The following is a 72,089-nucleotide window of genomic DNA, read 5'->3' on the forward strand; positions in this document are numbered from 1 at the left end:
GGGTAACAAAAGAAGAAATCCAACAAGGATATGAATGGATATGGTACCAAAGGGGCATATGGAGTTAGGCATGGCCTCATTCAATGATGAAAGTGGTTCAAGGAGCTAAATGTCCTCCATATTTTCCTATGATCCTATCTGATTTCTGCTTCCCTTTTAACCTTGTGAACAAAAACTTTGTCAATAAGAATGAGGTGTTCCTCCATATTTCATTGTACCTCTGTCCTGTGACCTCGGTTTGTGGTTTTATTCCATGAAAGCAATTACCTTGATTTCATGAATCATTCCAGGTTAAATTTGCTGTGTTATTTTGTATTCCATTAACCTTATTACTCAGCCTTCATTTCCTTTAGCTTATGTACATCTTCAGACACCAGACTTCCTAGATACCATAAATTTTAATGACACTTAACCTTTCTTTCCACTGGGTCAGCCGTATAGTTTGTTTCTCATTTTGTTATCTTTTATTGCACAATTGTGATTTTGCTCTACAAAAAAGCTGTTTATATTCTTCAAAAACTATTTATTTTCACATATCTGTCCATCTCTGCTGTCTGGAAATTTGGTGTATTAATGTGTTATAATGTTTCTGTTCCTCTATTTTAATAGATTTGGTTAGAATATTATAAAAATAATAAACAAAATAATTTATTTCCAGAGGCATTTGATGAGAAACTCTGCTTCCATTGTCTTTTGAGGAGGAAAGTCTGAATATTTTTAAGACAGAAGTAGATAGAGATTTCTTAAGCAAGAGAAGGAAAGGTTACTGTGGGTATATGGGAATGTGGAGCTGGGTTTACAATCAGATCAGCCACGTTCTCTTTAAATGGTGGAGCAGACTGGAAGAAACAAATGGCTTACTCCTGCTCCTAATTTATATGTTTATACTTAATCCATGTGCTCTTCATCAAGAGATGCAATTCTTCTTTTATTTTCACAGTGTCCATCCCTCAGAGGTCCTTTAAATATCCCTCCCTATCTTTATTTCACCAAAAAGTTTTCCTTCCTTTGCCTTCCTTATGTCATTCCTTTACTCCTGTTTAGGTTTCATTCAATGTGTCATCCTTTCTGTTTGCCTCACATTCTAATCGCATACATCCTTGAATCTAGATCCTAGGTTTCCCTCTGCATTGAACATGCTCCTCCTTCTTTAGAACTTCTGAGCCAACTCCAGTTACAAGAGTTACAGATCTTGTTCCAATTCAAAGGTAAAACAATTTTACATTAAACATGCAAATTGAGATGCATGTATAAAATAACATCTGAAAATCTGGATAGTACAAGAGTTTATAATCTGCATGAATCTTCTTGTGTATGGCTGGAGCAATATTAATGAATTGAGGCTGAGGTTTGTAAACCAATGTATGGCCTTTTCAGAGGAAGTGTTTATCAGAGAAGGTGGTGTGTCAATGACGTGAGCCGTTGTTTAAGCCATTAAGTGGTCATGTTACCCCTGTCCAATCCGGATCCTGCTGTGTACTGCTTTTGGTCTGAGAGTAGGGTGAAATAGAAGGGAGACTTGTAATTGGATCTCACTTCCATCAGTGTTTTCTGAACAGGATCCCTTATTTATCATCACTGTTGGAAACGACAAAGTGAGGGTAGAGGGAATGGAAGTGTTTCCTTAAAACCATCCCCTCCCTCTGAAAAATTGGGGGAAGTTGAACTCAGAGAGGACCCAATGGATTGGTAATGTGGGCTACCACTGATTTTTGCATCCTCTATGCGTTACAGCATCTCAGATTGCCTTTTGTGTTCGAGCAATCTTCAATTAATTGCCAATATTCCGCTAACATTTTTTGTGGCTATTCACCATCTATTAGCGATAATTGTACTGAAACCAGTCCAGAATCTTAAAATTTAGAAAATACTAGTCTTTCTCAGGTCCAGAGTAGATATTCTCATTATTTTCTCACATTAACTTCCTTTGTCTACAGTTCTTTCCCCATTTGTTAATCTATTAAAATAACCTTTGCAAATTTGTGTCCTTCTGTACAGCTCACTCTGCCATTCACTTTGGAATCAACAGCAAACTTACATTTTTGATTCCTTCTACTCTTATCTGAACCAGTTACAATATATTTACAATCTGAGGATCCACCTCAGGTGCCCAGGGAATACCTGCCAATTTTAAGACAAACCCTTTCTTCTGCACTTTGCCTTCTACTTCCTTAGTAATTCCCCATCCAAGGCAAAAGTTGTCTTCAGATCCATGCACTCTAACAGTTACTTACATGGAACCCTGTCAAATGTCCTTTTGAAAACCCACTTAGGGAAAGTTCAGAGTCACTTCTTTATCCACCACATTTGTTATTGCCACAGAAAAAAAAATCAACTAGGTTCTTTAGATATGATTTATCCATCATAAATTCATGCTTATTTTGTCTGATCACCTATTTGTTCAGATGGCCTTTACACCTTAATAACAGATTCTAGTCATTTCTCCACAACTGATATTAAACTAACAAGTTCTAAGTTTAATAATTCCTATACTTCTCAAATAAAGTAACATTGGCAGATTTTCATCCCAGGGGATAATTCTGAAAATGAAACAACATTATGAGACCATAACCATGACTCACTTTCACCTTTCAGATACTTTTGGTGGCTTGTCATCATGGAGGCACATCAGTTAGTGCTGTTGCCTCAAACTTCCAGCAATCTCAGGTTCAATCTTGACCTCGGGTGCTGTCTGTGTGGAATTTGCACATTCTCTCTGTGACCACACAGATTTCTCCCAGATGCTCCAGTTTCCTTCCACATCCCAAGATGTGTTGGCAGGTTAACTGGCGACTGTAAATTATCTTAGGGTAGGGAGGTGGCACGTGACAGAGAATACACTGCAAGGAAATTCAAATGGGCTGAATGGCTTCCTTCTGTGTCAAAGCTGGAAGTTCAGAGCCAGAGCACAGAAAGAGGCCCTTCAGTCCACAATGTCCATGCTGACCATCAAGTACCTACCTATACTAATCCTGTTTACCATTACATGGTCCACAGCCTACTATACTGATGATTCAAGAGCTCTTCAAGATGCTTCCTAAATGTTGCAAGAGTACTTGCTTCTCAGGCACTGTGTTCTATCTTTAATCTCATTACTTGCTGCATCACCTTATGTTTTACTTATATTGATCTGGGTAGTTTCTCCTCTTGATTTATTTTTAGTTTTTTTTTCAGTGTCTCTGGTACTTTATCCTTATCCTAGAACCGGGAAGACAAATACAAAGTAGCTGCTTAGTTAGCCTGCCATTTCTCAATTTCCAATTACTGTATCAATGGTATCTTTCATTAAGGCCCCCACATTACTCTTAGCCACCCTCTTTCTCTTAACATATTTATAAAAGCTTTGAGTTTTGTACTTATATATTTATTGCAAACTTTTTGTTAAATTTATTTATTGGAGATGTTAAGACTCCCCGTGTATCTTTTTGGTATTTTCCAATCTGTGGAATCCTTACCCATTTTTGGTTTATTTTTACATACTCTCTCTCTTCCCTTATTTACTTGCACAAGCAGGGACTTAATTGTTCAACTTTGTGGAGTCAGGTAATTGATCCATTAATCAGGTGTATGCACCATACCAATGGCTGAAACCAAACAACCCTGCAAGTTGCTGAGACAGAAATTACAACTTGCAATATGTAACACGTCAGCACCAAAGGGAAACGCAAAAGGTCTGACGGGCTTCCGGATTCTGGAATGCCTTCACAACTAGCTTCTTACTTCAGTGGAATCCTGAGACAGCCTCCCATCCGCTATTTCTTTCGTAAAGGTTATAGAGTTCATTAATGGCATATTTAAAAAGTATAGAACCTATGGTTAAACATTTATAATTAGGCAAACATTCATTCAGGTGCTTGGTAAGCAAACATAGTTGCCCATAATATTGGAGGGTACACAGACCCATTTTGAATACCTCTAGTAAATTGCAATGTGTTGGCATCACATGTTCATGCTGCCAATAAAAATCTGATTTGACCTATGGAGCAATTTGGCCTCTGGACATTCAACTCCCAACATATGTTCTATGTGCTTTTGTTTACTGGTGAAGACTAAATATAATAGTTGCGATAAGAACTGGGGATAGGGGATGGATATGCGCTCTTCCATCATGTGACCACCAGCTATACCTCATCTCAGAATATTCATTTATCCAGGATCTATGCATTGCTCGTAACAACCAAGAATTACTTATTCTTAACTGCACTCGAGAAATTGGTGGCGAGACATTTTCCCGAACTGCTGCCATCCTTCTGAAGGTATTCCCACAGTGCTGTAGAATAAGAAGTTCAAACATTTCTACCCAGCAAAAATAAGGAACAAGTGATACATTTCAAAATCAGCAGGGCATGCAACTCGAAGGGGAATCTGCAGGTGGTGGTGTTCCCATGTGCCTGCTGTCCACGTCCTTCTTGACAGCAGACGCTGTGGCTTTGAGAGGCGCTGTTAGAATACCCTGGCAAAGAACTGCAGGGGTGTTTCGTAAGTTGTGCAGACTGCAGCTACTGTGCCCCAGTTGTAGAGTGAATGAACATTTAGGATGACGATTAAGAGGGCCGCTAATCCCGAGTAGTGTCTCAAGCTGCTCGAAATTCTTTGCAGCTGCACTCATTCAGACAAAAGTATTTCACCACACTCCTGATCTGTGCCTCATAGATAGTGGAAGGACTTTGTGATGTCAAGGGATGAGTCACTTGCCACAGAAAACCCAAGTCTCTGACCTGCATTTGCAGCCAAAGTACTTGCACGTCTGGTTCACTTGAGTGTCTGGTCAGTGGCGACTCTGCAATGGCAATGCCACTGAATATCAAGGAAAGATGGTTAGACTCTCTCTTATTGGAGATGGTCATTCCCTGCCACTTAAGTGGCAAGAAACAATTGTACCACAGATCAACCCATACCCGAATGTTGTCCAGGTCTTGCTTCATTTATCGTAGAGTCGTAAATGAAAATGAACGTTGTGAAATCATCAGTGAACATTCCCATTCTGATATTATGATAAAAATAATGTCATTTATGAAGTGGCTGAAGATGTTGGGCTAAACATCTGACCAGAGGAACTCCTGCAATGATGTCCTGCCATTGAATTGGCTAACCTGGGACAACCACCACCAACTTCCTTTGTGTGAGGTTTGATGACAACCATATTCCGCGAGGGTTACACTTCAGGTCAGGGACCGAGTCTTTAACTGTGACCCATCTATCTTACTCATTCACTTGTACAGAATCACAACAATGTAAGGTACAAGCATACTAAGATATTGAAATATCAGCTGTCTAATTTGGCTTTTGGTTTATCTTCTTGATGTCCAAGTGCAGGAGTCTACCTCATCTGTATTTGACATTTGGTGGACTGGACAAAAGGCATCATAATCAAGAGATTAAGAGAGAATGTGTATCTATTCTTCTGCAGTACCTTTGATGAGTCCTCTAAAATGCAACCACAAAGAAGGATTTGACACCAGACTGGGAGCATATCAACTGGTCCAACAACAGATGATCTTCTGTGCACCCTTCATGAATAATTGAACCATTGAATAATGGTTAGAAAGGCAGCTGGGTGAAATGGGTATCGTATCTAAAGTTTCATCAGGTAGACTTCCCTTCATCCTTCCTGCCAATTCTGCTTGCCCATGGCATAGTCACAGACATGGTAAACACTATTAAGATTAAAAAGGTGAACACAAAAATCTAAATTCAAAGCATTATCATTATTAAGGAACTCTATTGCATGGTATTATTTCATAGCTCCACTTCCCATTATTATATTCCTGTTGTACCTTAAAAATAACCCTGAAATAGTATAGTGAAGTGAAAAGGAGGTAGGGTTTGAGAAAGAGGAAAATGATTTCTTGCAGCTCAAATTAAAGAGGCAGGGTTCTGATTACTAGTACTGTAATGGTAGATTTTTCCCTCAAAGCTTCTTAAATCATAGAAAGGAAAAGGGAAAGTGAGAGAGTATGCTAAATATCAATTTTCCTTGAATAATGTTGCCATACTAATTACTCATACAAAGTATTTTGTTTGAATTATGGTATTTTGTTTGAGTTCAAATTCAGACACATAACACTCCTATGAAAAAGTCTGGAATGCCTTATGCTATTTACTATATCAATATAGATTGTTGGCATTAGTGAAACAACTTGACTCAATAACAACATCTAGTGCCGGGCATAGTTGGCCATGGGATTTGCTCAAGTTTCTCCATGTCATAGAGAAGCAGCCATCAAAGGAAAAGTGAAAAGAAACAAGTCTTCAACTGTGGAGAAGTGGGAATTAATTCCTGTGTCTGTGACAATCAAGGGACTTTTAGGAATTGCACTCTGGATCCACTTACATCAGGACCAGGCTGTGCCTCTCAACAGGAACACCATGTAACAACTGAAGACACACAAAACCAGCAGCCTCAAATACCTGCTGAGAAAAATCTAATTGCCAAATATGCTCCATGGAAAATCTCCCAAGGGAGATATAGAAAAATGATGATTTAATTCATTGGTGATGTGTCCTAAAATATCATCCTTTTATAGCCTTGCTAACTCTAAACAACATCAAATGAGGACAGCTGAGCCCGTTACTATTGATACCAGAGTTTAAGATCATCCTTCTACTATAAACATATTAAAAACCACAAATGTGATTAAATGTGTGTGGCCTGTTTTGCTGGAATGAACAAGTTCCATGACTGTATGATATAAACATTGATCAACATTGTGGCTGGTATGAGAAGAGCCTTGAAATGATGAGGTCATGAATAATTTATAAATATTAAACAGCAAGGCCTGGACTCCAAAATTACATTGCAGACAAGCAGTCACCTGTAAATATCTCCCCAAGGAGACTGTCTTTAATTTACTGCAAATATTTAACTGACTGTTATAAACAAGACATCTATGATATCAAAATAAAATGTTGAGAAAACTTAATATTTAGCATTACAGCAATCTGACTAAAAGTATGCCAAGGGCATGTAAATACATAATGTAAATGCATCCTTCCCAACAACTGTCAAACTGCTGATTTCTTTAACTGAGACTGATATTATTTGCTATACAAGTCAAAGTAACCGGGTGTAAAAATCCCAATACTTTTTTTATATTATAGAGTTCAAAAATGTTAAAATGAACAAAGTACAATTTTGATAATAACATAAACACAATCCACAGGCTGTATAGCAAAGGGGAAATGTAATCAAACAAAGGGGTTGCTGTCGTGATATTGATCAATGTGGCAGAGCAAATCCACTTTCCTCCGTCAAAAACTGATCCAAGTTAGCGGTGGCCTTCGGTGTGCAGTGTAAGCTTTTCATAATGGACTCTTTTATACCAGGTTAATTGTCAATTACAGACAGATCACAGGCTGCAGCAAATCAGAAAGCTTAGATTCATGATATAATGAAGGTCTTTAAAGCTAATTTCTTGTCTTCTTCCGTTGGATTAGGATCCTACAGTGCTGGCTAGGAAATGTTTTTTTTGTAAATCATTTTTGTATCCATTTTTCATATTTGTCACAAGCTCATCTCAACAATTGGTCCCTTGTGATATGACCAGTCCTTTGTGTTTTTTCCTCCCCAATTGCCTCAGATGGCCTTTGCACAAGTTTTGCTGAAGCTTAATGGCTTCTGATTCAAGGGGTATCAGCTTCTCCTACTGAATATACAAGAACCCCAAGTTTTTCCTTGATTAACTGCTGCCTTCATCTGACACATAATTAGCACATGGGTCATGAACCAATAGACACAAATCTGAAGTCACAGGCAGTAGTATCAGAGGAGATGCGATGAAAATTTATTTTGTTTTGATGCTGAACGTGGTCATGATCTAGAACTCACAGTCCGGAATGATAATAGATAAAGAAGTCAAGGCTTCCAAAAGGGAAACTGGATGGAAAATTGAATGAAAATCATTTGTAAGACAACAGGGAAAAAGGAGGTGAATTAGTTGTTACCTTCTTATCTCTGCAGCCACATTGTTTAGCACAGGCTGTAAGGTTGGAAGGATTTTGTTTGCCTCACAAATTTTAGGTGCTGCACTCTCTTTTGCCACTGAGAACATAGAACAGTAGAGCAGAGGAACAGGCCCTTCGACCTATGATGTTGTGCCAAACTAATTAAGCTAATGATACCTCATCCCTTCTGCCTGCACATGGTCCATATCCCTCCATTCTCTGCACATTCATGTGCCTATCTAAGAGCCTCTTAAACACTTCCATTGTATTTGCCTCCACCATCACCTCTGGCAACACATTCCAGGCACCCTCTACTCTGTAAAACAAAAGCCTCACCCTACACATCTCCTTTCAACTTTCCCCCTCTCACCTTAAAATGCATGCCCTCTAGTTTTAGACATTTTGACCCTAGGAGAAAGATACCAGCTGTCTACTCTATGCTTCTCATTATTTTATAAACTTCTGTCAGGCATCCCCTCAGCCTCCGCCACTCCAGAGAAAACAACCCTAGTTTGTCCAACCCCTCCTTATAATACATGCCCTCCAATACAGGTAGCATCCTCGTAAACCTTGTCTACACCCTCTCCAAAGCCTCCATATCCTTCCTATAATGGGGCGATTAGAACTGAATACAATACTCCAGATGCGGCCTAACCAGTTTCATAAATCTACAACACAACTTCCTGACTCTTGAACTCAATGCTTTGACTAATAAATAATGGCCTTCTTTACCACCCTATCAAATTGTGTGGCCACTTTCAGCGAGCGATAGACTTAGACCTCAAGATCCCTCTATATATCAATACTGTTAAGGGTCCTGCCACTAACAGTGTACTTTCCCATTACATTTGATCTCCCAAAGTGCAACACCTCACATTTGCCCAGATTAAACTCCATCTGCCATTTCTCTGACCACATCTGCAACTGTATCCTTTGGCAACCTTCCACACTATCCACAACACCACCAATCTTTGTGTCATCTGTCATGTGCACTTGGTTACTTACATTTTTGATCTGTTTTACTGTGAAGCTAGTTATAAAATAATGGTTAAACACTCATTCTTCATTCCCATTGTTTACTCCCATTTAAGCTTCCATGGGACCAATGTTCACTTTAGCTACTCTATTCCTTTATATGCACCAGTAACACTTATGATCTGTTTTTGTGACTGTTACTGGCTTATTTTAATGTTCTCTTTTCTCCCTCTTTTCCCCTCCCAGTTCTAGAAATTTACCTAATCATAAAATCTACTCCTATTCTTTGCAACTTTGCTTTTAACCTAATATTGATAATTCTTTCGTTAACCAACAATGGATTGCCTTTCCCATGGACTCTATTTCACAGTGAAAGGTACATTTGTTCAGTACTGTGAAATATTTCTTTAAATGCCTGCCATTGCTTAAACACCATCATATTTTATAATCTAAATTTTCAATCCACCCTACTCAACACCTTTCACACTCAGCTAATTGCCCTTTCAGTTTAAGACTCTAGTTTCTGAGTTCAGTTTTTCACTCTCAAACTGAAAGCTGAAAAACTTCACAATATGGTCACTCTTCACCCGAGGTGTCATTACTCCGAGATCACTAATTAATTCTCAAATAGTTTGCTCCTGCACCGTGTCCACAACAGATTTTAATGAAAAGCTGTATTGAATGCATTCTATAAACTAATCCTCAAGGCAATTTGTAGTCTCTCCAAAACAAATTGTGTCACCATGATTATTGCATTATATTGGTATGAACCACCATTTCTTTTTCTGATTGATACTCTATTAGATTGTTAAACTACATCCCAGACTGTATTTCTGCTACTGCTGGATCCAGTTGTCTCCTGAGCATGTGCCCAAGGGTGGTCCTGTGGTCACAGGACTCCTCTTTTCTGACCCTTCTGCCAAAATCAGCAGAGCATTTTCCAAAAATTTTGGAACTTACTTTCTTGCATGTTCAGTCATTACTCAAACAGAAACTCACTTTTGAAAGAACTCCAAACACTTCTCGAAGTCATATTGCCTCTCCCCTTTAAAGGAGGTGGTTATCTTTGAGTTGCATTATCCAAGTGCAGTATCAGACTTCAGTTGAAGAGTACAACCAATGAAAAGGATGGAATGCATTGGCTGCAATGTAGTGATCATTTAAAGCAACAGGTTAACAATTTACTGTGCTGTTTACAACACATTTAATGGGCAAGAACATTGAATGGTACAGCACAGGAATAGGCCCCTCAGCCCACAATGTTCTGCCGAGCGAATTAAGCTAACGACACCTAATCCATTGTGCCTGCACATGGTCCATATCCCTCCATTCTCTGCATATTCATGTGCCTATCCGAGATCCTCTTAAATGCCTCTACTGTATCTGCCCCCACCACCACCCCTGGCAACACATTCCAAGCACCCACTACTCCTTCTATAAAAACTTGCCCTGCACATCTCCTTTGAAGATCCCCCCTCTCACCTTAAATGCATGCTCTCCAGTATTTGACATTTTGACCCTGGGAAAAAGATACCGGCTGTCTATTCCACCTATGCCACTCATTGTTTTATAAACTTCTATCAGGTCTCCCCTCAGCCTCCACCACTCCAGAGAAAACAACCCTAGTTTGTCCAACCTCTCCTTATAGCATATGCCCTCTAATCTAGTAAGTATCCTGGTAAACCTCTTCTGAACCCTCTCTAAAGCCTCCATATCCTTTCTATAATGGGGCAATCAGAATTGAATGCAATACTTCAGATTCGGCCTAATCAGAGTTTTATAAAGCTGCAGCATAACTTTGCGAGTTTTGAACTCAATGCCTCGACTAATAAAGGCAAGCATACCATACCTATGAACTTGTATGGCCACTTTCAGGGAGCTATGGACTTGGACCTCAAGATCCCTCTGTACGTGAACGCTGTTGAGATCCTGCCATTAACTGTGTATTGTTCCTTTACATTTCATCTTCCAAAGTGCAACACCTTACACTTGCCTGGATTAAACTGCATCTGCCATTTCTCCACCCATATCTGCAACTTATCTATATCCCGTTGTACCCTTCGGCAACCTTCCACACTATCCACAACACCACCAACCTTTGTGTTATCAGCATACTTACTAACCCATCAATGAACGTTGTCATCCAAGTCATTTACATATAATCACAAACAACAGAGGTCCCAGAGGTTCTGATACATTGCCAAACTTACCAGATACATTGAGCTCAACCAACAAATTTAAATGCTGGTAAATTAAATGCACAACATCAGTTTGCTTGTCCAGTATCACAGCCACGAAGTTTCTAATCCCCTTTAATATTAAAAAAACAGATTAGAGGCCAAAGAAAGCAGAGTGACTGGATTCCTCCAATTTCAATCAATATTTCAAGGTAGTACGTCAGCATCTCTCCAGAGAAGGAATAGCTTTTCAGAGCTCAGGCCTCCTTCAAGTCTGGGAGCACCATGTGTTCCTCACCTACTGCTTCAAAAACAAGTCAAGGGTCTGTCACACCAACCCTTATCAGAATGGCCAGATGTGTGATCGAACCAGCATACAGACACAGGTTCCTTGTATCATCACATGATTAAGTGGAGAGACTAATGTGCCTGCATTACTGCGCCAGATGTATCGATCCTCCTGGATAAAGACTCTTAGAAGCAATAGGTGCATAGTTTCCAAGAAATGGAGACATAGTTGGTTTGAATTCCAGAGATCTAACTAAATGAACTTGTACAAGAGAATGTGGCAAGAGGTCCCAATGAGCTCTCTGTTGTGCCTCACATTAGGAAAGAGCACTTAGTTTGTTTATAGGAAGAGTTTTATGATTCACCAGTCGCTGTGCTCAGTGCAAAATATTTTCTTTAAAAGTTCCTCCAGCACCGGCATTTTGAATCATAAAGTACCATAGATATTTCCTGTTGGTTAATGCCATTAAATCAGCCAGCAATGGAATCCTATCCCATCCTAGCACAAAGTGTGAAGCACTGGAGAACACCAAATGGACATAATCTATGTGGTGTCTGCTTTTATCAGTGTCTTCAGCCCCACTGTTAACCCAGAGGCAACGAGAGAGCTGCAAGGCTCTTGCCCAAATGCAAAACCTTCAAGAATGGTTTCCCTCGCACCTTACTGAATTTGGCTCCGTTTCCTCCTCCAAGTTAGCCAGCTTGAACAGACAGGCCTTTTGGCAACAAGCCACAGGATGGAAAAGAGACATCAGTGATTGGGGTTTGGGGGAGGAGGGGAAAGATGGGAAGATTGAAAGCCATAGGTTGGGAGTGCAGCGGAAGGTAGGATCAGAGAAGTTGGCTTGAGGGGTAAAAGGGTGAAAAGGGAAAGAGGAAACCATGACTTGTGTGACATTGTGGCTGGGGAAGGGTGTCTTTTCAAAGGGCTGGAAGTAGATTGGATGCAACATAAGTGACACCAATCTGTCAGATACAAGAACCTACCTTTTGTTTCTGGGTTAAAATTAAAATGAACGTCAAACCTGAAACACAGCCTCGTTACAATATTTAAATGAATAACTCACTCATTAGAAAACGAGTTGTCCCCTCCCATTTCCCCCTCCATTAAAACCAGAATGGACAGACTTGAGTTGCTTTGGTTGTGCTTTTGAGATTTTAGCACGTTAAATCCCTACTTCATTTAAATGCTCCAGGTTTTGCAAGTGAAAATGCCCTCACACGAGTCTAGATTACTTGAATATGGAATTTAGAATCTTGCAAAAACATGGGAGACTGAAACAGCTGGATCCCAGATGCTGCTAAATGGCCTCAGGGACTATAATTAGGCAGAAGGGTAGTTAGTGTCAGGGACTACAGTATAGGACATAAGTTTTAATATGCTTTGGGAGTGCTCTGTTTTTGAACACAACTTGCTTACAGAATTTGGCAGAAGGAGAGACAGGGGTCAATCTAAATTAATATAATTAAAGGCAAACAGTTTTCAGAGATCAAAACAAATGTGGTGAATGGAGCAAAGCAGAGAGAGCAGAAGGACTTAATGTTCCTTCATTCATCACATTTGTCTCTAAAAATATATTCATGATGGCTGATGGTTGCATCCATCCTTTTACAATCCATTTTCTGCTGGGTCATCTGCCCAGAATTAATAATTAGCTTTCTATTATTCTGCAAAGTCAGAAGTAAAGTAGGATTTTGAACATTTTCTTCCCGATAGAGGCATGCTATATCAGATCAATTTGGAAAGACTAAAACTAAATGGGAGAGTTACTCCTGAAAAATACACAAGCCCCACAGCTAGCTTTCCAGACAATTGGCAGTGGCTGAAACTGGTCAAACTAAGAGACGAGTTGAGTGGAATTGGAATGAAAGGGATCTGCCTTCCAGTAGGCAAAGTGCAGCCACACAGGGACACTGCAGTACAGCACTAGGATATAGAAACTCACACCCAAGCTTGTTAAATGGGAAAAACATGAAGTTGTATGGTCTTCAGAGATCAATTGATAGATTTTCCATAGATGTATTATTTGATTTCACTTCATTATGAACAATTCAAGATATTAGCAATATTCAAATATTTTTCCTCATCTGCGATTATAAAATCCTTCAGTGTGCAGAAGTCAGTCACATTGATATGGCAATTGTTAACATTGTGGCTTCACCTAGGAAGGTTGCTAATAAGATGCACATTATGTAAACCTGCATGAGCCAAACCTTAATTATTGCTGGGCATTGAAGTTGAAATAGATGAAGTGATTCTTGCAGAACTGGAGAATCTGGATGACCTCTGTAGAAAGTGGCAGGGATCTGCTACTGTCCCTTGAAATGATCCTCTGATAAAAAGAAGCTGAGAGTCTTAACCTCCGCAGAGAAAGCAGTCCAGGAAGGGAATATGGCTGAAGGTCATTCTGCAGAATGCAAAACATCTCAGTGAAGACGACCTTGGAGAATATGAACCTGCAAAGACATTGCTCATCATAAAGGTCCAGACAGGATGTGATCCCTTTGAAGACTGGGAGAATAGGATCTTCTTGGATAAGAATACCTTTTTGTTCTTCCAAGATCCCCAAACCTCTCGAGTTGCCTGCCATGACAACTGTGGAGCCTCTAGTAATGGAGTGCTCCTAGTGGTATTACTTCTCAGGCAGCCTTTGGACAAGTAATTTATCATCAATACATTGGAGGAAAATCATTTGCTGTCAGTTATAACATACTGTGGACTATGGTTGGTGTCTGAGCAGATTGCAGTTCTGAGGCCGTTGAGTCAATTCTCCTAATGTTACAAGGACATCTCAATAAATAGAATACCAAGACTTTAACACAATTTGTTCCTAGTTCTAAGATTTGAGCTCCAATATATGTTGGTGTGGGTGGAAACATACATTGCAAGACTCATAGCATTAACTGTGCATCTGACACCAGCAGAAGATCAGATACCCTAACATGGATCAGAAATCAAAAATGTCCAGTCGAGTTTCCACATTTGCTGTGAATTCACACAGAAATATTTACAAGCATGATCTGCTCTGGGTTTAATTATTGAGCACATTGTAATTAAAAAAAAACCCACAAAATTCATTTCTGATCTTGTACATCCACAATTCCATGCTGCAGTGGCCCACTGGAGGATAAAAGACATCATGACAGCTGCCCACATATGCACCATTGACCTGCCAGATGCACTCACACACCACCTGGACTTTGGGAATTGGAACCCCTTTCGAACAAAATGCATTTCAGATTTTGTAGAACCGCAGGATGGCTACAAAAACAAATGACCACCATTCAGACCATTGAATCTGCACCAACTCTACACAAGAACAATCCAGTCAGTCAACTTTCCCTCTAGCTCTGCAAATTCTTCCATCCCAACTATTTCTCCAGCTTCACAACCTACTGTTTCTTGATCCTTTGCAAATTTTCTTTCCATGCTGCGACACACCCTTTTATTCCATGGCTTTCAATCTAGATGACATATGCTTAATAAAATGCCTTTCGCAAACCCATATATGCCACACGAACTACATTGCACTCAATAATTCTTCTGCTTCGTCAAAAATCTCCATTGCAAATTAGACACAATTTGCCTTTAATGATTCCATGCCGGCGTTCTTTAATCAACCCACCCATGCCAATCTCGGCTAATATCATTGGGATGAGATATAGAGTTCATCTCTACACTATTTTTAAAGTATAATTTTTCTGTCCTTGGGCACCACCCCTGCATCTGTAGATATTTGAAGTATTATGATCAGGGCCTTTCTTCCCTCATTTGTTTCTGCAGGTCAGGATGCACCCCGTCTGGAGCAGGTGGGTTATTCTGCAGCGAGCCTTTCTCCTACCTCCTCTGTCAGGTAGCCTACCCAGAACTTCAGTTACATCTTTGATTGCTGATCCTCCAGCCACATCTTTCTTGGCGAAGGCTGACATAAAGGGTTCATTCAGCAGCTCAGGCATGCCTCTGGTCTCCATAAAGACATTTCATTTTTGGTCTCTGAACGACTTCATATCTACTTCCTCCCACAACCCTTTCCCCATTCACCCGTCTATAAAATATCCCTGGATTCCATTTTATGTTTGCTCCCATTCTTTTCTGCACGTTCTCTCTTTCCTTTTTTAAAAATTTCCCTTCTGAACTTTCTGTAATTAATCCTGCTCCACGTTTGTTAGCACATCTGTTATGGAGTGAAATAGAGCAGGAAACAGGAGTCTCACTTTCTGGTCATCCATGGATTTTCAGTTTTAACTTACCCACCTTCTTCCTTTATGGGAAATATAGTTAGACTATCACTGAAACACCTCCACCTTTTCTCAAGGTCTCCCATTGTTCAATTCCTTTTTTGCCTGGCAGGCTTTGATTCCAGTTTACTTGGACCAGATCTGTTCTCATCTCAATGAAGTTGGTGCTCAAAGCAAAACTGTCTACAGTCAGCTGCACTTATCATATGAAAGTCTGGAGTCCTCACACAATGGTGTTAGCTCTAATTGTTGATAACGAGAGGATGAAACTCATTAAAATGGATTTTGTCTGTAACTTCCCTTATGCAGCAGTGGATGGAAAACTGTCGGGTTGCACCCTAAAGGATCCAGATGCCTAAAGGCTCCAGGCCAATGCTGACCTTTACAGCCAACAGAAACAGAGTCCCCACCAAGCTCCATGACAAGAGCAGGTGATCCATTTCAGTGAGGACTTGACTAAAGTGCAAGTGTGTCATATACTTCTGCTTGTTGCAATTCAGATCAGAGAGCTGCTTGCTGAACACCATGGGTGGATACAATTTCTTTTACCCCACCATCCTCTACCCACCCGACAGGATAACCCACTCTCTGGGCCCTCTGCTCATTCTCTCAGTCAAGCTCAGATTCCAGGGGCAGTGTCTACTGCAGCATCCATCCCGGGAGTAACCGGTTTGTGCAGAAACCTTGTAGTTCCCAGCACACTACTCCAAGCAAACTTGGAACACACAAAAACATGGTTAAGTCAGAGCAACAGCCAGGAGCATTTGAAAAGGAAAAAAAAGTCAAATACTGTAGATGGTGGAAATCTAAAACAAAAGAAGAAATCGGAAAATATTGGAAGCCCTCAGGTCAGGCTGTATCCGTAGAAAGAGAAACAGATTTAACACTTCAGGTAAAAGACCTTTCATCAGTTCCATTTCTCTTTCTGCAGATGCTGTCTGACTTGTTGAATGTTTCCAGTGTTTTCTGCTTTTGAGCCAGCAGCATTCAATCAGCAACTAACTTGCATGTAACCGATGATCCACTGAAGCTGCATTGGTGAGGGTGCTATCTTGCTGTTGAATACACATTAAGTGTGCATTAAGGAGGGATCATTAGCTGGAGTGTTGAACTCCAGCTTGACGCCAGTGGTATCAACGTTGCCCACTGATCGATCTCATACGCTGCCACAATCGTTGCCATGTTGGAGCTAATTCAGAACTGATAAACAATGGACTATGTAAAACTAAATTTAGCTGTCACAAAACTAAGCAAACAATCAATTGTTATAATTTGTGACATGCTGTATTAAAACTGATTATTTTTACATATAGAACATTTTTCTTACCTATTTAGTCAGATAGCATAAAGGAATAACAGGCAGACCACAGAGCAAGAGCATTAGACAATAGATGGCACTTTGTTGCTGATGTGAACAGATCCTCTCATTTTTCTCTTTATTACACTTTCATCTTCACACGTACTCACCTTTATATTTAAAACCCACCACTGGGATCTTAGTAGGTGGAAGGGCAATAGGTCAAACCCAGCATAGCCTGCACAATGATGGTGCTAAATCAATGCCATTATTTAAAGAGCTCTGACATGGAGTTTTATATATGATAACCTGCTGGGAAAGCTACACTTGTTCCAGAGTTACAGACTAATCTTATACTGCAGCTTGAGAATTGTACAAAATAAATAACTAAAATTGTAATTCTGCAACAATTGCACGAGACGTAGTCCTCTTTTGTCACTCCCATTCTCACCAAATAATACTGGATGCAAGTCACATTTATTGCAAATACTGATTACATATGGGAACAAAATAATACAACATTTTAATACAGTATTCACTTAACCAAATGTATTTAACTAATGGTTCTTCATGAAATGTACAAACTGAAATGTAAGATTGCAGGATTGACTTATGACTATTGGCACCAAACATACAGGAGAGTATCTGCTGCAAGTTGTATCAGCCTTTTCATCTTCGGCTCCCTTAAATTCGATGGATCAATATTCATGGAAGTGAGTGCAACCGACTAGAGGCCACTACTTGTGCACACATTTATAGCGTTAACCTGCAGGTAACTTCCTCCAGATGTCTTATGCAGAGGTATGTGCACGGACTTGCATCAGGATGTTGCCAAGAACCTGTTACCACTACCACCATAAGTCACGCAACCCATTTTTGATCACATAGGAGACATTGTGCAGCAAACCTAAGCAAAGTGGTGAAAACCTTGCAGGAAAAGCCATCAAAAGATGAATGACCACAATCTCTTAGTGATTTTGCCTATAGCACCCACAAAGGGTTTTTGGGTTTTTCAGCCAGAGACAGCAACCAATCCCAAAAGGTAGGCAGGTGGGGAGATCTCCCCTGCACTGGGAACTCCTGTAGCCAGTTCCAAATGCATCAACCTTTGTCCTTCATTTGGTCCAAACCAGTGAAGCTGGGAGAAATCACTGATACATGGGCAATGCCTCCATGTTAACAGCCCAGAGTATTGCAGCCACGCAACATGAAGAGAACACTACCCTTGCAGTCTGCATAGATACAGCAAGGAAGGTGGCACTTACAGATTCTATGACACACACTCACTCAGCTACTGCCATTCATTGTGCACATCTCGGATTGGACTATTTAGCCATCCAAGGCACTGCAAGCAATCCATGTTGAAGGCTATGGTTTCCATTCCCTCCTGCAGACAAACAACGCCAACAGAATGTGCATCATTGAACAAAGAAACTTTTTAACTAAAAGGACAATACTAACATGTTGGATGAAATGAGCTTGAAAAGCATTTTGAAACAAAGCCTATTTTTCATTCCTTCTTGCCAGCTCATTTTCAAATCATTTTTAAATCTAAAATCATTACCAGAAAATTGAAACATAATGAATCACTGCATCACTTAAAGTTAAAAAACCCATGCTGCTTTAAGTGCATTAGCCATTGTAGTTTTGTTATATGCAAATTAGAAATGAACATCAGTAATCACTGCCAGCAAGTTCATGTTACCAAAAATTGGATCATTTGTCTGTTTGAAGGTTTATGTTATTTTATTTAAAGTTTTCATCTGTAAGCATTTAGTGTCCAGGTAAAAAAGCAAAAAAGCTGGTAATTAATGCATGAAAACATTTTATCATGAACATACAGAAACATTGCAAATGCTTTGCAATGAGATTATCATGAATAATCATGAAACACCTTTGAGACATGTTTAATAATTGATGTTTTCTTTTCAAAGAAGATCTGTTAAGTGTCCATTTACGGTACATTATAAACTAAAAGTTAGGTACGCCACGTCAATCGTATTCTCACTGTATGGAATATATAACAGAGCAGAAAATATTGAGTTAAAGTTTCAAATGAAGCACTGACTGTGACATTTTCTTAACTTTAGTCTTTGCCACATTTCAATTTTAAAGGAGAGAGGAAAAAAAAAGTGAGTGAATTATTTAATTTTTTTTTGCTGCAATGCTGGATGCTGGCTCTCCAATAACAGGAGGGACAATGCAAAAGGAAATGTCTGTCAACTTTTGCCAAGGAATAGAATGGGGAGGGTGGCAACTTAAAACAAAGAAAGTCAAAAAAGTCTCTAACATTACAGTCACATAACCACAGACTTTGAGCTTTGCGCAGAAATTCATTCCTGGTGACTAGAGCTACAATGCTATGCAATGCAGTAAAATCCTTGTGCTCTGCCCCCAAAGAGTACCAATCACAGATGGATTTCTAAGCAGCAGAGAGTCTGCTTTGGGTGCCATTGGTAATCTGGCTGTGGACTGGACTTCAAATTGTGCCGTTCATCTGAAGTGCAGTAATAGTTAAACATTTCCTCAAATTCTTCTGCAGAATCATGTTAAGTATTTCAATGTAACCAGGGCATTCAGGCAGTAGAATTTTTTCTTTCCTTACAGTGAAAGGGTATTCATTGATATATTGAGAGATAATCTTTAATGTAGTTAAAAGTGGGTTAAATTACAAAAAACAGCTTTAATTATGTTCTCTCTTCTTTAGCAGTTCCAGGAGGCAAAGTACAAGTTTCCTCCACTTCGTTTCTCTGGATTCCAAGGTGACTGGTGAGGCCAATGTGGAACCTTCAGACTGCATTACAGCTGGGACAGGTGGCACTTGACAGGGCAGGTGGGTGGGCCAGTTCATTCAAATGGTAGTTCATTTCTTCTACTATTTACATTGGGTGTCTGTGTATTCACAATGAACAGACTTAAGTTCTTAATGCAATCCCAAAATGCTCCTCTAATTTGAGCAGTCAGAGGCCAGGAATTCCCTTGAATCAGTGGGGACATTGTGCTTTTCCAGAGGCTTTGAACCATTTCCTCTGTAGACCTGATTGTGCCGATTTTGGGCGTCTGGCATCAGGCATATTAATGATGTGGTCTGTGTACTAAAGCCAAAATGAGGATAATTAGGGCCTCAATGCTGGGGATGCTGGCTTGGGAGAGGACCAACATTGGTTCACTTATCCACTCAGTGTGTCTGGAGGATTTTGAGCAGACAGCACAGGTGAGACATCTTCAATGCTTTGAGTTACACTCTGTAGGTTGCGTGCATCTCAGAAGCGTACAGAAGATTAACGACTGCCCAGTAGACCATGAATTTTGTGCCAGGCTTTGGCTCTCATGGAGCAAAAAGTAATTTGAAAATCAAAGTCTGGCATTCTGAAGGCAATGCTGAATTTCATCATTGATATCAGCCTTCACTGAAAAAAAGTGTCTCCCCAGCTGTGGGTCCACATTTGTTGTGCAGTGGGGGTAAGTGGGCAGAGAACCTACATGTTGTAGCTGTTTAGTGCAAGACTCATTCTCTATTTGGTTCAGTGAACGAGTCCATGATGACAGATCATCAGATAAGATAACTTTATTAGTCACACTTACATTGAAACACACAGTGAAATACATCTTTTGCATAGAGTGTTCTGGGGGCAGCCCGCAAGTGTCGCCACGCTTCCGGCGCCAACATAGCATGTCCACAGTGACAAAGATTAAAAAAATATTGGGGCAAAACCACAGCCTTGCTTTACAGCAGTCTGCACTGAGATTGGTTCAGTTGTGGACCTGTTGGTTAGGATCACAACTTGCAGGTCATTATTAAGCAAACTTACAACAGTGATGAATTTCTGAGGGCAGCCAAATTTGAAAAGGATGCTTTACAGTCCCTCTCGATTAGTAGAGTCAAAGGGTTTAGTGGAGGTCAAAAGAAGACTAGGTAAAGCAGTTGACGCCAAGGCCAACATTTCCCTTTAACTTGATGCACTGAAGCTTATCGCTATGATGCCTCCGAATGAATTGATTTGGAGAACAGCTCTTTGACCACTGCAAGGAGGCAACTGAGGACAGCTTTGGCGATTTCTTTCTGTGGCAGGTGGCAATGAGGATCCCTGTATTTGCCTCCTTTCTTGAAGATGCTTATCGTTACAACATATCCAAAGTTTCCTGGCTTGTGCGCCTCTTCCCAGATGCGGAGGACGATATTGTGAATTTGAGATAGAAGACCCTCTGTCAAATTTTAGCATTCCAGCAGGGATACAGCCTAATCAAGCCCTTCTTTTTGAGACCTCTTGTTAGTTTAGGGTGGAAACAAGGTTAGAGTGGATAGCTCGTTGTGGGATGGAGTGAAGTTCACTCATGTCAAGGATAGAGCCACCATTGAGGAGATTGTCTTTCCCATAGCTTCCAGGCTTGGGCAATTTGATGTTGATTGAGCTCATTAATAATAGCAAAGACTATGACAATACTCTTCTGGTTTCCCCTTCCAGATGTACCCACCACCTTGTTCTTTGAGCTACTCATCTCATAATTGCACGGGATAGCCAAGACCGAGGCTGCAACAGCAGGCCAGTCACTGCTGCGATTGTCAGCAAGGACCCAGGTCCCAAACATCGTGGAGTGGAAGTTGCCATTGAACCCCATCTAATCACACAGACTTGCCAGAACAAGGATTTGATCCAATGGCAAGGGGAACCAAGATGACTGGAGCCCAGACTTTGCTGCATGCATATCAGATACACATACTGGTGAACAAGTGTGTAGTGTCTGTCAGCATATAAACATTCACAAATACACATGGTGAGTTTCAGCCCCTCACTCACTCCCTCCTCCACCCATCTCCTTGATCACTGCCATCTTTGGTCCTCCGAGTGCCTGCATCTTCTCTCCTTCAATATCCTGCTGCCCTTTCCCCCCCTGCCCACCAACTCTTCTTTCCTCCGCCCTCGCTCTTGCACTGTGCTACTAGCCCCTTCCTTCCATAACCTCACAGACACTCTATGCAGTTCTAATTATACTTCACCATCCAAGAATTGCAGCCGACTTTCAGCACAATATACATTAAATTGTGATTTAAAGAGCATTGAAACTTCACCTACACTCAATGTAATTTGCATTTGACAGCTTGCATTTATTTTGAGAGAGAGATTTTGGCCGATTTCGGATGGATTGCCAGTACAATCTAACAAGCGCTCCCAGCCTCTATACTACCTTGAAACATACAATCTTGTAAAGGTTGTAATAGCTTTGAACTGTCTGAACCTAGTTCTCTCAGCTTAGAATATTACTTTATTCTCTTAATTGTGTTTAAAGGCATTGCTGGATCTTAATTATTCACATTTATAATAGTAATATCAGGCAGAATTGGGATCGACGTGACTTTATCACAAGCTCTTTGCAAGGCAGCCTGAAAGTATTTCAGTACACTCAATAGATTCTCATTTATTATCTCAGTTTGTAAAATATTTCATTACATGAAGATAGACAATTGGAGATTTATTTAATTGTTACATTTGATAATGAAATTCAAATCACACAGAAGGTTACTTGTGGTCAATTACACCCATTTGACATTACCATATACAGAAGTTATCTTATTCAATTCTCTAGTTCCTATCTGCCACATTGTACCTTGGCAATTCAGAATTTCTAATTCCTGTGGATATTGCTGCAGCTCAGGTCCCCGTATGTTGCTTGAACAGTTTTCATCTTTAAAAGATGTCCCTTCACACTGCCACATGTATGAATTATTTGTTTCAGTGGTGGATTGTGCAAGTCATAGAGAATCAGAGCTGCTAGAACACAGGCATCTTATTTGAAGTGTGGTGTCTCGTACAACTATAGATAACATGTGAACATATAGTGTGGTTAAGGCTGGATAATCAGCATACACGTTTTCTGGTCATTCTCCCCATCTCTCCACAATACTCAACATGACTTGTATAAGCCACAAGTAGAACAAATTATGTGTCATATGTACATGCATTACAAATTAGTGATGTGAGTGCAAAGGATAGACACTGTGTGCTCGTGTGCACATGAAAGTGGAAAAATAGACTCATGTCAACCTGTATTTATCCAAGCACTGCAGCAGCTAAATCGAGTGTCAGTATGTGCGAGGCACTATTAATGGGAGAATTTTGCACATTCCAGTGCAAGGTCACCAGTTTTGTCAGGAATGGCACGAGGAGAAACAAATGCGTCTGCCAAATTTCAGCTGCTTGCATCAATGGTCTTGGAGTACATGATCAGGAGTGTGAGCCTTCAGCTCATACATGGATCTCTTGGAAATATTTTCAGTGCAAATAACTCAGTGGAAATAGACAGCATTGGTGAGAATGTGTCTGAACAAAACGATGGGCAGAGGGGTCTGGGATTCACTCATTAAAGAATTTCATCTAATGCAAGATACAAATAAAGTTAGTGAACACTAGAATTCCACTGTCTGAAGAACTGGAGGGAGACTGGTGCAAGTTGCTGGAATGGAATCCATCCGCCACACACATCAGTTTAAAACTGTCAAAACTGTTCAATTATACAAGAATGCATAAAATCGATGTGCAAATCCAAATTAAAGGCAGTTAATCAAAGCAACTCCAGGTAGTGCAATTTCTTCATAGACAGCAAATTTTCCCCACCATAAACAGAAGTGTTTCACATTGAAAACTTCTTCACTGCTTGTGCAGTGCTTTGCTGATCCAAAGGCCAGGAAAAAAAATCATTATACATTTGCATGCTCTTTTCTTATAACCTCAGAGTGAAGCAGAGTTGTCCAAAAATATAGAATGACCAAAGTCCAAGAAAAGGAAACAGAAAACACCAGCAACACTTGGGCAGCATTTGTAATGAAAGAAATAGTTAATGTTTTAGATTATTATGAAATGTTAACGATTGCAAACCACACAGACTGAGTGAACATTTTGCATCCTTACTTCAGATTTGCAGCATTCTCTGCTTTTTGTTTTTGGAAAGTGGGAAAATTGGTCTCAGTTCTTGCTGGATGGAAACAGGGGAAAAAAAACAATGCTCAAGTTTAAGAGCCACTGCTCTAGCTTCTTCCATGTTGTCACCCTTCACAGGTAACTAGTGCTTTTCTCACTGGGAAATCCATACCCCAAAGCAAGATACTGCTTAGATGCAAACCAGTAAAATTCAACTAACTGCACATTTTTTTTCTCACTAAGGTGATTTTAGTAAGCAGCATACAACATGGTCTCCTCAATATTGCATCCACCTCAGCAATAACTCCCTGCAGTGCTTTCCAACACTTAAATAGTTACAGGCATTAGTATATCAATGTCCAATGCTGAGAGAAATTGGCAGAGGTTTTTAAGTTCTATCTTCCCAGCTACAGTCATAGTAAAAAATGATCAAAAGGTAATGGAATGGAGGAGGTGGAGCTTCTGCACAGAACATCCAGTCCAACCATTGAAGTTCCTGCTGTAGACCACAGGTGAGGTAAGTTCAAAGTTAGTCTGGAGATCAGAGGTGGGCTGCTCACCACTGACCAAAATATCCCACCCAATATTTTAATTTAGTGGCTTAAATCATTAAAAATGCAGGAATAAAACAAAATGGATATTAAGAAAGAGGAAGGATCCCTGGGCTTAGACTCTTTCTTTACTGTCAGACCAGGAATATGAATGGAACTTTTAAAAACTTGCTTGTTTTTAAGTGCAGGATGAACAGGTTAAAAAAAAAGTAAAAAGTATTGATTCTTTGGTTTCTCCCCACATATCTTTATTTGTGGTAGAAGATACAGGAGCCTGAGGGCACGTACCACCAGACTTAAGGACAGCTTTTACCCCACTGTGATAAGACTATTGAACGGTTCCCTTATACACTGAGATGGACTATGACCTCACAATCTACCTTGCTGTGACCTTGCACCTTATTGCACTGCACTTTCTCTGTAGCTGTGACACTTTACTCTGTACTGTTATTGTTTTTTTTTTTAAAACCTGTACTGCATCAATGCACCCTGGACTAACTCAATGTAACTGCACTGTGTAATGAATTGACCTGTACAATCGATTTGTAAGTTTTTCCACTGTACCTCAGTACAAGTGACAATAATAAACCAATACCAATTTGTATTTTTGCCTGATACCACCCTTTTGAAAATTCCCACACTGACGAGCTACCCTGTGTCTGCCTCTCATCATTTTATATTTTAATCAGTTTGTCCCTCAGCCTCCAAAGAAAACGATCTAAGTTTGTCCAACTTCTCCTTCTAGCTAATATACTCCAATGAGCAGGCAACATCCTCATGAACCTCTTCTGCACCTTCTCCAAATCTTCCATATCTTTCCTTGTGTGCAGGATGCAAGTTACAATAAGGTAGACTTCTGACTGGGCTGTGTATAATAACTAGTACACAGAGGCTGTCAGACACATGGGATGGTGTCAAATGATTTAGAGTTATACAGCATAAACAGGCTCTTTGGCTCGACTCACTCACACTGACCAAGATGCCAATCCAAGTTAACCCCATTTTCCTGTGTTTGGCCCATATCCCTCTAAACATTTCCTCTCCAAACACTTGCCAAAAGGTTTGTTTTTAAGATGTTGAAATTGTACCTGCCTCTACCACCTCCTCTGGCCACTCACCCCATATGCCCACCACCTTGCGTAAAACTTGCCCCACAGATCCACTTTAAATCTTTCCCCGCTCACCTTAAACTATGCCTCTATTGTGCAATCATTTGGCATCAATTACACAAAATGCGACCATTCATGCAAAGTGCATGAGTGTCAGCTGAAGAAAAGCAAATAAAAGTGGATCCTACCCAAAATGTTAAAATGTCTTCATTCTTTTCAACGCTGAAAGACCTACCATACATCTCCTACATTTTCAGTCTTTATTTCAGCAAAGAATGAATGCTCGTCTTTGATGAGAACACAAAGATGCAGAACCTCTCAGCAAAACAAGACTGAAAAACAAAAGACAGCTGGGCTGAGCCAGTTATAGCCAAGTAACAATCACAAAGAAGTACATCTGACAGGAAGAATTAGCAGCCGCTATTTTGTCAAAAGTAGGTGGTTTCAAACTGCCTGTAGCAAAGATGATTGTCTACAAACCTAGTATTGATTCACATAGGGTGAACGAGGCTTCAGCCAGAGCACACTTCAGTTATCAAGTCTGAAAGATCAATCAACCTGCCACTTCAGAGGTCCAAATGCAATCTCTTGCTGTGTGTATTTTTGTTTACTGCGAATATTATCTCCTGAATGGAATTAAAGCACAACCAGAGATATGAAAAAGATCAGAGAAAAATATTAAGTGCGAATTTACTGTGTGCGTGGGAAGTGAATAGAATCATAAAGATGGACTTCCTTGAAACCTTGAACTTGCAAGTCTGCTTGTAGAAATGTTTTCTGTAACGTCAAATATTATATAGGCACAGTTTTCTCAAATTTGCCCTTTCCTTCATCTTTCTTTTTTTTTAAAAAGGAGTTCTACAAGGAATCCTTATAGAATTGTTGAGACAATACAACAGCTGGTATCTTTGATGTTCAGGGATTAAACCTGGCTCTATTATGACTTCCCAGCTGTGAAGTCCAAGAGTGATCATAAAATACACATGACTTACGAAAGAACAAACACTTGTTAGATAATTTGTTTCTTATGGTGCACATACAGTCCAAGTGTAGGGTCAGCACAAAGCTGTTTCAGTTCCACAACAAAGCCATGAATGCTGTTGCAGAGGCCCAAAACCAAAGAAATGTCAGTATAATTTACAGAAGTTGACTGCTCATCAGGACTATTAGAACACAAGGGTGAAAATAAAACAACTTCCTCCTAACTCTTCTACTGATTACTTGAGAAAACCCCACACAGAATAAGTGGGAAGGATCCATTTCCCTTTCCCGAGGAGTAAAAGCCAGGGTTTGGTTTCAAGTAATCAGTAGAAAGGTGATATACATTGGGTCAATCCCAATGCACAATTACAGTATCTTGCAGCATCCAGCATTTCTACATGCCACGTTATTTATTTACTTTAACATTACTTAGTTGTTTGAGTTTCTGAAACTAAACATTCTATAAAAAGGTTCAAGTCTCCCTGCTCCAGAGAACCAGTTCAATTCCGGCCTCAGGTGCTGCCTGTGTGGAGTTTGCACCTCTGTCTCCTGCCCATGAGCATCTTCTGCATTTTCTCCCACAACCCAAAGATGTGCTGGTGGGTTCATCAACTCCTGTAAATAACCCCAACATGTAGGTTAATGGCAAAGGATTCCAAGTGAAGTTGATGGGCATGAGAGAAGAGGTTCCAGGGCTACAGGGAAAATATGACCAATAAAGCTTTTGTTCTGCTGAGAGCTGTCATGGACCAGTTTCTTCTCAATCTTGCTTGGAAAATGTTTGAATAATTTTAAAAAACATTTGAGTGTTGCATTTTATTGTTTAGAAGGAAATTGCTCTTTGAGTGTTTACTATCCTCGCAGATGAAGAATGGTTTTAAAGTTTTAAGCAACTGTTCTCCCATTGAGTAATTTAAAAGGAATCCAAAAAATTGCAGTTAGCATCTCTTGAAATTAATCAATGCAATTCTGAATACATTCTACTTAGACCAAGTTAGAAATGTTACCAGGCCCAGAAACAGAGTGACAGAATGTCAATACAGTTCTAATGTTTCCACTCTTATAGGGGATTCACTAAACTAATCTCTTTGTTGCACCATATACAATCAATGTACTCAGCCAAACATGTCAAAACTGAGCATAGAACACATAATTTGTGACAGCTAATACCTATTTATACCCAGTAATAGACAGCTGCAGCTTAACTTTGCAATTTTTTGTACAATGTAGCTGACAGACACTAATGGACTAAAAACTTTCAAAGATTATAACAATTACATTCACAGTGGACTAGTTAAAGCTTAAGAAAGCTCACCTCAGAAATGAATGACAATCTAGTTAATGGCTAATACCATGTACTTCAATCCAGTACATCAACTCTTTGATTATAATGTCAAAAAAGGTGCAATGTATTTTCCATGAATAGTCAGAAAGAGACAAGAAACTCATTTTGACACCTGCATAAACTGAGTGCAGAGGCACCTTGGAATAATCAACCAATATTGCCAGCACCTTGGTTAGTGAACTCACCAGGGACCATGTCTCAACTATATTGCAAGGAATGGAATTCAACTCACTCCAATTAACTCACTATCAAGTAATGAATATAAAAACAAAACAGCATTGTTTATACATCTCCAACTTGCACATCAACTACCTTCTACAAAAACTATACAGAAGCATTATCAAACAAAGGTAACTTCAGCAACCCCTTAATCTATTCACCACCTCTTCCAGTGAGCAAGTTAATTCATTAGGTTTCCAAGTCAAATGATGAACTCGAGTGCTGAGAAGAGAATTGCTCACCTACAGATGGAGGAGTGCTGGGCACCAACTTGTGTGGTCATGCTCTGTACTTTGGTCAAATCTGTCCAGATTAGTGCTGCCACAGTGGGCTCCATCTCAACAGCAGTGGAATTTTCCTGATCGTCTGGCAAGCCTTTACCCACCGAGTCCTGGAGGCTGCTGCAGCTGCTGTTTATTTTGGCACAGTTCTGTAGAAACTGGTGAAGCTCACACACAAAAGTTAGTTTTGGTGATGGTCTTGAAGCGTGGCACTGGAAGGTAACTTTGCCCATTGAAGTGGACATGCTGCCAGGTTAAATTAGTCACCTTTGAGAGTTTCCACTCTTGCACATCACAGGCTTCCCAGGAGCCTTAGAAATGCAAGCTGCAGTTTCCCCCACTTGCAAGACATGCTTTTCACAAAAAATGTCAATTACTAAAACCTGACTGGTATAGACCAATGCAACTCACTAGTGATCAGTTTCAATTGTATTAATTAAATTGCACCAAGTTACAATGCAAATATGTTTTTGTTTAAATGCTTCTCAAAAAAAAACATTCTAAAGCACTGCATGGTTGCCCTGGACCACACCAAATCCACATGTGACAATATGCAAATAAATTGATCAGGAACTTGTATAGTAATAATTCTCTAAATTAGACTAATTTGGCACTAAGAATAGGGAGATTATGGCACAACTTTATAAAACATCAGTCTGGCCACTCATGGAGCACTGTGTTCAGTTCTGGTCACCACACTCCATGAAGGATGAGATTCCCCTGGAGAGAGTGCAGAGGAGGTTCAGCAGGACATTGCCTGGGATGGAGCATTTCAGTTGTGAGGAAGGAATGAGTCTGGTTTCCCTGGGAGTGAAGGAGGCAGAGGGGAAATCTGATTGATTTATACAAACTTAAGAGGGGCATTGAGGAGGTAGAGAGGAGGAAACTTTTCCCTATAATAGAAGTGCCAGAAACTTAGAGGACATAGGTTTAGGGTAATGAGCAGTAGGTTTGAAGGAGATCCACTTAAAAAAAAACCCAGAGGGTGGTTGGAATCAGGAAAGCACACAGTCTGAGTGGCTGGTGGATGCAGGTACTCAATATTTAAGCACCTAGAAAAGTAATTAAGTTACCAAAGCACAAATCTATGGACCAAGTGCTCCTAAATGGGATTAGTGCATGTGGGTAATTGATGATTGGCATGGACATTGTGGGCTGAAGGATTCATTTCTCTGCTTTATGACTCAATCTCATCTTGCCAACATCTTACACCTGTGTTCTCCAGTATTAGCTCACCTAAGTATTCAGGCAACAACTCTCTTACTTCTGAATTTGAAAGTTATAAGGATGCAATTACCTCACCCGCTGTTTTATTTTAAGGAAATTCTGTGTTTTGGATAAGGCATTAAACAGAGATGTTATTGATTTATTCCTATGGTTTAGTACATGGCAAGATTTCACTTATACCAATAAAGAGAAGGCTTTCTATGCAGGTCAAGCTCAACCCTCCATCATTGCAGGGTTGTTGCCTTTAGCTGTGCACAAGCCTTCTGCGATTTTTCTTCCCCAAAATCTAGCACGAGCATTCTAATTATTAACTGAACATCACTTTGAGGAATTACTTGACCTGGAATTCCAAAATCCCCCTTTCCTTCTACCCATCACAACCCTTCATCGAAACCTCTCATTCCTACAAATCAAGTCTGTCATTGAAAACAAGGACGTCAATAGTGTCAGTCACTCTTGCAAGTGGAACATCTGTGGAGAGAAAGAATTCTGATGAAAGGTCATTGACCTGAAACGGTTTCTCTCTGCAGGTGCTGCCTTACCCACTGAATACTTCCAGCATTTTCTGTTTTTATTTCCAGCATCTGCAGTTTTTAAAAAATATTCTCGATGTCTTAAATTACTTCCACAATACTTCCTTCAGCTAAAGTGTAATATGAAATATTAGTGATTGTATTCAGCTTTTAACTTCCTGTTGCAGCTCTGCCTGGAGGTCGGTGACCAGTGGGTGTTCTGCAGGGATCTGTTCTGGGACCCCAGCTCTTTGTGATTTTTATAAATGACTTGGATGAGGATGTGGAAGGGTGGGTCAGTTCGTTTGCTGATAATACAAAGGTTGGTAGTGTCGTGGATAGTGTAGAAGGTTGCTGTAGATTACAACAGGATATTGATAGAATGCAGAGCTGGGTTGAGAAGTGGCAGGTGGAGTTCAACCCAGATAAGTGTGAAATGATGCACTTCGGGAGATCAAATTCGAAGACAGAATACAAGAGTAATGGCAGGATTCTTAGCAGCGTGGAGGAATAGAGGGATCTTGGGGTCCACGTCCATAGATCCTTCAATGTTACCACGCAGGTCGATAGGGTTGGCAAGAAAGCGTATGGAGTGTTGGCCTTCATTAGTTGGGGTATCGAGTTCAAGAGCTGCGAGGTAATGTTGCAGCTCTATAGAACTCGGGTCAGACCACACTTGGAGTATTGCGTTCAGTTCTGGTCACATCATTATAGGAAGGATGTGGAAGCTTTAGAGGGTGCACAGGAGATTTATCAGGATGTTGCATGTCTTATGAGGATAGGTTGAGTGAACTAGGGCTTTTCTCTTTGGAGAGGAGGATGAGAGGTGACTTGATAGAGGTGTACAAGGGGCATAGATTAAGTGGACAGTCAGAGACTTTTTCCCCAGGATGACAATGGCTAACACAAGGGGACATAATTTTAAGGTCATTGGAGGAAGGTACGGGGGGATGTCAGGGGTAAGATTTTAAAAAAAAATATATACACAGAGAGTGGTGGGTGTGTGGAACGCAGTGCTGGCAGAAGTTGTGGGGGTAGATACATTAGGGACATTTAAGAGACTCTTAGATAGACACATGAATGGTAGAAAAATAGGGGGCTATGTGGGAGGGAAGGGTTAGATAGATCTTAGAGCAGGATAAGATGTCGGCACAACATTGTGGGCCAAAGGGCCTGTACTGTGCTGTAGTGTTCTATGTTCAGCTTGCTACATTGTATTGGCAAATTCAGACTAAGATCTGCCGGAGTTCTAGATAATGGCTGACTGGCCCTGAACCCTAGTCGTCTTTTCATGAACTCTATCCATAGGATTCAGACTCACACCTCTATCCTGGCAATCGTTGTTGATCTCAGTTAAAGATGAGAATGAATGGATAACAACTGCCCATCTTACCAGCGATGGAGGCATCTCATTACTGATTAAGAAGTAGTGCTTTTAAGGAAAAAAAAATGTATATTACACCAAGGACCCCTGCCCAGGGAAGAGTGAAAAAACAATAAAACAACAACTCTGTACAATGCCACTTTCCACCCCCCCCCCCCCCACACACTCTCTAGTGTTCAAAGGGTGTAAAATTATCACACATGCTTGGTCATCAATTACCAAATCCAATTTGACTGCATTCTCATTCATATATTTCCAGAAAGTCCTTCCTATCATTTATCATTACTTTCCCCAAATAGCCATCATTACCCCTCATTTACTCCTCTTGACACCTGTACCTCTGATACATCAGCTGCAGTCACAGGATCAGATTCAACATTACTACCACCAGCACTGCCACATAATACTTAACCAACTGTTGGATTCCAGTCCATTAGGGTTTTTAGACCCCACTACAAATATTGCTTGTCTGCCTCTTATTCCGAGAACCCCACGCTGATACTTCAGACTGAAGCAGTCTGAATACAAGCTCAACATCCTGCTTGAACAGGAGCTGAAATTCAGATCTCAGTGTCACTAAAACTGGCAGTGACCACGTCTTCAGTGCTCACCCCTCATTTCTGTACTTTAACTGCTGAGATTAAGATCTTAAGATATCTTTATTAGTCACATATACATCGAAACACAGCGAAATGCATCTTTTGCAGTGTTCTGGGACAGCTCACAAGTGTCACCGCGCTTCCGGCACCAACATAGCATGCCCACAACCTCCTAACCCGTATGTCTTTGGAATGTGGGAGGAAACTGGAGAACCCGGAGGAAACCCACCCTGACACCGATTGCACCACCAGGCTTAAAAATGTCAAACATGTGAAGCTATAAACAGGACTGAATGCTACATTTCAGTTGTAGCATATTATAGACAGAGCAAAGCAATACAACAACCAGAAGACCAGAATTAGTTCTGCAGTCCTGCCAAGTACTTTTGCGAATAGATGCAAGCAATGAAACAGCAAATGGGAGAGAAGGCACCACTCATATACCACAATCAAAACTGGCAGATTCTAAACATAGGAATGCAAAAAACAGGGCTGAAGTGTTTACAGCTACATTTGTTTTTATAGTTGACTTATCACTTCTTCAATTTTCAGCCAGAAACTCATCTGGATCAGCCATTTGAATACAATTGTGACAAGAGCAGGTCAGAGGCTGGGTATCCTGCAGTAAGTTCTTCATCATTTGATACTGTCAAACTTTTCCATCATCTAAAAGGCACAATTAAGGACTATTACAGAATACTTTCCTGGATGAATGTATTGCCAACAACTCTCAAAAGCTTCACACCATACAGGATAAAGCAGCCCACATGATTGGCACTCCATCATCCACTGTCGACAAAGTGCACTGCAATTACTCACCCAAACTACTCCAAATGCACCTCCCAAACCCTGACTATCACCAAGACAGACGGGCCTACCACCTGTGGCTTCCTCGCCAAGTCTCACCTCTTCCATACCTAGAAATATACTGCCAATTCTACATAATTCCCCACAAAAAACCACAATGAGAGTACCTTCCTCAGAAGGACTGCAGCATTTCAAGGTAGCTCACGACCAACTTCTCAACTGCAATCAGGAATGGGCAATAAATGATGGTCTTGCCAGCAGCACCAAAGTCCCCACAGTATACAGCTTCTGCAAAGTTTTACTGTATCTTTTGAGGTTCAGACTTAGTTCTGCTCATATGTTACCCCAATTGCAAATTTTGAATTCTTATTCACATATGTAAATCTTTCCACACTCACCCTAGCCTACTACTTGACTTCTGCATTACAGAGAGGTTTCAGCCATGTAACTAGTGCCTTCTGAATGATTGCTCCTCCACTCCATCTCTGGTGATACAGCCTCGAGATCTAGTCCTCTGAATTTCCCCACCAAATCTTCCCACTCATCATCCCCATTTCCACAAAAGCCATCTCAAAGTCTTTGAAAATATTTTACTGATCCCACCCAATTGCTCTACTAGAACCTCAAAGCCTGTTTCTCCCATCTGCTCCCTCCATTAGGAATGTCATTTAGCTTTTTATCACATTTTAAGTTAAAGACCTAAGTGGAATTAGTTATAATTATTTACAATAGCAGTGCAAACATTTTTAAAACTGATCATCTTGAGATTAGTTCAGTTGATAGAAGAGGGAAAATTCTATCTTTTCTAAATGCTATTATGGTAGAGAAATAAATGTTATGAGTTGTTGTTAAAAGTTGACTCAGTTGCAGGACCTGCAATCATAGCTTGTTTGTATGCCTTTCATCATTTTAAAGATGGGAGCATTTTCTTGGTTTGATCTTTTTTACTCAAAGGAGAGCAGTTCAATTTTTTCAATATGTACGTTCAGCCTCAGAATCATCCTTGTTGTACTTCCATGAACTTCTTCCAATGCATCAATGTCTCTTTGAAGATGAGGTGCTCAAAACTATACACTGTGGAAACATACTTAGCAACAAGCAACAGAGGTTAAAGTAACTTGTTCTGATGAATAATCAAATGTGCTTGAGATTAATTTGAGCCTTTGATTAACCTTGTTGATGGCTAGCTCTGCATCAGCTTTAAGGTGGCTTGTAATCATGCCCAAATCCTTTTCCAACTTTGCCAATGGGCAAGGAACTTTTTTGAAAAAATCTCCACCCCCCCCCCCCTTATATTAGCATTTATTCAAATACTTGGCTTAAAAATGAGCTTGAAAGAATCAACAGAACTTAAAAAAAATTGTAATGCCATCTATGTTATAAAAATCATTTGGTCATGCCAAAATGGGGCAAAGCTGACACTGGATTTCCCCAAATTAAAAATGCAATTATTAGTTCCCTTCATGACTGGCAGGCAGAGTCTGTGATTGTTATTTTAATTTTCCTCATGTATTTGAATAGTATGACACCCAGAGGAAGCCATTTGAATGCATTCCTGTTGGTCTGCACAGCTTTATTAATGTATCACAAATTGCACATTTCTTGTAGCAATGTGCAGTACATTAATCTAAATTAAAATTAATCCACCTTTATTTAGCAGATTTGCTTAATTTGTCCAATTAATTCCAACTCATAGATTGGCTTTATGTAACACTTGATATTATGACATGAACTACCATTATCATTTATGAACAATGGAAAAGGCAGAACACCTAGAACAGGCTCCATTACTGCTCTCCTCCCACATAAAGCTCTGTCCATTAATCTTCTGCCTTATTGTTACCAAATTCATTGCCAGATGACTAATTTGCTATTAATTCCTCAGTTTTTTAAATTTTCATTACAAGCCTCAGTGCTGGAACTTAATCGAGCATTTCTGAAGTATATTTGAACCCACATCCACAAACTTATGTCCAAAGAAAACCATAGGAAAAGCATTGATAATTACTATTTTATTGACATTCTGCTCTTTTACTGTTTGGTGGTGCCCTACAACAGGATGCTTGGTTCTCAGCCCACGTATACACTCTGTGATATGACTTTTAATGTGTTGTGCAGTTACTTGAATGTTGACCACCTTCAATAAGGAGGACATTTAGTTGTTAACTCTGGATATTTTAATTAGTGAACAGTACAAAAAGGTCACAGACACTGCAGCTCACTTTTACTAATTTCTTTTTTGAAAATAAGAACATCTTATTAAACCAAGTTAACTTATTATTGGTGGCACTCAAAGATGGGAAAGATGAAAAACTGAACAAATAAAAATATTAGCATGACTTAGCATATATCACCATATGATTTTCTGAACTCTAACCAAATTGCTGATTTTGTTTTAAAAAGTAAGAAGTCAATTGTATAATAAAACAAAACTGCAACTGTGGTCTTTGGCTGTGAAAATATAATCAACACAATACCAAACAGAAGACAATCATACCTGTGCAATTAAAGCTCTTCTACTACACCACAGTTAATTAAATGCAACTGTTAACAGACTAAAATTTAATAGAATCACAAAGAAAATCCAAGTAGCTCTGCTTAAAAACAATATAAATGTGATATCCTTCTAATTATATTTAACCTGTAAGTATCAACTTTGAGTTTTAGGAAGATGCAGGCACATGGAAATTCATTGGGTAAAAGAGTACTTGTTGAAACATAATAAATGTTGAAAACTCAAATCTACCAGAAGCTTGAAGAAAGCCAACCTCTCAGTCAATTCAGTTTGTTAAGTACAAGGATTCTACAGACTTGTACCAATAGTCAAAGCTAAAAATGCTACAAACCTTTCACTTCTTTTTCCTCCTTCAGACTGTAGACAAAGCTGCAGTTACTAAACAGGATACAAAAAAAAAGTGTTCAATAGCTCCCCAGCTATTGCAATAGTTGTGTAATCCTTGTAAGTGTAATGATTAAGTTAATTGATTAGACAATGAAAGCCAAATTCTCAACTGAACGAGCTTCAGCTGGTAAGAGCTACATCTGATGTGTAAGAAACACTGAGTGCATTGCATTGCCTATAGATTCAAGAAAAAAACTGTTCCATCTATGAAATGATTCAAGTGATCGGGAACCTACTGCTACATTTACAATGGGAGTATCAGGCACAGAATGAAATTTTAGAGTGCTTTGCAGAACAGTCAATCATTTAAAAAAGTAACTATATTTCATTCCTTCCCCAATACAAAGTCTTTAAAATATTTCCACTCATCTTCCTTGCACTTGACTACACACTTACCCATATTTTTTCCATAAAACAATACTGATTTCCTTCCACAGGCACTTCTACCCCTCCTCTAAACACACCAACCCATTCCATCCCCAGGCATGACCACATATCGTTCCTTTTATAACCACAACTATGTTTTCTCCCCACAAATTCAGCATACTCTGTAATGCCTTTCTCAGGAAAAGGTAATGAGGTTTCCCAAATGAGATGATCAATTTGATTTGGGTTTTACGCAAGATAGAAACAGCTCCTCACTCATAAAGTGATTCTCATAGAAATGAATAGTAATTAAATCATTAATTATATACAAGGTTGAGCTCAAATGGATTTTTGGATTAAAGGGTAATCCAGGGTTAGCAAGGATTAGGCAGGATAGTGGGATTAATTAACAATCAAATCAGCATTGAACAAACTGAAGGGGCAGTATGGCCTCCTTCTGCTCCTACATCTTCATACATATTATTCATTCTGTGAAACAGAAGCATAGCAGTACATAAGGCACAAGAAATAGGAGCAGGAGTCACCTGCTCAGCCTCTGGAGCCAATTCCGCCATTCTGGCTGATTCTGGCGGATCTACTACTACAAATACCACTTTCCCCTGCCATTCCTATATCACTGATTCCTTTAATATTCTAAATGTATCAATTAATCAATGCCTGAGCCTCCACCGATCACTGCAGTAGAAAATTCCAAAGATTCACAAACCCCTGGCTGAAGAAATTTCTACTGTCTTCAGTTGTCAACGACCTGTCTCTTATTTTGGTACCGTGACCTCTCATTCTGGACTCCTTAGCCGGAGGTATCATCCTCCCCACACCTATCCTTTTGAGGTCTCCAATAATTTTCTGTTTCAATGAGGTACCTTTCATTCTTGTAACCTCCGGAGAAAAGGCAAGCAAACCATTCTCAATCCTTTCTCGTGTAACAGACCTCTCATTTCAGGAGCCAGTCTGGTTAATCTTTGTCGCGCTCTCTCTATAGCAAGTTTATCTGTTTCTTTTGGTAAGGAGACCACAGTACTCCAGGTGTAGCATCGTGAAGACCCTGTAAGATGTTTCACGACAATTATTATATAATAGAAGTAAAACATCTTTACCCTTGTACTCAGAACCTCTTTTCGTAAAAGCCAATGTCCTATTGGCCTTTCACATTGCCTACTGTACCCCATATGTTAGCTTTCAGTAACACCATGGTTAGCTGTAAGGACACCAAGGTCCCTTTGAACATCAACATTTCCCTATCTCTCACCACATGAATAAAACTCAGCATTTCTGCTTTTTTGTCTCTGTGAAAGTGGAAAACTTAAGATTTTTTCTATTGCATTCCATCTCCCAAATTGTTATCTATTCACTTACCCTGTCCATATCGCCTTGAAGCCTCTTTATAATCTCAAGATTACTCACATTCCCACTTAGCCCAGTGTCAGCAACAAACTTGGAAATATTACATTTGGTGCCCTCTATCCACATCATTGATATAGATTGTGAATAGGCCTCAAACATCAATCATTGCATATGCCACTAGTCACAGCTTGTCAACCTGTGAAAGACCCATTTGTTCCAACTCTCAATCCACACATGTACATTAATCCCATTCCTTGCACTCTGATCTCTTCACCAACCATTGATGTGGGACCATACCGATAGCCTTTTGAAAAAAACATTGATTCCCCCTTATCCACTCTACAAGGTAAATCCTCAAAGAACTCTAATAGATTGGTCAAACATGATTTCCTTTTGATAAATCCACCTTGACTCTACTTAGTCAGATTATTGTTCTTTTCTACAAGTCTTGATGTCACGTCCCTTATTATAAATCCTGGCATTTCTTATTACTCATGCCAACTTAGGCCAACAGGTCAATGGTTCCTCCCTTTCTCTCTCTTTCCTTTCTTGAATATTAGGATAACATTCACTCCCTTCCAATCTGTAGGAACCTACCTCGAATTTGTAGAGATTGAAAGATGATTAACTAAAGCAACCATTGTCTCCAGAACTATATTTTTTCGAAGTCTTGAATGTAGATCATAGGTGTCTTGGATGTATCAGTTTTCATACCAATTATCTTCTTCAGTGATTTATTTTACTAATCATATTTTTGTCATTTGCACTGGACCCTTAGTTCTTCAGTATTTCTGGAAGGTTTTTGATGTCTTCTTCCATGTAGTTAGATACAAAATATTTGCTCAATAACTTTGCCATTTCTTTATTTCCCATTATAAATTCTCCTGTCAATGTCTGAAAGGGAAACACATTTGTCTTTGCTAGTTGCATCCTTTTTACTTACCTATAGAAGCTTTTACGGTTTGTTTTATGTTTCCCATTAGTTTACTCACACGTTCTAATTTCTCTTTCAATTTCAAATGAGACTAGCTGTCAGAGTGCCCTGGGCAAATAATGACAGTGCGTGTTGTAGATGGTACACACTGCAACACTGTGTGCCAGTGATGGAGAGAAGGAAGGTTTAACATGGCTGATGGCCAGTCAAGTGTCTGCTTTGTGCTGGATGGTACCGAGCTTCTTAAGGGATGTTGGCACTATCTTCATCCGGGCAAGTGGCTTGCCGGTGGTGGAAAGGCCTTGGAATGTCAGGAGGTGAGTTATTCACAACAGGATACCCAGCTCTGACCTGCTCATGTAGCCACATTTTATACATTGCTGTTTCAGGTGAGTTTCTGGCCAAAGATGTCAAATAAGTCAAGCTTTAATATTTACTTTTAAAATCTCCAATAGTAATTAAAATCTGAAGGAATGAGACACCATATTTGTAAAGGAAAATTTTTAGTGTCGGAAAAGTTGTTTGGCTGTAATTAAGACTTATACACCCAAAAACAAATTTAAAGTGTACTCAGATAAAATTAGTGCTCTGAGTAACTGCCATTTCTGTATTTCAGTGCTATGTCTTTAAAAATGCTACTGTTTTAGCGAGGCTTCTGGTGATGCCTTGCAACACGAGCAGCAATTTGCAAATCTCGGTATTTAACTATGGATCTAACTGTGCTGTCTAATTTACACCTTAATATAGCAGTAAAGGCTGTTAGCCTCACAGTTATTTCTGAAGCAAAATCTATTGCAATAATGTTTGTGGCAAGTACAGAGACCAGCTTTGTGATAAATGACCCAAGACCAAGGCAGCAGTGATGGAAAATTGGCAGCAATAGATTTGGCAGGAATCTATGGCATTCTTAAAATAAGCTCAGACACTAATTGGAGCTGACATAAGAGCAGCTATTATTTGGATTCAGTTCCATCATGAGACTGATTCTCCAATGTTAAGGGAGAACTGCACTTTTGGAAGTGTTTGCCATGCCTGTCCTCTCATGTGGACGTGAATGATTCCATCTCACAACTTTACAGGAGAGTATGGAAGTCTTTTTTGGGGTTCTAGCCAACATCAGTTCCTCAAGTCATGTCACTTAGACGGATTATCTGGTCATTATCAAATGGTTGTTTGTGGGACCTTGCTGTGTGTGAGCTGGCTGCCAGCTGGCTACAACATTTTTTACATGAAAACAATGACTACTCATCAAGCTTACTGTAGGGTTGTGTGGAATTTGGGATCATTTCAAGCCTTACTTTGCTTTTATTAGCAGTGGGGGATAAAACAGCATTTTACCCAGATGTAGCTTATGTTTCCTTGGCCAGCACTAGGGTGAGTAGATAGCTAGCTTTTTCACACCACTATCAGATGCAATATCTCCCTCTCCAATCACAATTTAGTGCTCTTGCACAAAATGGCTGAGGGAACACAGTTTAACTGTCAGAGAAATTCATTTTTTGATTGGCAGCTCTAAACGTGTAATACAGTTGCATCGATGTGTTCTATTCTGGATTACAGGAGCGAGCACTACTCGACTGCAGGTTTAGCACTGTTGGTCTGAGGAACTTATTGGCACTACTGTCTGCCTGAATAAATTCTGATTTCTAATCATGCTTTCAATGTCCAGCATTAATAATTAGGAGGAGAAGTGTACAATACTGATACATAAATAAGGAATGTTCTCCACAGCCAGAAGCAAATAACGCAAGGAATGATAAATATTCATGCCTCAACTACTCCATTGGAAACTGGGAGATGAGGAATGAAGTTAACATGTTTTGCAAAGGCTGATCATTTAATATCCAAAGCAACATGGAAGTACGACATATTAAATGAAAGAAACTCCTAGAGATGTATATCAAGGCATAGCGTAGAATCCATTATGAGAATTAATTTCTTATTACTCAAATTTAGTACTTTCATTCAGGACACCCACGGCAATGCATCAGTTAAAATGTAAATAGTATAAATAGGGTGACCACCTTTCCAAATGATAAAGCAGACTCCAGAGTACTAAATGAGATACCCATGGAAGTAATGGATGACTTTGTTGCCAAATTCCAAAATTCAATATATTCTATAAAAAAAAGGAGGAAGAGTAAACAGGGAACTATAGACCCAACTGAAAATGCCAGCATTTATTATAAACAATATGATAACAGAACACTTTAAAAATATTGACTGCATCAGACAAACTCAATGTGGATTGTAAAAGGGAAATTGTCTTCGTAAAAGAGAGATACAGTACAGAAACAGGTGCTTCAGCCCACCAAGTCTCTGCCAACCATCAACCACTAATCCTGTATTAATCCCAATTTATTCTCCCCACATTCTCAACAACTCCTCCCAGATTCTACCATCTACCAACACATACTACAGGAAATTTATCATGGCCAATTAACCCACCAACCGGCATACTGTAGGGATGTGGAAGGAAACCGGAGAAAACCCACGAGGTCACGGAAAGAAAGTGAAGCTCCACACGGGCAGAGGTCGGGATTGAACTCGGTTCTCTGGCACTGTGAGACAGTGGCTCTACTAGCTGTGCCACAGAGTTAGTACTGGAGTTTTTTGGGGATATAACTGGAAGATTAGAGAAGGGAGAACCAGTGGAGTTGGTGTATTTGAATTTACAGAATGCCTATGATAAACTCCTAAATAGTGCGTAAAATCGAAGTGCTTGAGATTGGGGCAATATACAAGCATGGATTGAAACTTAGTTGATGGACAAGAAACAGAAATGGGTCTTTTTCTAGGTGGCAGGCAGTGACGAGTGGGGTATGTGGGGATCAGTGCTTGGGCCGCCCCACCTATCCACAATATGTATCAATGATTTCAGTGAGGGAACCAAATGTAATATTTCTAAGTTTGGCAACAGCACAAAACTGGATGGGATTGTGAGTCGTCAGCAGGATGCAGAAAGGCTACAGGGAGACTTCGGGAGGTAGAGTGAGTGGGTAAAAACATGGCAGATGCAGTACAATGTGGGTCACTGTGAAGGCTACCACTTTGGTGGGAACATCAGAAAGGCAGAGTGTTATTTAAACAATGATAGATGTACATCAGTCACTGAAAGAAAACATGTTAGTGCAGGAATTGGAAGTCTGAAATAAAAGGACAGCACGGTAGCATAGTGGTTGGTGTGACGCTATTACAGCACTGGCGATCGGGATTCAATTCCCGCTGCTGTCTGTAAAGAGTTTGTATGTTCTCCCCATGTGTGCATGGGTTTCCTCCGGGTGCTCCAGTTTGCTCCCACATTCCAAAGACGTATGAGTTTAAATGGGCAGTGCAGACTCATTGGGCCGGAAGGGCCTGTGCTGCATAAATAAAGTTTAAAAAATAAAGTTTGAAACAAAAAGTGCTGCAAATACTCAGCAGGTCAGGTGGCATTTATGGAAAGAGAAATAGAGTTAATGTTTCGGGTTGAAGTTGCTTCATCAGAACTGGAAATGCGAGAAAACACATTAGTTTTAAGTTGCAGAAAGGGTGGGGGAGAAGTGGAGAGGATAAATGGAAGATAACTGGTCGGGTGGGACCAGAGTTCTTGAGGTGACACTGCGGTTTATGGAGCCGTCTTGTTGATAAATTAATGATGGCAATTAAAGAGAGATAAAACAAACTGCAGCTCATCTTCTATCAGCCTTCAGGACTTGAGATTGACTAGAACAATTTATTGACTAGAAAGCTATTTGTGTTTGTATTAGAACTAGCCAGTTCTACTGTATGGTTATCCACCTATAGCATGAGTTCTCTTTTATCCCTCTACACACACTGCAAGATCTGCTGGGCATTCCAGCTTTCTCCTTTTGGTTTCAGGCCCCAGCAACAGCTCTGACCTGCATTTCACAGCTTCCCTTTGTTTGTTTTCTCTCTATTCACCCTCATTAATCTACCAACTGGACAATTTAGCCATCCTGTTAATGGCAATCCTGGCCTCACCCTATCAATGATATTCTTTTTGTCCTATGGATCCCTCTCCCATTCTCTAACTTGTTTGCTCATTTTCCCAGTGCTGATGAAGAATTTTGACGAGAAACGTGAACTCTGTTTTTCTTTCCACGGATACTGACTGACCTATTGAGTCTTTCCAGCATTTTCTGTTTTTATGCAGGTACAGTGAGCAATTAAGAAGGCAATGGTATGGTGGCCTTCATTGCAAGAAGTTTTGAATATCGGAGTAAGAATGTCTTTCTTACTAACTTTCAAAACTCTAAATCTTTTAAACTTCAACGTGGAACCAGACAGGGATGTCCTTTGAGCCCTTTGCTCTTTAATTTGGCTTTAGAACCTTTGGCTATTTCTTTCCGAGAATCCAGAGATATCATTGGTATCTCCAGAAGAAGTATTAACCATAAAGTTTTGTTATATGCTGGTGATTTATTACTCTTTATATCTAATGTTGAAGCCTCGTTACCTCCTATGCTTTCTCTACTTTCTTGTTTTAGTAATTTTTCAGGATACAAATTGAATTTACACAAGAGTGAACTTTTTCCTTTGAATAACCTGGTACCACTTGATATTAACCTTCCTTTTAAAATTGTAAGAAATCATTTTACCTATCTGGGGGTATCAATTACTAAAAACTATAAACATTTATTTAAAGAAAAATTTCTCACCTTACTGTATTATGTGAAAAGGGTTTTATCAAGTTGCTCACCCCTCTCTATATCATTGATTGGCTGAATTAATTCTATTAAAATAAATATTCTACCTAAATTCATATATCTATTTCAGGCTTTACCTGTTTTTATTCCTAAGTCCTTTTTTGACTCTCTTGATTCAATTATATCTTCCTACATATGGAATAACAAACATCCTAGACTAAATAAAGTTCAACTTCAGAAGGTTAAAAAGAACGGAGGTTTAGCCTTACCTAATTTTAGGTTATATTACTGGGCAGTCAATATACGAAATCTTACGTTTTGGTTACATTACATTAATCAAGAGACTTGTCCAGTGTGAGTTTCTTAGGAAGTTAACTCTGTTAAAAAATTTTCTATCATTTCTCTGCTTGGTTCTTCACTTCCTTTATCATTAAATAAACTAACTGATAATTTAGTAGTTAAACACGCTTTGAGGATTTGGTTACAATTTAGAAAATATTTTGGTTTATCGAGTTTTTCTTTGTCCAGTCCCATCTTTTCTAATTATTTTTTTAGACCTTCTATGACTGATGTAGTTTTTAAAGAGTGGGACAAATCAGGTATTACTTGTTTTCAGGATCTTTTTGTTAAAGGAAACCTTTCTTCGTCTGAACAATTATCAACAAAATATAATTTTCCAAAAACTCATTTTTTCCAATACTTACAAATTAGAGATTTTCTTTGATCTCAATTACATTCTTTTCCTATGAGTCCTGATAAAAATTTATTAGATGTAATTTTTAATTTGAAGCCTTTTCACAATGGCTCAGTATCTAATATCTATGACAGGTTATTAGGAATAAGTTCCACTAGATAAAATTAAAATGCTTGGGAACAAGATTTGCAGATGTCAATTTCTGAGGAAACTTGGAATGAAATTCTTAAATTGGTTAATACTTCATCATTATGCACCTGTCATACTCTCCTTCAATTTAAAGTGGTCCTTAGAGCTCACTTATCTAAAGACAAACTATCCCGTTTTTATTCCGATATATCTCCCTACTGTGACAAATGCAATAACGGAGAGGCTTCTTTAATTCACATGTTCTGGACATGTCAGAGTTAAAAAATATTGGACAGAGGTGTTTCAAACTTTTTCTGTGCCTTTTAAAATAAATTTTAAGCTTAATCCTTTGACTGCATTATTTGGGATTGTTGGAGAAAAAGATATAACTTTGGAGGCTTCTGATCTACACATTTTGGCTTTTATTTCTCTTATAGCCAGGAGGGCCGTGTTGCTTAAGTGGAAGGAAGTTACTCCACCTACTCATGCTCAATGGTTACGGGATGTTATGTCATAGCTGAATCTAGAGAAGATCCGTTGTTCAATTCTTGAATCTAACTTAGGTTTTCAAACCCTGTGGGGACCTTTTTTGAATTATTTTCAAAAACTTTTGATTTGGTGACTAAAGTACAGATATTGGCTGATATCGTTATGTTTCAAGGGCTTTTCCTTGTCTTTTTTTTATCAAACAGCTTCAGTTTTTGGTAGTGGGTGTAGATTTTTTTATAACAAAATTATTCCAGTTTTTTTCTTTATTAGCTAACTATCACGTGATTATTAATTTAGAGTAGTGTGATCTCAAGTATGATTTAACACAATGTATTCAGTAGTATTTTTATTCTCTTCTGGATGCATGTACTCTGTATTTTCTTTTCGTGGAATTAATAAAAATATTGTAAAAGAATGTAATTCTACAATTATAGAGAGCCATAGTGAGACCACACTTGGAGCATTATGTGCTGTTTTGTTCTCCTTATCTCAGAAGGGATGAACCTGCTGTAGAGGGAGTGCAGCAGAAGTTCACCAGACTGATTCTTGGCATGGCTGGACTATTTTACAAGGAGAGGTTGGGTCAACCCAGCCTGAATTCATTAAAGTTTAGAAGAATAAGAAGAAAACCCAATATACAAAATTCTGACAAGGCACAACAGGCTGGACTGCAGGGGGACGTTTCCCCTCGCATGGTTAGTAGCGGTTAGCGTAACGCTATTACAGCACCAGCGACCTGGGTTCAATTCCGGCCGCAGCCTGTAAGGAGTTTGTACGTTCTCCCCGTGTCTGCCTGGGTTTTCTCCGGGTGCTCCGGTTTCCTCCTACATTCCAAAGACGTATGGGTTAGGAAGTTGTGGGCATGCAATGTTGGCGCCGGAAGCGTGGTGACACTTGCGGTCTGCCCCCAGAACACTCTGCGCAAAAGGTGCATTTCACTGTGTGTTTCAATGTACATGTGACTAATAAAGATATCTTATCTAAAGGGTTTGATATTTAGGACTAAGATGAGAAGAAATGTCCTCAGTCAGAGGGAAGTGAACCCATGGAGTTGTCTAACATAGGAGATTGTGGAGGCCAGTGCCCAAATATACAAGGAGATGGATTGATTTCTAGACACAAAAGACATCAAGGGTGTGGGAAGAGAGCAAGAATTTGACATTGAGATGGATGATTGGCTATGATCATATTGAATGGCAGAGCAGGCTTGTGGGCTGAAAGGCCTATTCCTGCTCTTCTGTTAATGTTTGTATGTTTCACATGATAATTAAAAGGGATGTGGCCTAGGCAGTCTTGTGGGTGAGCCTACAATACAGTTTAATGATAGGGGAGGTCCTCTAGTAGCAAAGGGCTTCACTGTGGCTTTAAAGCTGCTGCAAGTAAGTTTTTCATTGCACCTATGCATACATGTACTTGTGCATGTGACAATAAACTCGACTTTGACTTTGGAAGCACAGGAACAGATGTTCACATTGCATGGCTGGGCGGAGCAGGCATCAACGACTTATCCTTTGTCCCGAGTAACCACACGGGTGTATTCCTGCTTCAAAACACTACAGCTGCCCAGGATACAGTGCTGCAGGCTTTACTAGTACTGACCTGGTCTGTGTGAGCCACTTTGTAGTTTTGCGGGAAATTTCAGTGAATCTCCTGCTCTTTCTCTGCTACGTTGACAACTGTATTGGTGCCGCTTCCTGCACCCATACCAAGCTCGTCAGTTTCATCAACTTCGCTCCAAATTTCACCCTGTCCTCAAATTCACTCAGTCCATCTCTGACACCTCTCTCCCCTTTCTTGATCTCTCTGTCTCCATCTCAGGAGACAGATTATCTACCAACGTCTTCCACAAACCCACTGACTCCCACAGTTACCTCGACTACACCTCTTCCCAACCTGTCACTTGCAAGGATGTTATTACCTCAGTTCCTCCGTCTCCGCTGCGTCTGTCCTCACGATGTGGCTTTCCGTCCCAGGACATCCGAGATGTCCTCCTTTTTCAGAAAACAAGGATTCCCCCCACTGCTATCAATGCAGCCCTCACCTGCATCTCCTCCATTTCCCACACGTCTGCCCTCACCCCATCCACCCCCCGGACAGGGTTCCCCTTGTCCTCACCTACCATCCCACGAGCCTCTGCATCCAACACGTCATTCTCTACAACTTCCATCGTCTCCAACAGCATCCCACAACCAGGCGCATCTTCCCCTCTCCTCCCCTCTTCCGCAGGGATCGCTCTCTCCATGACTCTCTTGTCCGCTCGTCCCTCCCCACTGATTCCCTTCCAGGCATTTATCCCTGCAACCGTGCTAAGTGTTACACCTGTCCCTGCACCTCCTCCCTCACCACCATTCAGGACCCTAACCAGTCCTTCTAGGTGAGGCATCCTTCTCATGCGAATCCATTGGTGCCATTTATTGCATCCGGTGCTCCCAGTGTGGTCTCCTCTACATCAGCGAGACCCGACGCAGACTGGGGGATCACTTTGTCGAGCACCTTCGCTCCATCCAGTGGAACAACTAGGGTCTCCCGGTGGCCAGCCATTTTAATTTCACTTCCTATTCCCGCACCGACATGCCTGTCCATGGCCACCTCTACTGCCAAGTTGAGGCTAGATGCAGATTACAGGAACAGAACCTCATATTCCACCTTGGTAGTCTCCAAACTGACGGCATGAACATTGATTTCTCTAACTTCTGGTAACCACTCCCCTCTATCCCCCCTTTGTTTTCCCTTATCCCACTGACCCCATCACTCCTTCTCTCCCCCTCCCCTGCCCTCTCGATCTACCCATGACCAATACATTCCTCCCTCCGGTTCCCCTCCTCACCTCTCTCCCTTTATTCCATGGTTCACTGTCGTCTCCTATCAGATTCCATCTTCTTCAGCCCTTTGTCACTTCCACCTATCACCTCCCAGCTTCTTGCATCATTCCCACTCTCCCCCATCCCTCACCTGCCTGTTGCCTCCTCACCTGGATCCACCCATCAGCCGCCAGCTCTTGCTCCACCCCTTCCCCCCACCTTTTTATGACTGGCTATCTCCCCTCTTTCCTTCCAGTCCTGATGGAGGGTCTCGACCTGAAATGTCGACTGTCCATTTCCCTCCAGAGATGCTGCCTGACCTGCTGAGTTCCTCCAACATTTTGTGCGTTGCTCCTACTGTTTGACAATGTCACACTGGGTGACTGAGAGTAACTCCCACATTTCCACAGGTGCTCACATGAACATGGAAGCGCCAAAGCCGTGATGAACTGCTTAAGGTTGCTTTCCCAATTGTGCTCTGAAGCTGGACTCCTGACACAGGTACAGGAGTTCAAAGGAGAGGAACAGCAGCAAGGAACGAGGTATGTAATGGTTAATATGTGTTTTTCTTCATTGTTTGAGTGTTTTTAAGTGTATTTAAATATCCTTGTTTCAGGTAAGTTTGAATAGGATTTAGGATTTAGAACATAGAACAGTATATTACAGGAACAGGCCCTTCGGCCCACCATGTTTATGCCAACATGAGGCCAATCTAACTAATCCCATCTGCCTGCACATGGTCTGTACCCCTCTATTCCCTGCCTGTTCATGTGTCTAAAAGCCTCTTAAACATTGCTATCATAACGGCTTCTACCACTACACCTGGCAGCGGATTTAAATAGCTTTTGAGTGCTTTGGAGTATCAGAAGTGTTCGGAAACATTCAAAGTGTTTTGATGCATTTTTGAGAGAAATCCATGCCTGGAGACACAGCTCAGTCAGAACAGTCATTTTTTTTTCAGCACCTGTGGACAAGGTTTGTTCTGGTTCTGTCCACTTTGTTGCAAGAAACCCTAACCTTGCACAGGACCTCACCATGACAGACGGGACCAACTCTGGATATAAGTTTAGGATGTAAAACCTGCAGAAGAAAAGTAAGTTCTTGAGGTCAACAGTGAGCACACCACTCTCCATACATTCCAGGTCAGAAGGCTGTCCAGGACAAGTGCTGCCTGCAACAGCAGGCATGGGACCAGCACTGCCCCAACTAAATTGGGATGTATAAATCTTTGCCATTAAGAAACTTATGCACAGATGCTGAGAAATTTTAATCCTTGAAATATTCAAAAGCAATTAAAAAATCAAAGAAGCAGTCTTAAAAACATTTCAAAAATTATTAAAACGAAAAGAAATCAACTTCAAGACAGTTTTAAACAATTAAAAAAATCTGATTAATTCAAAAATTGTGAACTATCTTTGTCCTCACATGCATTTTTCTCTGTTCATTTGAATGCACTCTCTTTTTCTGTATTCAGACTAAGCTGGTACAGGTTCACCAGGCATTAATGATGGAGAACTGCAGAGAACAGCCAGGACATCATCAGTGCTGCTGGACCATCAAGTTCGGTGACTTCTCTGTTTGCACTAGTCCCAACCTTCCTGATCCAGTGATAAATGTTGGCTTTCAATACAGAACTACTGGAATTTCTTAGCAAGTTCTGGATTACGGTGCTCAGGGCTGTCATTTTAAGTGTCTTAAACTTAAAAAATCTAACTTCTGAAACTTTTATAATTTAAATGCATTTATGTAATTCAATTACACAACATTACATAAAGCAGGCAGAGTTCAACGGAAATGATACCAAAGAGATCCAATTGTTTACATATAGTACAATCATTTAACACAGACAAATAATGCTGTTATTGCTTGATTATGAACCACATGCTTTGATAAATTCCAATATTTATGAATCAATATAATGATAACTATTTCACAACACCTTACTGGATTTAACATTATTTTAATTGGAACAGAATTATATTTGACTGAACATCTAAAATGCAATAAATTAATTTTATCTCAGCAACTACAAGGAACTAATTGGACAGTATTTGTTTTCCACAAACTATTCTTGGAACATCTGTTGTGTGAAACAAAGTTTATTCTGATTTCTATGTCTGTGACAAATAGACCAATTCCACTTCCAGACATCTTTAACCGCAGAAATTGGGAAGTTATTGATACTCAAAAAAGATCTGAAATTTAAATGCATTTTGTTTTTAATAAATGATTTTTAATTGATGTACAATTAAAGTATGTACAATGATATTCTCAACTTTCATGTATAATAAAGGTGCATTAAAAGGATATTTTCCCAATATAAACCAATAATTGAGTGTTGAGTGTCCCTCTAGCTACTCATTTGCTATAATCAGAGAATACACATGTTCTACGCAGCCCCCCAGCTTTTCCATTAAAGACATTTGTTTCCAAATCCAGCATTGACAAATGAAATGTCACATGTTAATGTAGGAATAATCAATTTAAAATGCTTATGACAATTAACAGGGTTTTGGTGAGGTTTCAAAATGCACTGCTTCCTCAATTCTGATTTGTATTAAACCCACACTAATGGGATCATTTTTCTTTCAAAGGTATTTTTGAAACAGTTCAATCGATTAATATGAATTATACATGCATGGAATGAAAGTCTAATATCACCATCTTTGCTGAATTAATTCTCCTGATTAGCTAAATTAAGCAACATAAGAATTCCTGAGACGTCATTTCCTTTGGTCATAAGCATTTAAAGGATTGTATCCTGACCATGTAAATTTAAAGTCTCTGATTTAAACAACGTCGAGAGAAACCGTCCATAAATTGGAAATAATAGTATCTATTAGTGAGATTAATTAGCCTCTTATTCCATTGATTGGATTTGTTTTGCAATTCAAGAGGTGATCTCTTATTTTCCAAATTGTTCCATAGACCTTTCTAAGACTCGGCAATATTGTGTTTTAAATACTTTTTAACATTTAAGTTCATTATAAGTCAGCTAACTTAAATGAGAAAACCTTGCCTATTAATTCAAAATCAAACAACTGAAAAATAGAGATTATTCTTAAAGGTAAATCTGGAGCTTAAAACAATTAATTATTTTCATTGCTTTCAGCATGTAACCTCAGCCTACACACCTCTTATGTCTTCAGTGTCCTATTTCTGCATTTAAGACCTGAAAAAAAAATTACTTTAGCACTTTATGAGTATTTTTCAAAGAGTTTCCAGATCAAAGTCAGATTAAATTAAACTAATAGTTCATTGCTCCAGCAAAGTCGAGGATTACAGAAGAGCTCCACATACAACAGGGAGCTTCTCGAGGAAGATTGCTTCCCCCATTAAAATTGCCAGTTATCCTGCCTTTGGTCATTTTTCTTCCTAGTGTAAAGTTAATGAAAACCCTGCAGCTATGTTAATAATTTATGAATCGCACTAGTAATCTTCAATCTATGTAAAGTCACATTTTCTTTTTCCCTGCATTCCTCACAAGGGTCTCTCACCTCTGCACTACCTCCTCAGTCTGCTCCACTGACATCTTCCAAGATCGTCATTAATGTTGTGCCACTATCATGTGCTTTTGTGATGGGATGACTTCTCACGCAGAGGTCAGATGCATCTTCAAGCTGCTCCTCTTGGTGGCTTCACTTGAGAACTGACCAAGCTGCAGGTGAAGCTAAGCCAACATTTACCTGTGAGGCAGTTGTGAATCCTAAACCAACAGGCGTCAATCAGGCTGCAGAATCAGCTGTTACCAGGCTGCTGGAATCACTGTTCTTAAAACTCTATCTTAAATGCGCAAATCGGACAGTCAAGTCAAAGAATCTCCAACAAGGGTACACCTAGTTATTGCTTGAAGGAAGGCGTATACCTGTGATGCAGAAGTGACTGCCAACCTGTGGTTAGAAGGACGGTCCATGGTCCCGATCAGCAGAGTTTCTTTTACAAGGAAGGTCACCAGCCCATATGACATTCTACCTAAGCCTGGTAGTTTATAGTCTCCTGTTTCCTTAATCGGTGAGCTAAAAATGATTCTGACTAGAAGAATTACAAATTAGCACAGTTTGAGAAAGAGTTGCCAAGTGGTTCATCAAGGTGCTTTGGCACAGTTCCATAATAGGAAGTGAGATATCTAAGTATTTCTGACTGCAACTGATAATAAAGGGCATACGTGTATCAGGGAGTACATGCTAAAGCCTTAACAGTGAGTTCAAATGTAACTAGAAAAAAACTTCCATTTGTATTTATATCAAATGGTAGTTCTAATAATATGTTTATTTTTAGGAATATTATCAGCACAAGGCCATTCTGAAACTAAAGACCACTTAATATAAATGAACAGATGGCAAGGAGAGCCACAATAGATATACACACGAGAGCAGCCACCAACATTCTGCAGACGTAATTGCTTTAAGCATTTTCTTCACCTCTGAGGATGTTTATAGATATTCAGTGTTATTGCCTTGTGGCTGTAACATTTATAACAAGTAACTGTACTGCATGTGATGAGCTGACAATCAAACTATGATAAAATGTTTCACAAGTTTTGGCACATTAAGCTGTACACATTTTTCTTATCTCTGAAGTTTGACTTGCCCACAGATTCCAGATTATGATTCAAATTAGCCATGGCATATAATATGATGTTTGACCCTCCTGCCAATGTCACAGTGGTTCTGTAAGGGAGGGCACTGGGAGGTAAAGGGTATATATGGTTTAATGATTAATCAGTGATGTCTATTTACTAATGTAACAGAATTCATTGCAAACATTAGTTAATGCCGACAGATCATCAATTCCAAAGTAAATGAATTGAATTTACATTTTATATGTATTGAATCATGTAACAGAACAAATTACCAAATGTAAGCCACATGTAGACTATTACCATAAACGAAAGCATTCATATATTTAGAATACTCTTTTTACTTTTAAAAACAGCTGTATTGATTGTTAGTCCATATAATCAACCATGAAAAATGGTAATAAAAACCACTGCCTTGAACAATTTGTCCAAATGATTTCACCTGAAAAATTACATAGAACAGTAATAGCTTAATGCCCATCACTAACAAGTAGCTACATTTATTATCATAAATTCTAACAAAATCTGGTGATAAATTCAATAAAAATTATTTACTTTAAGTACTTCTAGCAGTTCAAGAGTTCCCAGATGTGAAGATGTCATACCAATGCAAATGGAGGCATCACAAATATCTGAAGGAGATAAATATTCATTATTATTTTTTCTGTGCGTGATTTTAAGCAGTACTCCAGCACCTGATGAGGGAAGAACCATACTAATACCGAGAACTAGGATGACGTCGCCCTTTTATTCGTGCTACACATTCCAAAATCAAGCAATCATTCCCAGTGAATCGCCATACTTATGAAATTCAACAGGACTCTCTTGTCACACTTCCACATTATTACACTGACCCTAACTTCCAGTGTTACCTGCAAGGTCAACCAGAATTCAAAACTACTATAACAGAAATTGCTGTGAAAGTGCCACACGATAACCATCATGGAATAAAATCAGAAGAATTTAGAGCACGGTACACCACGTTCTTTCTATGCTCACGATTTAAAGGAGTGCTTTGCTGACACTAGAAAATCTCACATGCCTGATTCAGAATGACTGAAAAAGGCTCAAGCACCTCCCAAAGTCTACTGAGTATGCTAAAGTTACCAGAGACAGCTTTTTGTTGCTGGGCTACTTATTTAATGGGTGCTCCTCCTGCTGTGTGGGGTGGTTTGTACCTCCCATCTGCCTGATCTTCCTTCTTTTCCTCACTGTTTTATCTTAAATGGAGGAGATGAAGGACAATGCATAACCTTGTGTGTGTGTGTGTGTGTGTGTGTGTGTGTGTGTGTGTGAGAGAGAGAGAGAGAGAGAGAGGGAGAGTCAGTCATGTAGTTCACCTTGATATATCCTGAGTTCATGAAATTTCTTGCAACATCACTTCATTTATTGGGGATTGTCATAGGGGGAGATGACCTCCTGTTAGGCTTTTCTTATCGTGATCCTAAGTCTCCTGGCCCAGTCAATACACAGCGCTTCCCGTTGGGCACATATTTTACCGATGAGCATTTCCACAGCCTCTCTGTGAACCTATGAACTCTCTGTTTCTCCTGCAGCCTCTTGCATCCATGGCACCAATTGTGAGTATGTACTGTCTGGTGGCCATGGGGAGTGCTGCTGTAAGGGCTGATACCCTCATCTGATCGCTGTACAGTGAATCCTCAGCAGTTGCATTGAATTCAACCTGGTTCTGTTGGGCTGAAATACTCCAGTACTGTTGCACACTAGTTCTTGACTAATTTTGAAAATTTCTTTTGAGACATGTGTGATTTGGTTCTATTGTTACATGCAACCAAATTCTAATGCACCAAAAAAATGTAGAACCCTCTTTTCCAGGCATAAATGTGTCAAAGTGTTTCACTCCTAGCTCTTTCATTCAACGCCATTTTCACGATTTGCAAAAGACACATTGCATTGATTATAAGTGTGGTTCAAACTGTGGTCCTATCAGTTTCTTCCCCGTGGAAGCTTCTTTTCTTTGTTTTTATGATGGGCTTGGTCTCCTTACCTATAAAAGATATACTTCCTCGAGAGGGAATGCAGCCAATATTACCAGACTGGGTTCCTTTGCTGGTGGGCCTGTCATATGAGGGGAGATTGCAGAGACGGGGCTTCTACTCTTTAGAGTTTAGAAGAATGAGAGGTGACCTTGTTGCAAGTTACAGAATTTTTACAGGTTTGTCAGGATAGATACAGACTGGCTGAAGAGTCGAGAATTGAGCATAAAGTCTTAAAACAAACAATAGGCCATTCAGGACTGAAATGAGGGAAAAATTCTTCACTCGACAGGTGGGAAATCTTTGGATTTACCCATCTCGAAGATGATGGCCCAGTCATCGATTTTATTCAAAACTCGCATGGGTAGATGGTTGCATTTTTGGGAAATCAAAGGATGTGGAGATAGGGCAGGAAAATGGTGCTCAGGGCAAAGATCAGCCGTCATCTTACTGAATGGCAGAGCAGACTCAAAGGTTGAATGGCCTACAACTGCTTCTATTCCTTATGTTCTTCTGCTCTTATGATATGTATGTTACTTCCCTCTTCCTTATCAAAATAATAAATCATGATGTTCTGTTTATATAATGTCTTACATTGACAATATATTGTAAAGTCTTTCACACCAGTTAAGCGGAGAAACATTGCATTGTCTTCCTTAATGGGAGGAGAATGTGGAACTGACTGAAAATGCCATTTATTTCTGTATTCATTCATGAGATTTTGGCATTATTGGCAAAGACAACATATACTGCTCACCTTTAATTGCCCACTGCACTGAACGACTTACCAGAGCATTTCATGGGAGAGTCAATGCAGAACTGTATTCGTGAGTCTGGAGGCAGATATAGGCAGGATATGGTACTGATGGCAGATTTCTTCACAGTAGGACAAAACTGAACCAGACCTGTCCTGAGCCCAGCACATTGATTCTATCACAAGGAAGGTGCGCTAGCATCTTTACTTTCTTAGGAGGTTAAGGAGATTTGGCTTGTCACCAAACACTCTAACAAACTTCCACAGATGTACTGTTGAAAGTATTCTGATTGGTTGCATCGTGGTCTGGTATGGCAATTCGAATGCACAGGAACCTAAGAAGATGCAGAGACTAGTGGATTTGGCCCAATACATCAAGGAGTCATCCCTCCCCACCATTGCCAATATCCACAGGAGGCTCTGCCTCAAGAAGGCAACATCTATCATCAAAGATCTTCTCACAGCTACCATCAGGCAGGAGGTACAGAAGTCTGAAGTTCCACACCACCAGGTTCAAGAAAAGTTACTTCCTTCAACTATTCGGTTTTTGAAACCAACATGCACAACCCTAAACACTACCTCAGCATAGTAACTCTATGACCACTGTGCATTATAATGGTCTTCACTTCTCCTTGTTCTAATTGTGCTCTTTCTTGTATAAATTTGTTTAATTTATGTTTTTTCTTGTGAATGTTGTGTCTATGATGCTATGTGTCTGTGATGTTGCTGCAAGTAAGTTTTTCACTGCACCCTGTGCGCTACATGTACTTGTGCACATGACAATAAACTCAACTTTGACTTTGATGTATTTATAATGATCTGGTAGTCATCATTACTATTGGTTGTTTCAAAGACTTTCAGATTCATTTAATTATTCCAATTTAGATTTCCAGCTGGTTATATGAGATTCAAGTTCTAGTTGATAGTTGAGGCTTCTGTATACAGGTCCATTAACCTGATCCCTATGCTCCCATACCTGGCAGCAGGAGCTCACATCAAGCCAAAGATAGGCCAGTCAAGTCATTGGTCTTCGTCCACAGTACCCTGACCAAAAGCAAAGTTATCTTTCTGATAGATGAGAAAGCAGGTTAAAATGCCTTTGGCCACTTTTGTTTGCTAATGCCCTACTGAATGGTGATGGCTAAATTTATATCCGGGTTCACATGGGGGAAAATTTTGCCTTTGTCACGATGACCAGTTGCAAGCAAGAGCATGGCCACCATTTACAGAGTACTTGTAGGGCCAAATATATCAAGGTGATTCCAACTGGTGGCCATACGCTCAGCTCCATTTAGTGCTCATGACCAAAGGCAATTTTCTCTGCTACAGGATGTGCTGTATGAAGGATATTACTCCTTTCAGTAGACCACCAATGGTACAGATAATAATACCTGGACTGACAGGGGATAGAAGACAGGTAAAATTTCCATCTGGAACAGACAATGAGGAATAGATTAAGAATTTATCTCAAGAAGCAAGAAAGTAATAAGGAGCTTGTATTATATTTTGCCTCGAGGCCCAAAGGTTTTCATAACTGTTGCCTTATTTTGTGTTCTAGGAAATTGTTACAATTTATGCACAGAAGCTTCCTTCCTTAAAAGCAGCCAAATAATTCAAGCAGGGAATACATGATATGATATAGGATAATTCAGCAATCTAATTCCAAGTAATAAAAAATGTTACAGTGAAAACTATGGAGACACAAGAGACTGCAGATGCTGGAATCAGGAGAAACAAACAATCTGCTGGAAGGACTCAGTGGGTCGAGCAGCATCTGTGGGAGGAAAGGAATTGTCGATGTTTCGGGTTGAAACCCTGCATAGGACTGTGAAAACTATCATCATTTTCTGACCACTGATTTTGGTTCTGTGTTGCATCACAAGATCAATTCATCCCACAAACACTGCACCAGCATCCACCAGCGACTGGTTATCTGCCATGTCACAATTCCACTTCTGATGTTTAATAACAGAAGAGAAGATAGCACCAAGCTTTCCTGCAAGAACATTATTTAGAAACGCTGGAAGATAAACAGGTTGATTTAACTGCTGGGAAAAATGGACAGAATGCAAGCCAGAGACCAGACGGATTACAGCTACCTCTGTCCAGAGTCTCTGAGGCTGGTTGGAGCCTCAGCAGCCAATGGTATTAAAATTATAGATTAATGAGTCAGGTTCTGGAAATGGGCCTGTTCCATTTGACCAGTTCCCTCATTCTCTTCTCGTGGACTGGGCTGAATTAGAATTGACTGTGAAATGGAGAGTAAATATTTGAAGAAAGGAGGCATGACTCCATACAAATTGATTGTGTTGCAATGAGATGATAGAGAGTCATCATAATAAGGCACCGATAAACTGCTACAAATATGCAAGAAAGAGATTAGACCCTCTAGTGGCAGTTCAGTAAAGATGATAATTTATGGAAAGAAATGGTCAGCAACTGGGAAATAAGTGAATGCAGGGAATATGGAGATTCCACAAAATTTAAAGGCATCAAATCCTTTTCCTCACATTCTAGTGCCTGGCCTGATTAAATGCTGGCTGGCTGCCAGGTTAATAGGATGACTTTTATCAATTCAAGTAGTATTCCCAGTTGGAGAAACTTTCTTTGACTTAATAGCAGAAGAGAAATGCAACTGGTAAAGCTAGAGGTGCTGTCCTAGGATGGAGATATTCTCGCCCTCGTTACCCCTCTCACGAAACCCTCTCGCACACACACTCAGCTTGATAACCTGATGTTGCTTTCAGTTGCCAATCATCTGGTTCTGTTATCCCCTGTTATTAACTGCTAAGCTTTGCTGTTCATTTATTGTTACCTTGTCATCTGAAAAGTCTCGCCAGAGAAATTGGGACGACAATTTCCCCTACCGCAACGGCATCGTCATGCACGCAGGTTTGCAGAAGCAAGGTCAGGGAGGAGGCCTGGGAACCAGGCAGCCAGAAGCTGAGTTTACATCCCAGCCCTGCTGTGGAAGACACAAATGAAATCTCCCAGGGACAAGCTGAAGAAGGAGACTATTTTCTGTGCAGTATGAATTGCTTGATGAATTTCTGCCGTTAGCCAGGGAACATGTATACAATCTCAGACAGCTTGGAGGAGTCAGAGTCACAGAGTCATAGAGTCATACAGCGCAGAAACAGGCCCTGCAGCCCAATCGTCCAATGCCAAACCTGTGCTAGTCCCATTTGAGCTGTGTTTGGCCCATATCCCTCTATCCTATCCATGTATCTGTCTAAACATTTTTTAAACATTGTATTACAGTCACTTCTAACCTCTTCCTCTGGCAGCTCTTCCACATACCCACCACCCTTGTCCTCAGGTCCCCTTTAAATCTTTCCCCTCTCACCTTAAACCTATGCCCTCTAGCTTTAGGACTCCTCTGCCCTGGGAAAAAGGACTGTGACCATTATCCATGCCCCTCATGATTTTATATACCTCTATAAGGTCACCCCTCAGTTTCCTTTGCTCCAAGGAAAACAGCCCTAGCCTATCCAGTTTCTCCTTGTAACTCAAATCATCCAGTCCAGGCAACATCCTTGTGAATTTTTTCTCCACCTTTTCCAGCTAAATGACATCCTTTCTATAGCCTGGTGATAAGAACTGCACACATTACTACAAATGTGCTCTCACCAATGTCTGGTACAGTTGCAACATGATGTCCCAACTCCTGTACTCAATGCCCTGTCCACTTCCAACTTGTATAGGTTCATCATGGGTAACACTGAAACAAGGCAGTTCGCCAAGTGCCTGTGGTCACCCCTGGCACATTGTGGAGGGTTGCTCATAGGAACAACTGAAATCAAAGCAGGGGTAAGCCAAACCTCGTAACTTCTCGATCATTCAATATGACTATTGTCTTATTCCATATCCTGTCCACTTTCTCACATAATTCCTGCAATCATCTGATTTCCATGGCAGGGCAAAAAAATTCAGATCCAGAAATCTTTCTCAGAGCATAAAGATATCCTTGTTGGTCACATGTACCCTCAAACACACAGTGAAATGCATCTTTTGTGTAGAGTGTTCTGGGGGCAGCCCGCAAGTGTCGCCACACTTTACGGCGCCAACATAGCATGCCCACAACTGCCTAACCTGTAGGTCTTTGGAATGTGGGAGGAAACGGGAGCACCCGGAGGAAACCCACACAGACATAGGGAGAACGTACAAACTCCTTACAGACAGCAGCTGGAATTGAATCCGGGTCGCTAGCACTGTAATAGCGTTACACTAACCTCTACACCACCCGTGCTTACCCAAGAGGTGCAACCCTAATTATTTGAGGTCTCCAACCTTAAATGAAAAGTGCAGGTCAGTGGTGCATTACTTTTCTTGATTTTATTTAACTTAAGATTTTTAATTCTCGTATTTCGTTATGACATAGGAGAACATGCAGCCACTGAATCAATGCCAATCTCAGAGCAATTCCCATTGGCCCACATTTCCCGTAACTTATCTTGTCTCCTGTGCCCATTAATAACCCTCTGACCATTCTCCCACCATTTAACTACACTGGTGATAATTTATAGCAGCTAATTAACCAAACAACCAGTTCATTTTTGGGACATGGGAGGAACCTGCTGCACCTGCCGAAATCCAATGTGGTCACAGGGAACATTGAAACTCCACACAGACAACAGCCAGGCTCAGAATCAAACCCACTGGAGCTGTGAAGCAGCAGCACTCTCTGCTGGAAAACTTCCATCCTTTCTGGGATGTCAATCTTTTTTTAAGATTATATTAGCTGTTTGGTACTGGTTTTACATATGGAGACACAAGGGAACAAGAAGGAGGTTTTATGTGTCCCTTATTATCAGTAAGCTGTCCATAGACCATCAGGGCAGTCCAGGGCCAGGGGGCCAGGATCTATTGCCTGAGGCTATGTCATTGATGGTGGCCCACTCTACTTCTCAGGTACAGATGGTGAGCTTGTTCAGCCACCACTTCTAGATCAGGTTAATGCCGGGGCACTGTTTGTTTGGGCAGCCAGCCAGATCCAGGTTGAATTATAAATGTCTGAAACTCTGCTGACGTACCACAGTCCCACAATTTGTAATCACTTCCTCAGGAATACCCAACAGCCATAACCAAATTCTTAAACTTTCCAATAACTAGATTGCTTCTAATATCAAATAGATACATTTCTTTAACAATTCTAGAAGAGCAGATCGTACTTTGGCTCTTTGCAGTCTCTTGTAGTTTTTTGCCAAGGGTGCTATTTTCACTTTTTTTCTTTGAGGTAGTTTATGAATCTGGTAAATTTCATTTGAGGATATTTCTTTCCGATGTCCTCACTTGTGTTTGATTGCCACGCTGATGCTTTCTCATCCTTAGCCCTTTGTTAATCTTTGAAGTCCCTTATGGATTTGGGCTATAATCCTCCTTCTCATTCTACACAGGTTACCATCCTGTTTCAGAGCATTAACCAGTTATTCATTGCTTCAAATTGCCTCATACAGTATAATGTTCTCTTAATATATGTAGACCACCCTTCTTTACTGCATCTGATAGTTATTTAAAGTTTACTGTTTGCAATTATTTTTTTCTATAAGCATAATCCTTTCTCTAAATAAACATTGACTTGTTTCCTTTAATTATTTCAAAATAGGTCTTTACGTCATTCTCAGTATCTGATTCATCTGATTGTGGAATCGAGTTACTGGATAATGTTCAAAGATTAACTCTTTCACTGGAACGTACTCACTTTTAGTTTGAACCACGGTAATATTGAAAGCCTCGACTTTCACCTAATCTGACCCTTGGAACAGCAGGGATTTGGGCAGAATGCTCATTTTATATCCTTAGTGAATACACCAATGGGTAGCTGACAGGTCATTAGCTGGTGAAGATCAAGGGTCAAAGAAGTCACTCACCAACATACAATTTTGCAAAGTTAGAGGGGAGGCCTGGAGCAACAGAGGCACAGGTAATTTGGTGTAGCTTGGACAAGCCATCCTACTTCCTTCCTCAGTTCCTGGTTGAAACTCCATTGGGATTCTAATGATATCCTAATGCTGGTATTAATGAAGCTGTTGCCTTAAGGTGAGGTGGCACTGGAGGAGGAACAGAGCATAAGCCTAACTATACAGTTGCCCCATCTTCCCCATTGCTTGCCAGAACAAATAGCTTCTTGCTTCAAGTTGCCAAATCACAACCAGGGAGAGACCCACATTTTGCCTGGATCAGAGGACTTTCTGAGCACCTTAATATTATGGAGAGCATCTATTGACTGTGTGTGTTCCTGCTAACCATATTACACAAGGTATTCATAGCTTCATACAGCACAGAAACAGGCCCTTTGCTCCACCAAGTCTGCGTTAACCATCAAGCATCCATTTACACTAATCCTACGCCAATCCCATTTTATTCTCCCCACATTCCCATCAGTTCCCAGTGGATTCTACCACTCACCTGCCCACCAGGGGCAATTTACTGTGGCCAATTAACCTATCAACCCACATGTCATAGGAATGTGGGAGGAAGGTGGGACAAAGCACCCGGAGGAAACCTATGTGGTCAAGGAGGGAACTTGCACACTCCACATGGACAGCACCAAGAGGTCAGGAAGGAACCCAGATCACTGGAGCTGTGAGACAGCAACTGTTGTGTCACTGTGTGGCCCAGGGCTCAGCCTAATTTTCAAATAATGGTCTTTTCACTGCCTTTTTCTGTAACTTCCTCCAACCCTACAACCCAAGGTTTCTGTTCTCCTCCTATTTTGGCCCCCATTTGAGTTACTCCACCATTGGCAGCTTTGCTTTCATCTGTCCAAGCCATAAATTCAACCACAATCCCTAAAGCTTTCCAGCTTTCTCTTTTACAATATATTGCTCCTTAAAACCTCTCTTTTTGAACAAGCTATTGCCCAGCTTTAATGGGGCAGATCTGCTACCTTAAGTGTTCCAGCTGTTTGTGCCCTGGGCTGTGCTGTAGCTTCCAATGTGGTCCTGCCCACAGTTGCTAGCTGGGAGGCTGGATTCCAGATCTCCAGTGAGGCACAGGGTAGTGGGGAGCTTCTCCTAGTGTGTCTGCCTGCTCTCACAAGCACAATGTTGATGACAGGCCCAAACCCCATCCAAAAAGCTATTAAATCTGCTGTTTAGGAACAAAAGAACTGAAGAAATGTAAGCAAGAGTGGGCCATTCCTCCCCGGGTGTCTGCTCCATCATTCAGTATGATCTGGGCTGAACTTTCTCTTCAACACCACTCTCAGGCACGTGTTGAGGGACTTTCCTTTGATATCAAAAAATCTATCGCACTCTGTCTTGAACATTCTCACTAGCTGAGACTCCACTGCCCCTGTGGTTAGAAAATTCTTGAGATTCACTAGGTCTGGGTGAAGAAATTTACTCTTATTGCTCTTCTGAATGACTGACCCGTTGTCTTGAAAGGGTGACTCCTGTTTCTAGACAGCTCAGCCAGTGTACACTGTCAAGCCCCTTAAGAATATTACGTTTCATCTCTCTTCTGACTCAGGAGAATACAGATCTAGTTTATTTAATCTCTCATACAACAACCTGTCTTCCCAGCTGAATCTGCTGAACCTTTACTGTACTTCCTCGATCTCCCTCTATAGGTTGGCACAATTTTCTAGATGTCATCTCACCAGGTCTCCTTCTAATAGAAGCATGATGTCTCCACCCATGTGCTCAAATCCTCTTGTAATAAACCCAACATATTGTTTGCCTCCTAAATGCTTGTGTACCTGCATGTTAAGTTTCAATTATATATGCACTGGAACAGCCAGGTCCTTTGAACACAAACATGTTTCAGTTTCTTATTATTTAAAGAAATACTCTTCCTATCATTTTCAACCAGTTTTTTCCACCATATTTTTTCAACATTATATTCCATCTGCCACATCCTTATTGATTTATTTAGCCTGTCGATATACCACTGAAGCTTCTCTACATTTTCCACACTGTCAGCCAGCTTCGTATCATCAGCTCATGTGGATATGTTATACACGGTCCCCTCATTCAAATCATTGATCGAGATTGTGAATGGCTGGGACCCCACCACTGACCTCCGCAGCATCCCACTAGTTACAGCTCCCAAGCTGAAAATTATCCTTTTATTTCTACTCTCCGTCTTCTGTTAACTGAACCCCAATTTCCACCAGTATTTCACTCCCAGAAACCAGTTCTCCAATTTTGTTTAATAATCTTTTTTATGGTACCTTATCAAAAACCTTCTGAAATTCCAAATACACTGCATCGACTCGATCCCCATTATTTATTCTGATAATATAACACCCCCAAAATTCCTTCAAACGTAAATTCCTTTCATGAATCAATGTCGATTCTGCCCTACCTTGTTATTTTCCACCCTTAATAATGGACTCCATAATTTTCCCTACTAATGTCAGGTTAACTGGTCTGTGCTCCTCTGTGTTCCTTCTCTTTTTTCTTTCTTAAACATTGGAGTTACATTTGCTAGCTTGCAATCAATGGGAGCTAATTAAGAACCTGGGGAAGTTTGGCGGATGACAGTCAGTGCATCCACCATCTCCATCACCACCTCCTTTAAAACCCAAGGAAGCAGGTCATCAGTCCTGGGGTTTATTGGACTTCAACCCATTAATTCCTCCATTATTAAAATAAGTGTTTGTGAAGCATTCATATTCAATCCCGATTTGTCCAAAAATAAAAGTAACATTAAAGAAATTAAAATGATTAAAAAGTGAATTAAAGTTCTAAGACTAATATGAACACTTGCACTTAAAACATTGATACTAACAAATCAAATAAAATCCTTTACTTACCTTTCTCCCCGATGGTTAACCTGGTGCAGGTTCAGCAGATAAAATTTCCTAACTTGAGAGGTGGGAGATCTGTGGACGTTTGCATTACCTTATTGGACTCACCAAGGATACGAGCACCACATGATGGAGACACCCCAAGGTTGGAGCGCTGCTGAGTGAAAGACTGCACTGTAATCTCTGCCTGGGAATTGCCCAGTTATGAGTATATCTCCTGTAGGTCACAGCAGAGGATTTGCCTTAAAGGAATCATTCCAATGCACAAGGTGAACATTCAGCCCATCGGACCTGTGCCAGCTCCTTAGGGAACAATCCAGTCAGTTCCATTCCCCCACTCTTATGTAAGACTGCCTTAAATATTACTTTTCCTTATGTTCTTATCCATTTCCTTTTTAAAGCCTGATTTAATCTGATTCCACCACCCTTAGAGGCAGTGGGTTTCACATCATAACTATTTTGGCATTCAACAGACTATTAGAGAGACACATGAATATGTGGGGAAAGGAGGAATATAGATCATGTACAGGCAGAAGAGATTTAGTTTAATTCACCATCGTGTTCGGTGCAGACATTGTGGGCTGAAGGGCCTGTTCCTGTGCTGTATAGTTCTATGTTCTATATCCTTTGTTCCATTCTCTGCATTAAATTGTTTTTCCTCATATACTTACTGTATGTTATTTCTAAAACTTTAATTCCACGTTTCCTTGTGTGGCGAGGTGTCAAATTACATCTGATTGCATTTCTGTTGCGTGCCTTGGGACATTGTACTGCATTAAAGGTGCTAATTAGATCCAAGTTCTTGGCAATGTTAATACAGCACCAGATAAAATCATTGAATTATGTCACCTCTACAGCCAGGTCTTTGGAACAATGCTGCTGGCATTCGCCTGGGTAGTTGCCACCTGGCAATTAAGTGCTGTAATCTATAGGTTGAAGTGCTTACTCGTATTTTTATTTTTTAACTAAATTTCCACAGTAAATTATTAGGTTTTGTTTTCAGCAACTGCTAACAGTTTTGTACTGATCTGCACCTGTTTTACAATTCACTCAACATGTTTGCCTTTTCATTCGGTCAGATGGCATCATCTAAGGCTGCAGCCCCAAGGTGAGGAAGCTGAGGAAATGTGGTTTTGATTGCAGAACATAGTGCCACTCAGGAAAGTAAACTATGTTAAAATTGCCTTTGACTGATCTACACTCAGAGCTGCTGTATAAGTAGTGCTTCCATTTCAAGTGGTGCTATTTATGACTTCAACTCTTGCTCTGGTTAAAAATAGAAACACTTATTTGATACATAATTATGTCAGAAATATTACTGATATGTGCAAGTAATTTCTTTCCTTTACTGGGTTTTGGAAAATAAACACAAGTATTTTGAGAAGTTTGTTTAAAAATAAACATGGAAACTTTAGAGCATGAAGGCTATGACATTTATACTATGGAAGAGCACAATCTCCCTTAAGTGAACTTGCTTCAGTAATCTGGCAGAAGAAAGTTGTCTTTCCAGACCCGACTGGATTATGTCACTGAAACCCATTAATTCTTCGAGTCATGCAACAAGAAAATGCTTTGGTCCACTGAGTCCATACTGACCATCAAGCACCTATCTCCAATGATGCTATACTAATCCCATTTTATTCTCCTCATATTCCCATCCACTCCCACTAGACTCTACCACTCACTTGCACACTAGAGTCACTTAAAGTCCAATTAACCTATCAACCTACATGTCTTCGTGTTGTGGGGCACCGAAGGAAACCCACCTCTTCACAAGAAGAATGTACAGACTCCAGACACAGAGAGCACTGGAGGTCTGGATTAACCCCATGTTGCTGGACCTGTGTTGAAGCAGCTCCATTAGTTGTGCGGCCGTGTTGTAACTTACATCCCAACCTATCCACACCCCCACGCATTCTTCCATTTTAATTTCAGATGCACCAATAACAGAGTCTCAGGTATGAGCATGTGAAACATTCACTTGACTACTTTCTTTACAATTTGTGCATTGGCAGCATTTTCTAACTTTAATCTATCCTCAACTCAAATCTCCATTTTATTTTAGTTGCTTGGTTCTTCCAGGTGATTCCACGATATTGGACGTTTCTCATCTCCAGATTACACTTTTATAAAACAAGCCATGTACACAGCAATTTGAATGAAAGGTTATTTGCAATATTTGTGATACAAAAACCTGTTTTCCAGATCCTGCCTGCTGAAATTCATGTTCAAAAGTTGTCAGCAGCAGAAAACCAAATACTCAGCTAACAACTTGAATTATTCTCAATGAGCTGCATTAAGCCAGATATTATACTGAAACCCATGGGACATTCTGTGCATCTCTCTTTACCATTTTAAACCATTCAGTGATATTTTCCAGAGAGTTTGCAAAAAGTCTTAAGTAGTTCCTGGGAATAAAATTAATGCAAACAGGCATTCAACATGGAATTTTCTTCTGACAAGTTTTTGTTTTATCTTTCACTAAATTGATTTTATATCAAATGTGAAGGCATAATCCACATGAAGATCACAAATGCATTCTGTAGAGCATTGTAATTTCTATTGAGCAAAGGAGGCATGAATCACAATCTTTCATTATTTTTTTGAAGTGTAATAGTGTATCTACTCAAGAGAGTTTCTAATACAATATCACCAGGGATAAAAGGAGCAGTGTTAAACCTTGCTTTGTTCTTATACACAGATAAACATAAAAGCTGCCCCAGATGATTCCCAACATCATTACTGCTCCCATTGCTGCAACAGATAATGTCAAATGGCTGGAAGATTTAGGGAAAGCTTAGAAGTCACTCTTATTAAAAAAAGAACACTTTTACACTGCATCCTTGACTTTAATCACAGGAGTAAAAATTTCAGAATTTGACAACATTTCAGTGGTCCCAGTGGTCTAAAGCAACCACTAGCGTGTCTGATAATGTCTTCCAAGTGATTTTCAAAAGGAACCCAATCTAAGCTATGCACTCACTTTATTTGACGTTTCGATTTGAGATTGATCTCTAAGGACACTCTGGCTTTCTGAAACTAGGATTATTGGATCTTGTGGCTTTCTCAGATGCCTGAAATCATTTGAAACATGACATGTATAAAGTATGTTATACATCCCACCCAGCTGTGAACTGCTCAAAGATTCTGGCCAGCATAATAAGTAGTGTTTTTGTAAAAAGAATGCAGCCACACATATTGACACAAATCATGAAATCTAACTGCTCTTTCAAAAGTAATAATTAAAGAAAGTCTTCCAATGCAAATGGGGTAAGTTATAATCACACAAGACGCAAAGGAATTTTTAATCAATGTCATCTCCATTTTCAGTCTACTGCAGTATATGAATTATCAAAATTTACAGATTATACCAAAATTATCGACTCATTTGTGGTCATTTTCCTGACAATTTAGCATGGTTAAACTGCACTGTTAAAGGACTGGCCATGGTTTCGTAATCACTAGTCTTCAGTTAAAAACTCCAATAGAATAAAACAGTCAAGAGACAGTACAAGTTGGTACAGCAAGCTAATGAAAATACTTCTGGATCTATTTCAGATGGATGGACTGAAAACCTTTTATTCCAATGATCACCAAAGGTCTTTGCTGAAAGCCGTTGAAGTTATTTAATGCTGCTGTCTTAATGAATAGAGTGCAAGCATACTCACAATCTTACACTCATATGGCAAAGTTCTGAGAGATCTATGTTACTTTGGTATGAGTTAAGCATATGGAACATCTCTATGAAATAGATGAGCATGTGTCTGTGTGGTTATGTATACAGAAGTAAATATGCTTGTGTGTTTGAGAGAGTGAGAGCTGGGAAGGAAGATTAGCTTTAACAGCTCTTTCTCAGCTGGTACAGCACAATGGCCTATAATCTTTTATGATTCTATGATATAACAAATTATTCACTATTAAGAAGACTGGTCAAGTGTAACAATTTTTTTTTAATTGGAAGATGAATCTATACAGTCCAATAATAACAAGGTTACCTTTGTGAAGCAGCTGATTATCATCCTCAACAGGGCAATCAAAATCTGGGCTGCATGCTGTTTGATAAAAGGCTTTACTCAACCAGAAATCATGACAGTTGTTGGTAATAACACTCCTAGTTCTGAATCTTTTGCAAAATATCTGAGGTACAAATAAGCTGTTTATTTGTACCTCAGATACAAATATCTTTAACATCACCCACAACAGTTTGCAAGGCAGGACATGCAGTGCTCGCTTCCACTGGGAGATGACTGGAAGATATTTTTTTCCATATCTTCTATAAGTCATTAAATAAATATCCCTTCACTTCACAAACAGCTTACTGCCTCCGCATGTAAGAGAGGAGGAGGAGATGGGTGGTTTGGAATCAGGATTATGTAGTTTCAAACTTCTTTCTTCCAGTTGAAAGATGGTAGTAAAATTGCAACGTGTTTGAATATATTGGTCTGAGGGAGCTAAATCAAGGCCTGCACTCTGGAAGTAAGAGCAAACCATAGTGGTGAACCCAAGTAAAAATCTCCTAACAGAGAGATTTAAAGTAGCACAATGGCAACTCAGAAGTACTTAATACAAAATGACATTTATCTGTATATTAGGAATGTAGGGCTAGATCTGCCAGTGATAGTGAGCTGTCTGAGCCAGTCCGCCCGTCCTTGGACTACAATGTTATATCTTAGAACTGTAGAAATTTGGAGGTCATCATGCACATCCTCAACCACAGTGCAGAATGGGCCAGACAAGACTGTGTCATTGCATCAACCTCCTTCTCAATCTTCCCTGCTGCAAAATTGCACCTCACTTCCACTGAAGAGGAGTTCATCGACAGGATGACTGGGAAATTCTCCAGCTTCAACTCTCTGCTCCAGAACGAAGGTCACTCCAACCTCGGTTGTTGAATCACATTATGTAGACCACACTTGAGTATTTGCACGTTCGGAGGCAGATGTCCAGGTCATCATTGACTCTTTTATTGGAATGTATGAAAGGATGGGTCTTACACTAAATATCTGGAAGAATAAGGTTCTTCATCAACCAGTTCCTGCTGGACAACAGTGGCCCCCATGTACAAAGGTCCAAGATGAAACTTGGATCAACATGGAGCAATTCCCATATCTCAGGAACCACGTCTCAGCAATGGCAAACAATGATGACGAAATTCCCCCACTTACCCTACCACCATCAATACATTAGCACAGCCTTTGGCACCAGCAGGAAAGGATATTTGAAGACTGGGACATCAAACCTTGCATGAAGCTCATGGTGTACTGAGCAGAAGTTATTCCCATCCTTCTGTAATCAACAGATACATGGTTAATGTACAGTATGCACCACAGTGTACAGGAGAAGTACAGCCAATAATGCCTCCATAAAATCTTCCAATTCCATTGGCAAGATAGGTGAACGAATGCCAGTGTCGTCTCAAGATTCACAACATCAATGCTCTGATCACACTCAACCAACTCAATGCACGGACTGCATCACTGGCATGCTTGACAGTAGACTTCCTAAACTAGTGCTCAGTTCCAAGCTACATCATGGCAAGAGATTTCCAGAAGGACATAGAACATGTTCTCAAAGTTTCCTTGAAGAAATGCAACATCCTCAGCCCGAGACCACTCACACTAGTGGAGAAGCATCCGGGAAGGAGCACGCACCTCAGGTCTCTCAGACAGGACTACAAGTCAAAACAAAAAATGAAAGGAACATCCAACGATTTAAACAACTTGCCCCACCCCCCCATCAAGCTTCACCTGCCTCACCTGTGTCAGAGTCGGTGGATCCCATAGCTTCTGCCATCTCAGAACCTATAGAACTGGAGTGAAACAAAGTCATCCTTGAACCTAAGGTATTTCCTAAAAAGAGCACAAGAACATTGTGGATAGTGAAGGCCTCTCATCTCATCTTAGTTCATCCTTTGTGTCTTGATCAGTATGGTAACAGATTTTTCCCCAGGGTAGGGGAACCCAAAACTAGAGGACATAGATTTAGGGTGAGAGGGGAAAGATTTAAAATGGACCTGACGGACAACTTTTTCACGCAAAGGGTGGTGAGTACATGGAATGATCTGCCAGAGGAAGTGGTTGAGGCAGGTACAATAGTATCATTTAAGAGGCACTTGGATAGGTACATGGAGGGGAGGGACCTGGAGGGTTATGAGCCAAACACAGGTAACTGGGACTAGCTAGGTGGACAATGTGGTCAGCATTGACTTGTTGGGCTGAAGGGTCTGTATCCATGCTGTATTGCTCTATGACTCTATCATGCTTTCTGTAAAGAACTGCATCTCTGTATCAACTCTAAACCTGCTTTTTAATTGTTAAATCCATCCCTCTTGTTTCTTCTCAACAGTTGGCTTAGAGTAATTGAACATAAGAACATAAGAAACAGGAGCAGGAGTCGGCCATCTGGCCCGTCGAGCCCGTTCCGCCATTCAATAAGATCAGGGCTGATCTGGCCGTGGACTCAGATCCACCTACCTGCCTTTTCCCCATAACCCTTAATTCCCCTACTATGCAAAACTCTATCTAACTGTGTCTTAAATATATTTAATGAGGTAGCCTCTACTGCTTCCCTGGGCAGAGAATTCCACAGATTCATTACTCTCTGGGAAAAGCAGTTTCTCCTCATCTCCATCTTAAGTCTATTCCCCTGAACCTTGAGGATATGTCCCCTAGTTCTAGTCTCACCTACAAGTAGAAACAACCTTTCTGCCTCTATCTTATCTATCCCTTTCATAATTTTATGTTTCTACAAGATCCCCTCTCATTCTTCCGAATTCCAGTGAGTGTAGTCCCAGGTGACTCAATCTCTCCTCATAGGCTAACCCCCTCATCTCTGAAATCAACCTGGTGAACCTCCTCTGCACTGTCCCCAAAGCCAGTATATCTTTCCTCAAGAAAGGAGACCAGAACTGCACCCAGTACTCCAGGTGCGGCCTCACCAGTACCCCGTACAGTTGCAGCATAATCTTCCTGCTCTTAAATTCAATCCCTCTAGCAATGAAGGGTAACATTCCATTTGCCTTCTTGATAACCTGTTACACCTGCAAAGTAACCTTTTGTGATTCATGCACAAGCACTCCCAAGTCCCTCTGCACAACAGCATGCTGCAATCTTTCACTATTTAAATAATAATCTGATCTTCTATTATTCCTTCCGAAGTGGGTGACCTCGTATTTACCAACATTGTACTCTGTCTGCCAGACCCTTGCCCACTCGCTTAACCTATCTACATCTCTCTGCAGACTCTCCGCATCCTCTGCACGATTTGCTTTTCCACTCAATTTAGTGTCATCAGCAAACTGAGAGACACTACACTCGGTCCCCTCTTCCAAATCGTCAATATATATCGTGAACAGTTGCGGACTCAGCACCAACCCCTGCGGCACCCCACTCACCACTGATTGACAACCAGGTTGTCTGGATTTTACTTTTCCACAACCTATATAATCAAGGACAAGGGATTCAGGCCCATAGGAACACCATCACTTCCACATTCCCACCAAGTCACACAGAATCCTGATTTGGAGATGTACCATCATTGCTGGGAATAGGTTCCGAAACTCTCTCCTCAACAGTTATGTAGGAATATCACCAGATGTGACGACAAGTAGGAGTTCAAGGAGGTGGCTGACCACAACTTTTTCAATGGCAATCAGTGATGGGCTATAAATGCTGGCCTTGCCAACAATGCCCAGATCATGAAATCTGAATAAATAATTTTTAAAAATCACTTACTGTTTAAACTGCTTCATAAAATCTTCTCTGAGCTACCAAATTGAGATTGTATTTTTCTACCATTTTAAAATTAAGGTTTGAGAAACCGTTTCCAAAACAAATGAACAATTTCATTATTCAATTTATACCAGATTATTTGTATTACTTCGGTTTCATAGTGATTGAGTAGAACACTTTTTGATTAGTCAATTGCAAATTTGATGGATTGTTAAGCAGATGAATTCCATTTCGGCCAATCAGTTTGATACATTCGAAAGGATGCATTAAATACAAGTCTATATTTATTGTATGAATAGAAGTACTTATTTAGACAAAGGCTGATCCAAGCTACATCATAACTGGATATAGTCCTACATACTAACTTCTTATACATTGATAATCTTCCATTGTATCTGTTAATTCTGCTTTTATGTGTAAACACCATCCAATGCACCTAAAAGTATAGGTACTGGGATTTTCTTGTCATTTAAAACTTACGTTTTCAGTCTTTGATCAACAGCAGGCACATTTTGGGGGAAGAAGATAGATTTTTACTTTGTCACATATATTTCAACTTGCTGAATTATTTGTATACATGCTGTACATATGCTTTCTACATTATAATGTGCGAAACTTAAAATTTAAAATGTAAGAATAAAGAACCAAGTTATTCTTACTGTTAGCCAACATTTCAGAAGGGAACATCCAGCAACCAAGCATTCACTTATCAGGAAGTTTCCAACTTCTGAGCTTGTGTAACCAAACACAGAATTACAAGACACCATGAAGATCAAATGTCAGGGTATCTGATTGCCTGCTTCACTGCTGAAGTTTCCATTGATTCCCTTCCCAGAGCAGTTACTTGCTAAAGAAAGGATCCACTCATACTTTGTGGCTTTACACCAAGAAGGGCTGGTCCATGAATGGCGACTCTATGGGTTGTTGACCTTATGGAAAAAGCAGATATGCTCTTTATCTATTATACATTATTTTAACAGCTAAATTGTTTGTTAGTGTTTAATGTTTTTAAACAATTTATATTTTTTAACATTTTTCAATTCTTGAATCAATTTGAATAGATTTTAAATGTCTCCAATTATTAGTGAAGTTT

The sequence above is a fragment of the Pristis pectinata genome, chromosome 13 (genome assembly GCF_009764475.1).
Source record: "Pristis pectinata isolate sPriPec2 chromosome 13, sPriPec2.1.pri, whole genome shotgun sequence".
Classification (NCBI taxonomy): domain Eukaryota; kingdom Metazoa; phylum Chordata; class Chondrichthyes; order Rhinopristiformes; family Pristidae; genus Pristis; species Pristis pectinata.